Below are 61,584 nucleotides of genomic sequence, written 5' to 3'. Positions count from 1 at the left end.
TGCATAAAGCAGATGGACTTTTACAAGAACTGGGGTCCTGTCCTGAGGCTGAGTCTGCCCTAGAAATCCACAAGAAAAGACAAGTTTTTTCAAATATTGTGTCCTTCATAAAATATGAAATGGCAATTAATAATTGCTACAAAGGTGACACTACACTACTAAGCAGAGTCCTTGATGGAGGCAGAGCATTGAATGCTCATTAAGAAGATGAGCTTCTAAGCACATGACTAAAAAGGTTCTGTTAGGGCATCACTTTCAGACATTAAGAAAATAATAAAAATAAAATTAACAGATCATGAAATATAATAATATAAGCAAGTTTCAGTCCATCTCACATGAAATTTTCCAATTGAAAAGGACTGAAGCTGGGGCAAATTGAGAACCTAAAGGTCCACAAAAACCAACGCCAGATTCAGTTAAAATAAGAGATTGATATGGTTTTGGAGACATTGAATTTGGGAGTTGAAGTTGTCGTATGGATCATATGGGCACAGCGACACTTTTGGAAAAATATCAGAAATATCTATTTTCTTTTTCTTTCTTTATCAAACTTTTGGGATTTATTTTTATTTTGTTAAATATTAAACTATAGTTTTTAAATTTCTTTCAAAATTTACAGTTTTAAATGATTTTTTATAGTTTTGGATAAAATAATTGAAAATAACTGAAAATTAAGAATAAAAAATAGTCGAAAATTGATAAAATATCAACCACACTATAAATTATAAAAAAAAATTAAAAAAAAATATTTTTGAAAAGAATATATAGTAAAAATAATTTATTTATTGATTTTAGTATTTGTTTTAAAAATTTCCAATACTTCTTCATTATGACCTGATAAACGTTTTGGTTCAATTTTACAGGGAATGTATCTGCCTCTTTTATTAAGACAACAGCAAACCCAATTCAATGCATTTGCTATTTTTTTTATTTTATCTTTCATCGTTTCTCACACTGGATTTAGTTTAAATCTATAAAATTTATAAAATTAATTTATAAATCTAAAGTTTACGTGCTTTGAATCAAATAAAAATTAAATTAAAATTTTATATATTTAAATTTATATAGAATTGGTTATAGCTAAACTAACTAAAATAGGTAGAATTTACAAATGAGTTGTATATTAGTTTGTCAATATATTCTGGAACACTAAAATATCTCATTTAATTTTATTATTTTTATTTTATTTTATTTTATTTTTTATATATTTTTAATAAATAAAATAAATTCATTAATAAATTTCAACCAAACATAGCATTCTTAATTTTTTTTGTTTTTCAATATTTTTGTCTTACTTTTAAATAATGGTTTTCCTTTTTTTTTCCTTTTAATGACGTAATGATTTCTTGATGCTTGGGTGGTGAGAAATTTGTAACTGTCTTATATGTGGAAGCTTATATCGCATGGAGAGGCTTGTAGAATAAAAGGAAGCTTTTCGAGTACAGGCGCTTTTACAATTGAAAGAAAAAAAAAGTTATCTTTTTGAATATATCATAGAATTACTGTGTTCTTATTCTTTTAGTACTTTTTAAATAGATATTATCGTTTCTTTGTTTTTATATGAAGCTTATAAATATATTAAAGTTTTATATTTAAAAAGTCATTTTAAAGTTTAATTAAAGGTGAAAAATAGACAAGTTATTATGAGCACAATTCCAGACATACCCATTTGTTTCTATTATGTTTTGTTTTTTCTTTTCCTTTATCAAGCGAAAATATCCTACGTTCATGAATAAAAAGATTTTTTTTGAAGGAAAAAAAAATTGTTAATGATAGATCCATGAAAAATTATTTGTTTTTGCACAAAAGCAGGAGAAACTTTTGATGATCGGATCACAAGAACTGGTTTAAATTGTTCCATTCCATCCAAATCTATGAATTATGATTTTATAGTAGCTTTAATCATTAGTACCTAAATCAAAATAATTTCTGGAAAACGAACCATGTAACGGAATCTTATCCCATCTGCAGGGAAATAATAAGAAGAAAAATCCTCTCCGAAACAAGCAAGCGAACTCACATAACACAATGATGAAACTCGAAGCAGAAATTTTTTATATAAAGGCCATATTTCCAAAACTTAGTTCAATCTCCAAGGGCATCTCTGCTGATTTTTGTAAGGGCATTTTCTAAATCATACTAATGACTTATCTTTTCTGCTTGTATAAGGGCAAGTCCCTTCACCGAATCTGCAGCATTGCCACAACATTTAATCTATGCCTAGAATCAAGATACAGCAAACTAGTAACCTACATAATATGGACAAAATACAATACATATCATCCCTACACAGTACCCACCCTACAATACCTGCCAGAGTCAGCAGGCAGCAGAAGCCGAAAGAGCACCTCAATACCTTACATCTGAGCGATAATACTCCCCCACACCCGACACATTTTGTCGAGTATATCAAAACCAATTACAATTTATGCTTCACATGCAAAACCACTCCAGCTCATTGTTAATAATCCACTGGCTGCACCGCCAATATCGGTCATAGAGCCCAAAATGGTTTTCGATCTGCCACTACCCTGGAGTTCCCAAGATCAGGTTCTTCACTTTCCTCAGGATCATCATCTTCCTCCCCATATTCCATTAATTTGACCAAGGTATCTGAAACAACTAAATGGTTTAAGATAAGATCAATATAAATAAATAAATAAAAAGCAAGCATAAGTATGGTAGTGACAAAATAAGGAATATAATATCCTCAACTCCAGAGAGGCCATTATTAAGACAATCTATTCCTTCTTCTTCTCTCATGTAATTATAATTTCCTTTTTTTTTTTTGGTTTCCTGTGTGCAAAACTCATCATGCCAGGTAAACAATTTAGCAATTAAAATAAACATAGTTTGAGTTCCACCAATACCAGGAACAGTATCATATTTGCTTTTATTGGAGACCCCGTTCTTCTCATGCAGTTTGTCTACAGTATTTGATGAACTAAATTTTGGAGGAAGTGGCAGTGGGGACATGGTACTAGGAGGTGGCGGTGGCATTCCATTAGATAATGATGGTGGAGACAGAGTTCGTCGAGGAGGTGGTGGCATCCCATTAACTGATGCTGACAAGGGCATAGATCGTGGAGGTGGTGGTGGTGGCATTCCCTTTGATGATGTATTTCTCACACTGCTTGTTATTGCTTGTTCACCAGGCTTTAATGATCCTGGTACCTGCAATAAGTTAGGAAGGTAAAAGAAAATGCAAGCCAGGATTCTAAATGTGGATTAAATATTAGATAAAAGAAAATCTCAAACCATATGTAACATGGTGTGAAGATTATCATCCCTTTTGACACCAGAAAGGTAGAACAGTTAGAGATGTGATATTGAGAAGTCAATCCTTTTATGCTTAGACATGGCACCCTAAACAAATACTAAAACAGAGTCCTGGCACTATCAACATGAAAAAGTAAGCAGTCCCTTCTAGGCATAGGAATTTAGGGGAAAATAAAAAAGAGAAGAAGAACAGATGCTGGATGTTCTAGTCAAAGTAGCACTCGATATGTTTGGCTTGCAATGATGAACAGGTAAAACACTCTTTCATGATAGGGTATCTTCCTTGCACTAAATCCTTAGTGATAGGGCATCAAAATGCTGGCTTTCAGAATTACAGATCTGAAAGCAACCCAGTAGTGCATATAGGTGGTGAGTGCAAGCATCAGGCACTTATTGGTGTTAAAGGCAGTCATCCTATCGACCTCATAAGAAAAATAACCAATCAGAAAATCTAATAGGTCCTCTGCTCACAGCTCTGAAGTAGCAAAAGTCCATTGCCAAGTGCCCTCAAAACTGCATACCCTGTGAAACATACAAACCAAAGGCCCTAACAGAGAGGTCCAGCAGCCTGTTAGCTTCTTAGAAGGTCAGAGAAAATACCTGGAATATTAAGCAAAGAAAGTTAGCGTGAGATAAAATACATTGTATAAAGGTTTTTAAAAAAAAAAGATGCCCTTACAGAGAAAAGGGCACTAGAAGCATTAAATAACACAGATGTTTGTGCTTATATCATTCATTAGCACACAACACAAACAAGCTGTCGTCCACCAACAAAAATTTATTCAATTCTGCAACATGCATAAATCATGCATCTTGCAACAAATGAATATAACAGACTGCAAACTAAATGGAGGAAGACCAAAAGGAGAACATGATAATAAATTAAGGTGGATGCAGAAGAATTTCAGATGGCAGCCAAGCTCCAACATGCACAGCTAGAAATAGCATGACTCATGGTTTGGTTCAATGCCCTCTATGCTAAATAACACATAATTTTAGATGGTAGAGGAACCGAGCCACTAACGAACTTTCTATAAGGTCCTCTGACTGCAGAAGAACTAACTTATATTCAATGTGGAAAAACAACAACAAGACTCCCAAATCAATCATTTTGACATTAATGTAAACCCCATCAAATCAAATGTTTCCTCTACATGTCCATAACGAACATTTTCTCAACTACAGTTACAGGTTATCCTTCAAATCTGATAAGAGCAATGCCTGAGGCTTAAATGTACACAATCCATGGGGCAATGAATCTTTGCCATCCAGATCATGATAACATATTGTTGATTATCCTCCTCATGTGCATGACAAAATCCTCAGTTTTCACATAGATAATCAATCATATACACATCGATAATCAATCATATACGAAACCTTAAAATCAAGTTGGACACTAAAATATAGCCATGATAATCAAGTTAACAAGTTGGTCCTTTTTGCTGCAGGATAGAAGTGTTCAAAAACTAACAGCGATTGATCCATGGCACCACTGCAAACAACATAAAACTAGCCAACAGAACCACCATGGTACCACCCCTCTAGACACTAGAGAAAATATGAAAAGCAGAAAGTAACTCCACAAATAACCAAATAATAATTCATTCCCTCACTATAAGCTAATTTAATTTACCTCTCACAAGGTTATGTAGCCTAGACAGTGATTGTGCCCCTATTGATTGATATATTGAAAAGCATTTTGCAAACGAGAAGCTCAGTTTGTGAAATTCTAGAATTTCAATGCAAGTAACAACTTAGCCTATAAAATTTGCCTCTTCCTTTGTGCTCCAAGGAATACAAAACCTTTCAATACAAGGCTGTCTTTAGAAAAACATGCTCCAATAGAAAAGAGCACAGATACCTGATGAGACTTTGCAGGGTCCTTTGAACCTATCGGTAACTCCTGGAACTTCCGCCTCTGTGCAGGACGTTTCTCCTTCTCAGGAATGGAGCTGGAGCTTGTGCTAGGTGTAGGAGCCGTGTTTGCTACGGATGTTATAGGTGCAATTGTAGAAGTAACTGGAGCTGTTGACTGCCTAAGGGCAAGGGCAACTTGTTGCAAAGGTGTGGCCTGAGGATATATCCCACCATACCCACTATAGCTTGTCCCTCCATTAATTAAAGGCTGGGGATGACCAACCAAGGTCGATTGAGTAGAGCCACAGTTTACCAGTCCCCCAGGTTGATACACGGTCCCTTGAGAAAAGACAGGAGTTGTCCTATAGATTGCAACTGAAGAAGCTGGAATAAGGGGAGTGGAGCTCATCGCTGATAAAGCCAAACCAGCAGCAGGAATTGTATTCACTTTCTGCTCATTCCCAGAACTTTGAACACCAGCTAATAACTGCTGTGGCGGGGGAACAGCATTATAAATCTTACTCGATGAGACCCTGTAACAGTTGGAGAAACAGCAAAGACTTAACCTACATAAGAAATTGTAAAACCTGTTGCAAAGGACAAGACTGCTGCAATTATAGTTACGTGGTCACTAAAAAAATAATATTCTCGTGCAAAAGAATCTAAGCTCTCTACGAAGATACAAGAGATGAACCATGATTTGCAATTTGGAGATACAAAATGCAGCATACACATTAATACATGGTATAAAGTGAATACAGAATAGCATTATTATTCATAGACTAATTACCTTGAGGCACCAAACTCTAAACTAACTGTATCCAATAGGTTTTCAGCCAAACGCTTTGCATCTTCAAGACTTTTTGAATTATTAGCAGACAGGAATAGATGCAGTGGTTGCTGTGCTCCTGCACCAAAACGGAAAAGTGACAATAATATTAGCAACGGAGACCAGAAATGACAGACTTGCTGGAAATGTTTCATTTCTTAGAACCAAAAAAATACCTCCACTATTTGGGATTTCAAAATTTCCAGAGCCATGCCCTTTTAGTACAACAGTTGCTCCTGTTTCATTCATAATGTGATTTATATACTGATCCTGCATGTACAAAACCGAACCACCACCAAGACAAAAACAATTTCTCCCAATGGCATGGAGATGTGAGAGAAAGCTTCAAACATTAGAATCTCTCATCTTCATCAGAGATCAACAAAGAAAAAGAGTAGCTCTAACAAGTAATAGGAAGCTAGATATGTTTCATAAATGCCAAATACTATTCACACAATTCACCCATACACTATCTAAATTACATATATATAATGAAATGGTCCAATGCAGTAATTTTTGACACAAAGTCCAAAAGATGATAATAACAGATGAACAAAGCAGCCAAAAAATGATAAGTGATTGGAGGAAAAAAAACGAATCAACAGAAAATAAATAAATAAATAACTTACATCTGGTCCACGAATTCGAGCAGCAATGTTCAATGATTCGTCTGCGTCAAAGCCCAAATACACACATGTGCTCAGTGCCTGAGAAACCTTATTAAGTTAGAGATTTCTGCACTTTATAATCGTCTCAATATAATAGCTCATAAAGGGAACATTTGTCATTGCATTTGAAACTGCTTTTCAGAAGGAGGGATAAACTTGATGCTAAAGCATATAAAAACTGCTTTTTAACAGTTTTTTTATTCACATTGATAAAGCATACTAAAAATACTTCAGGAGCTGTCATAGCCACAGCACAACAAGATATCCTAAAATCAATATTCAGAGCATGATAGATAATTTTCTCAATAATGCGAAGAAGACCCAGATCAAGCAATATATGATGTGCATACCTTCACTCCACTACCACTGGCCACAGGAACAACAGACAAAGCAGGCTGTAAATTTGGACCCTGTTTCAGAATTTCTTCAACCATGGCAGCTGCACGATCAACTGCTAAAATCCTTTCCGCGGTATCTTTCAACTGCACAGATTAATTTTATGTTATTTAGAGACAAAGGGCAAGGGAAAGGAGCTCCCATCTAGAAGAAGGCCCACTACAATTGTTTCACATCTTCAGTTAAGTACTGAAATTTTAAAAGCTACCCATGTGTAAAACCTCAAAAACCAAATTTTTTCAAAGGGATACATATTGCAGGAACTCATAAGGCCAACAATATAAAAAGGGACAGAGTCAGGAGATTAAATAACACAATCTTAGACCAATTTACCAGTCACAATATATAGATTTTAACTTCTATTGAGCTGGTCAAAATCAATATTTAATCAATCATTGCATGAATCTCAGTGTCATTTTAAAGGTCAGCACACAAGTTGACAGACATAAAGCAAGCTGTCATCAGCGAGAAATTGTTTAGTCACATTGTAGCACAAAAAGCTCAAGACTGGTACCCAAATTGCTTACAAGAACACATGAATTATACTCACATGAGCCCCAGAAGATATGTGAAGATACAATGGTTTTTCACCATCAGGTGGGGCATTTGGCAGACGGTATTTTCCCCTGCAAAGACAATTCAGCATACTCATTTTTTAAGTTCTTTAAGATAGCCGACAACTTGGCATAATTAAATAATCATTAAGCACATTTAAAGAAAAAGTGAGAAACACAAAACGTGCATGAAAGATGACTTTTAAGGACCTACTAACCTAGTTATCACGACAGCACCAGTGCACTTCTGGATCTGCAAGATAAGAAAAGAATTTATCAACCTCTTAAAGAAAACAATCATTAACTTCAAATACCATAAAACAAACATCTTCTGTTTATGTGAACAGATGGAATAAAATATACCTCTTCATGCGTCTGACGCTTAGTGAGCTTGTAACGAATGGAGGACTCTGCGTCATTTATAACAATTTCTCGTGCAATTGTTAACTCATCCTGGATCTTAGGCTGAAGTTACGTTTATATAAAAGAAAAATCAGATTACACAACCAAAGAGATGATATGCAAATACCTAACAACAATCGGAAATATTCAAAAGAGAAATTAAAAAGTGAAGACATGGTCATACAGACAACATGTAAAGAAATAAACCCTAATTCAAAAGAGATTATAATCTAATGAACACCATTTTGGCAAATCAACAAACTCCGGCAATTAAGTGTAATTATATTTGAGGAGTTGATTGAAAAAGAAAAAAGACGTGTTGAAAGGAACCTCACTTGATTTGCTTTCGTTGTAGTAGTGATTTGTGGTATAGAAGGCACCTGAAACATGGTTGGAATGGATGCAGAATTAGCTACCAGTTGACTATTAGTTAAAAGAGCACCAGAGACAGAAGCAATTCCAGGCAGAGAGATTCCAGCAAGAGAACCCATGTTGGCCAATGGCACAACACCACCAGGTATCACCATAGGCGCAACTCCAGCTGAAACCAATGACTCTGCAGGCTGATCCCACTTTCTCTTTTTCCTGAACCATATGCACCGACTATTAGCACATTCATATGCCAATCTTAAGTTCTATTCGTATATACCTAATTACAATAACCAATTCTTTTACCACACTACAGTTTTAGACTTCACTATTATGATGATTAAAAATATTACAATTTTGATCGCATTCTAAATTATTATCACATTGTTAATTCAGTATACTTGCAACTACAGAAGGAAAAAAATAAAGAGCTACGTTCTCTTTAAATATAATGAGAAATTTATTTAAAAATAAAATAAAACAAAAACAAAAACTATCATTATAGAAACGAATACACATAGAGCGATGATAAGGATATAGCCATAAACCCTAATCAATATCAATTAGCCAAAAAAAATACACAAAATAAACGCACATGTGAAAGCAAAATCGTTATATTAGACAAAAATGTTAGTAAAGTTGCTGTCTGTTTTATGTGTCATTGAACTATTTAATTAAACTACCTTTGCCTCGATTGTGAAGCATCGACGTTCGCGGTGGAATCCTCCGAAGTAGAAACCCTAGAACTGCTCTCTTCTGTCATTTTCTTTTTAGTATCTTTCTTTGTTATTTCAGATTGCGCCGGAATTAACTTTTGTGTGACTGTGTATGTATCTTTTTTTCTTCTTTAATTGGTGGCGATAGTGGTGGCGGAAGAGGAGGAGGAGGAGGCGGCGGTGTCAATAGTCTTGAGTTGTTTATGGTGGTGAAGTTAGGTGGTGACTTGTAATCGGTGGAGGAGAGCGGATAACCAGTTGAGTATTGAAACGATGAATAAGTTACCACGTGGCATCTGCTCGCCAGATAATAAAATGCATATTTTTTCCTGCAGAACGCGCGTGTCGTGTAATGCTAAATAGGCCTGACCGCGGTCGAGTTTGGACCTAAAATCAATCAGATCGGATCGGAGAAGGGTCAAATTACCATATGAACTTCAGTCCAACATTCAATTTAAATCTTTTCAGTTGGTAATCTTTTGAACCTGTGCTGAAGGTTTAAATAAATTTAATTTAAACATATTTAGCAAATAGTTTTTTGAATTTATATTCGAATAATTAAATATATTTTATATAAATTTCTAAAAAAAATAATATTAAATTTTTAGATTTTAATTGAATTATAAAAATTAAAAATAATTTTTATTTTATCAATTTATTAATATCTAAAAATTTAATATTATTTTATTTTTATAAAAAAATTAGATTTAGTGTACTTGACCTTTGGACTTAAACTAGGACATAAGTTTAAGAGCTATTTACTGAAAAAAAAGTTCAATTAGATATTTGACCTCTAAATAAAAATTTATATGACTATTTGTTGAAAAAATTTAAATCGAGTGTATTTGACTTTTGAATATAAATTTATGGATAAATCTGAGTAATTCTAGTTTAAATTTAATTTATTTAATTTGATTTAATGATTTTAACCTCTAATTTAATTTGATTTGTTTATATAATATTTGGTTAATTTAATTTAGTTAAATTCAATTCGACTCTAAATTTAAATCCATTTAGTTTATATTTAAAATTTTTTTTGCTCTATTCAGTATTAATCGATCCGCTTCAATTATTAAATTCAATAAAAATCTATTAATCTTAATATTTATTATATATAGTGAAATTAATCATCAATGAATTTGGTATCAATGGCATTTCAAGAAGTTGTAGAAGAAAGATGTGTATACTATTTAATGTTACAACCTATATATATATATATATATATACAATTCTACGTACAAGGTAAGTAGCTATTCTAATCAAGGTAGGACTCTTAATTAAGGTGATATACCAATACTATTCTAGGAGTAAATAACTTAGAGATAATTACATAATTAAATAGGAATATCCTTTTCTTCAAGACTTTCCCTCAAGTTGGAGTGTATGTTTACTACACCTAATTTGGATAGAAGAAATAGAAACTGTTTTGCCGGCAATGGCTTTGTGAATAAATCGGCCGGTTGTTGATTAGTTCGAACATGATGTGTCGTCACTAGTCCTTGTGCCACCTTTTCCCGCACAACATGGCAATTGATCTCTATGTGTTTGGTCCACTCATGAAAGACCGGATTCAACGCTATATGGATTGCTGCCTTGTTGTCACAGAACATCCTTATTGAAGACCTCTAATGCACATGAAGGTCTCGCAGAAGGCTTGTCAACCACGTAACTTCGCAACATGCAGCCACCATGGACCTATACTTGGCCTCAGCGCTACTCCTTGAAACCGTGTGTTGTTTCTTCGTTCGCTAAGAGATTAGTACTTCTCCCATGAACACACAAAACCCTGTTGTTGACCGACGCGTGTCCGGACAAAGAGCCCAGTCCGCGTCACAGTAAAACGCAAGCTTCAATTCTCCAGTAGCCGGCAATGAGACTCCTTGACCAGGAGTTCCCTTTAGATTCTTCAGAACCCGATGTGCTGCTTCTAGATGTGGTGTGCGCAGCTTGTCCATATATTAACTTAGGACATGTACCGCATACGTTAAGTCGGGTCTTGTGATGGTTAGATATATCAAGCGTCCAATAAGTCTCCTATATTGTGCTGGATCCAACTGCTGCTCCCTCTCACCCTTAGTAAGTTGCACGTTTGATTCGAAGGGCACTCGTGCCGGCTTCGAACTGAGAAAACTAGCATCCTCCAACACCTCCAACGCATATTTTCTTTGTGAGAAAACAATCTCATTTTTCGAGTGAGCTACTTCTATGCCAAGAAAAAATTTGAGTAAACCCAAATCCTTGAGCTTGAAATGGCTTGCAAGAAACTCCTTAGTTGTGTTAATAGCATTCAAATCATTACCAGCTACGATTACATCATCAACATATACAAGTAGTACAGTGAGAGTACCTCTGTGACTTCTGACAAACAACAGTAATCCGACCACGATTGCTTGAAACCCCATTTCTTCAATGCTGTTGAGAGTTTTACTTTAGCTGAAGGGTGACTGAGTCTCTCATGCCATGGCAGAACTTGTGACACTTGGACCGCACTACAAGCTCTAGACGTCGGCATATTGAGATAGTAAAGCCCTTCATTCCTAGCTCCCGTCCCAATCATCTTCCCCGTTTGTAGGTCCTGTATAAGACAAACAGTCTTGATAAATATCATAACATATAGTGTATCCAAGGCAAGTTTCATAACTGAGATCAAGTTCAAGTAGAATCCAGGCACACATATCACATTTATCAACTCGAAATCCTTTGTAAAATGCACGGTACCAATGTGCGTCACTGGTAAAGTAACACCATTAGGCAATCGAACCGTTTTATGCTCCACTGGTCGTGACGTGGTGAAGAGACTAGGATCATGCACAATGTGATCAGATGCACCACTGTCGATGACCCAAGGCACATCTCCAGATTTTCTAAGCAAAGCATACACCATACCTGACATATAATCAACTCAAAGTTTGTGGCCAACAAAGTTTGCGGACAGGCTGCTCATCATGTCAAGCAAGTGGTTATCATCAGATGTGTCACGGCTTGCCTCCTTTACCTTTGATATGAAACCTAACATGTTGTCATAGTCCTTGGTTGAAAGTCTCAATCCAGAGAGATCAGATGGGCTGCTCTTGGCTACGGTATTAGCTCAAGTTGCCATGTTATTGTTCCCTTACCCCTGGTGTCTCCTTTTGGTGCGGCAATAGTCAATAGAATGTCCTTTGTCATTGCAGTAACTACAAATAATGTGTGCACGATAATATTTCATAGAATGAGTAGTTTGGTTACAGTTTTCACAATATCTCCCAGTCGATTCATTCGATCTGGTTTGCCGTAAGGGATTATCTCTACTCCCTTTCTTGCTCACCGTTTTAGCAGCAAAAGCCAAGGCTTCCACCACTGTTGGTGCTTGCTTCTCGGCAATGATCATGGTTTGTTTCTCTTGTCTGAGTACCATAGCATACACCTTATTCAGAGGCATCATAGGTTCCACTGTTGTTATGTTGTTCCGTGTTTGTGCAAGATTCTTATTCAAACCAACCAAAAACTTCATAGTCTTTTGTGTCTCAAGGAAACTGTAGAGAACCCTAGAATTCATGCAAGTACAAGCTACAGTAAGGTTGCACTTACAAGGAGGAACTACGATGAGGGATTCTCTCTCGTCCCAGAGACTTTTAAATCTAGTGTATTACGCCTTCACCGAAAGAGGTCCTTGCTCCACCTTATGCAATGCCTCCTCAACCTGGAACGCTGACAAGCAACTTGTCTGAGTAAATCACTCCTTCAACTCGTCCTAGATGGCCTTGGCGTCCTTCAGCCGAGAAACACTTTTGTGCATCCTTTTGCTCATAGATCTGAGCAACTAGTGTTTGACCATCGTGTTACAACGCCTCCACTGTTGTTGCTCTTCTCCGTCTTCTTCAGGTTTCTTTTGAGTTCCATCTAGAAAACCAGCCTTGTTCTTTCTGTCTAGGGCATCGATGATAGCCTCCTGCCATGTTTGGTAATTGTCTTCTTCAAGAGATATAGGGATCAAGGCACCACCTGTTTGATCCGAGCGATGAAGGTACAAAGGGTGGTATAGGTTGTTCTCCCATGGTTGAGGAATACGAGGATGTGGCGAAGCCACCACCTGCTGCTTGTTATCATTTTCTCCAGCCATAAGGTGTTAGTACTGAATTTTCATTTTGATTTAGGTTTCCAGAGCTAAATGCTCTGATACCATCAAGAAGTTGTAGAAGAAGATATGTACTGTCACGACCCCACCCGTGGGCCCGTGACCGGCACTAGAGAATGGGTAGGCTTAAGGCCACTGAAACCCATAGTAAGCCTGACACTCACTGACTTAAACAAATCTCATCTCAAATTAATATTATTAAAGCAACAATTTATCTTAACGACTACATTCTACATAAATACTTGATGCGCGGAAAAACTAGGCGAGACCCGGGAAACTCGAAAATTTACAAACGATACATCTACTATTACTCTGCGGAGAATCTAAGATTTACCAATTTACATACCAAATCAAATACATCACCCGATGATGAAGGAGTCGGGTTCTTTGAATAAGAATCGCGAGAGGACTATGATCACGAATCCGAAAAAAATAAATGGTATCGGTCTAGAGAGTGAGTTAAAATCAAATAATCTAGGGACTATTGCTTCTTCTCAGAAAACATAGATTATTCAAATCAGTATATCAAACCATACTATAATCATACCCTACTATTTCCTTCACATAAAATATTAATCATTCGAATCAATATATCGACCATGCACGTAAATACAATCCATATTATAATCATACCATAATAAATAAATAAATAAATAAATAAAAATATATTTTTACTTTTACGGGACTAGTGGCTCGGTAGAACCTTAACCCCAAATTCTAATAGCCTTTCGGCTCTCTTAATCCAACAGGTCTGGCGCCCAGAGAGCATCGCTCGATCAGGGACCTTAACTCCGGCAATCAACTGAACTCAGCCCAGAGAGCAAGCTCGATCAGGGCAAACAAATCCATAATAACCTTATGTCCATGATCATTACCGGTGCTCACGCGGTCCTGATGTAACCCATCAGGCGGCATGTTCTACAAGCCACATTTCCCAATTCGCAATCATCACATATAATAAATATCATTATCTGATGAACTCAACCAACACATATCGAAATAAAGATTAAAGATTTAAGGTAAAACAACGTGCAATTTGTGAGGGGAAAAATAATAACATTTATCTTATTATAACATACTAATAATAATATTTATATTATTTCAAATATTAATAATCAAGTGAAATCATTTATTTTGCGATACTAATAATCATATTATGCATAAACTTTCAAAATAGCATATTAAATCAGACTTAGCAATAGTGCAATAATTAAATGACTTTAACTCACGGGATTGGGGCGACCTCCTAGCTCTGCTCCGGTGCCTCGGTTGGGCGAGCCAAACAGATGATCTAATCACGGAAAACAATTTATCAAAATCTTTGAAACAATCGATCTTTAATCCTAGGTCTAGACTCCTGGGGTATTTAAGAATCTCGACTCGGGAGAATTCTACCGAAAATCCGTGAGAACCTCCCCTACAACACGAACATTACCCCCCGTAAAAATGGGTCCAGGGACTGCCGGAAAAACACTCTAAATATCCAACAATTTAAACAACGGGAGTCGGGTCCCCAAACTTCACTATTTCCGACTCATACACAAAGACAAAAATACAAGGCGGACAATTATTTTTACTCACAAAATCATCAAATACTCAATACCATCCAATAGACACAAATAAACCAAGAATTTCTAAAATTAATGGGCCAAAGATAATTCAAGGGCCTTTCGATCGCTCGGTCGACTACTTGGAGTCCGATCGACGATCGGGACACACCATCGGACTCACAATGACGCGGCGATGATTCCCACTTCCGATTTTCCAATCCCGACACCCGATCATCCGGGAGAGATTTGCGGACGATCTCGACCGTCGATTCGCGAAACGAAGCCCGATCGCCACGAAACCAGTGCCATCGCGAAGCTTGGTGAGGAGAGTCGGGATACGTCCTCCGATCGTCCATCCTCCGGCCGGAGCTCATGGAAAAACCAGAAAACACGGCTGCCACCACTTCGCCAAAACTCTCTCCGGCCACCAAAGCCGGCCGCCAAATGGAAGCTCTCTCCAAGAGATCGGTAGGAAGGCCACCGGAAGCGGCCGAGCCGCCGCCACCGTCGCGATTCCGCCGCTTCTCCGCCACCATCGGGCTCGCTTGACGCGCTCCTTGGCGTCAGCAGCCCTCGGCAGCCTCCGTCAGTCCACCATGGACGCCGACGCCTCTCTCTCTCCTCCCTTTCTTCTTCTTCCTTCTTTCTTTTCTCTCTCCCCGATTTCCATTCCTTTCAATATCGACATTTGACCCCTGAACTTTTCCTTATTGCAATTTGGTCCCTCAACTTCCTTAATTACTTACAATTTCATCCTGCAGAATTCCAATTTAACCCCCAAACTTTTTTTAGCCTTTCAATTAAGCCCTTAACTATTTAATTTGGGCCAAATCCGAATTATTGAAAATACACAATTACAAAAATACCCCTGACCGACATATTTATTTACGAAAATACCAAACTCACAAATTTCCATTAAAACCCCATAAAAATAAAATTATACTTTTAATCCTTATTCCAAAATAATCCTCCAATTAAATCCTACACACAATTAAATTAAATAATCAATTTCCAACTTAAAATTTAATACTACTAATCAATTATAATACCAATTTTCTCAAAATTCTTTTATAAACATCCTTTACAATTCTACCATAATTTTCCAATATATAATTTTACTTATATAAATATGCATTTGGAAAAAAAATTTGAATAACCAAAATATAATCATTTCTCAAATAGTTTACTTAATTACTCCTTAAAAATCAAACTAATTGGATATGGAAAATAACTCATTATTAAATATATAAAAATTTCGGGTGTTACATGTACACTGTTTAATGTTACAACCTATATATATATATATATATAATTCTACGTACAAGGTAAGTAGCTATTCTAATCAAGGTAGGACTCCTAATTAAGGTGATATACCAATACTATTCTAGGAGTAAATAACTTAGAGATAATTACATAATTAAGTAGGAATATCCTTTTATTTAATAGCATTTCTATTTCAAATTAATTAGCATAATCAAAGATCTTGAATGGCATGAGATTTCATTTATAACAAATTGAAAAAAATCAATTTCCTTATTTAGGTAAATTAATGCAATTATAACATTAAATACTTAATGAGAGATCCAATTATAAAAAAACAATATGGATGTAAGAAATATTAAGCCCAAAACTATTCAAACCATGTATGAAAATTTGGAACCACTAGTCTCGGCTAAAGAAAAGAAGAAGAGCACTTTGTCTTCACCTGGCTCGTGACTCGGCATTGAGTTAATTCTCACTTGACGCCGATTTAGGGAAGTACTGTAGGCTCGAATTCTCTGTCAAGACCTGGCTCTGCGACTAATTCAGGTCTATTTCTAACCCAATGCCAGTTTATAGCGAGGCAGCTTAAGCTAATGTTTTATTTTCTTAGGATTTAATTTGTTTTAGTTGTTTAGTATTTACAAGTATGTTATTGATATCTTAAACATTATAAACACATTATGTTTAGGGTTTGTAATCAACTTTTAACCAATCAAAGTGTGTTTTCTCAATTCTAGGTTCTTGCGTGGAGCTTTCTTGGACTTATTAAATTTTCATAGTTTATGGCATTTATTAAGAATTATCAATTAGGCTTTCCATCCCTAAATATGGCATCATTACCAATATTTTAGGTTTGATCATTTAATATGTGTGAAGGGTTTAAAGTTTCCACTATTGACTTAATCTAGATAGATCTTTAGGCAACAAAATCAATTATGCTACGGGTTTAATTGTTTGACATACTCTAAGTTTGTATAAAATAGTTAGTTTTATTAAAAAACAATAGAGTTGTAGTGTAATAAAAAAACTGTAAAGGGTATTTGTATATTACATTAAAAATTAGGGGATAAATTTTATAAATTAAACCTAATTAATGATTGTTTGTAGACATACTGACAAGATGACTTTTTAATATAAAATTATAAAATAAAAAAAATAAAAATATTTATTTTTAAATATTAAAAGGTAACTAGTATAATACGAAAAATGCATAAAAGAAATAATAATTATTCCTATTACTTATAAATTTCATATAATATGTTTAGAAAAACCTTTATGATTTTTAACTTATATTGTCATATTTAATTTCATAAAAAATTTATAATATTAAATTTATTTTGAGTTAAATTAGTGCTTTAATTTAGTAGAAAGATAAGAGTATTTTAAAAGTGAATATGTTAATGCGTCAGACGGAAGGGATAATTTTTTTTATAAAAGGAGGCATAAACCACCATATTTGAAGAGAACAAGTCTCAAATCGAACTACATGCCTCAGCACCAGACTATAGCTTGATTATTAAGAGATAAGATAAAAAAATGATCGTGATGTTTATCTCCATTGTCGAATTGGACTCCAGTGATTTTCTTTGGTCCAATCATGACCTTCACTCGTGAAAATGATACAGATTAACATAAAAGATATCATTTTTTTTGCCTAATGATAAAATAAATAATACCTTTTTTATACTTTTTAATAATTTTATCTAATGGTTTCAAAATGTTAATACAAATACTCATTTTTTTAATTTATTTCTAAAAATACTTTCAACTGACAATTTTTGAAATTTCACAGTAAAATAAATGATGTAAGAAGTCGATTATACTCACTAAAAGAAAAACAATATGAATCAGCAAAAATAATTTATCCTAGACCTAATAGTATGACTATTAAAAATCTCACATTTGTACATTCTTTCATATATTTTATATCTAAATGCAATAAATTTTTATTAACTCACTAATTTTTAAGTTAATAAGCAGAATTGACTTACTACTTCATTTTTCTCATTGTAAAATTTTAAAAATTGTTACCGAAAAGTGTTTTTAAAAATAAATTGAAAGTATAGATATTTAATTTAAAAGTTTTGAAATAATTGGGTTGTTAAAAAGTGTAAAGTTTAGGATCTAATTAGTAATTAGACTTTTTTATTTTTTTTATGATGTGGCCATGAGACTGCACACATATCAGGAATCTTATGACATATCCGCTTATAATGTCATCCAAATTTTTTTTAAAAAAATTAACTTCTTAATTTCTCTTTCTCTCTCAACTATTTTCTCTTTTTCTTAATACAAAATGCTATCAATATATATTTGACAATATTCTAGCCATAACCCACCCCTTTTTCTACCAACAATAAAAACTATAAGGTATTATTAAGTTACACCAGGACATTAATTTAGCTTGCAAAGAGTTGGCTACCGTAAGAGTGATAGTATTGTTAGCAACAAATATCTTTTGTTATTTTTTGTATTTTTTTATTATCGAATAAAGTTAAAATATTAGACCACTTTTGGTTTTTTTAATGTCTATATGGACTACTGTTTGTTGAATAAAGTATTGTTAATCAAAGAAAATGGTAATCAAAATGTGTGATTTAGAGTTTGTATTAGTAAATTAACTTATTAAAATATGTGTTTTAGGGATAAAATCGATATAGTGTTTGACAATCATATTTTTTGCTTATATTATATTATAGGAATGACGATCTTGATAATGTGAATTTTCATTATGATGCAGAATTAGTTTACAATCATAAATTACATTATATATTAATAAGGATATTTGCACTCTTATAGACTTTGACCCTATAACTACCTTTGTTATTGCAATATTATGAATAGTTAAAAATGAGCATTTTAGATTTACTAATATCCAATCCATTTTTATTTATGAACTTGTACAATCTTAAATGGTGGTTTATTTTATGGTGATGGTGATAACGATATTAAAAGAATATTAAATCACATTAGGAAGAATTTGTGAGTTTATGAGATTGATATATATGTTAATCATGAGGTTATTAAAGGACCACTTAATGAGGAAAATGGGTTAGATATCAATGATTGAGTACTTAGCATTGACAATTCCTGTGCACTTGAAGTTATTAATGAGAGAGGATGGATTGGTGAGGATGTTAATGAAATAGCAAAATTTCTTGTAGAAAGTAATATTCTTACACAAGTAATTTGAATGTAAGCATGAATCCTAGTAGTAATAATGAAAAATATAGCAAGGATTGAGAAGAGGGCGAAGAGGTTGACAATGAGAACTTGAGAGAAATTGGTGCAGTCGCAATAAATAATAGGGAGAAAGTGAGATGATGAGGCTGATGGATGACCTTTTCTCAGCAAAAGTTGTGTTATTTTGTCTCTGCTCAGCCCAATTGTGGTTGAGCTTCATCTAACTATAAGGAGTTATAGTTGAGAAGAAAGTGATAAAATTCATTTTCAAACTAAGTTAAATGTATATATCATGCCTAATAGCCATAAAAATCTAATCCCTTACGTGAATTTGCTACTTTGTCCAAATCTTTTAAAATTATTAATTTATTTATGAATTGGCCTAATAAGTGCAATTTTGGCCAATTTTATATTTAGGTCAAAATTGAATGACATAGAGGCTGATGTGTAAGACATAATATTTGAGTTATTTAAAGTGTAGGATTTCAAAACATATCAGCTAAACTAACTAACTCACCTAAGTTAACCTAACCCCATAATAAATCATCATTAAAACCCAGATCAAATTCGAGAATTCTAAATAATTGATTTCATAGAGCTAAAATCCATAGAAGGTTTGCATTGGTCATGGAATTCATGGTCACAAGAAAACAAAAGTGCATCGCTAACTATATTGTTGAGCATAATGTATACACGATTGATGTAGTCATTAGAGCTCCTAATTCTACAATACGAACCACTGACCTGCACTTGTTGTTTCATTATTTTAAACCCATAAGCCCGTGTAGATTACCAGTCTTGTATTTTTGTTAGTCCTTTTTATTATCATAAAATCGTTTTTTCCAATTTCTTATTCAGGTATTAGTGATGGTAATCTTCTTGTTGAGCTTTTTCCAACTTATAGTATTGTAGAATATAAATTTGATAGGATTGAAATAAAATTCGAGTTGAGTTTAGACTTAGGTTTGTGTTCAGGTTCAGTCAATAGGTTATACTCATCTAGTTCTTCTCTATCTTTTACAGTGGAGACTATGACTTCGAGAATTACAGGTGAGGAGATAGGACTAAAGTTTGTGTTTGTGGTGGATGATTGTATCGATAAAGAGGAGTTGAGAGCAGTTAAGAATGAGTTGTTATTGATTATTGAACAGTTGCCAGAAAATGCGCTTGTGGATTTGTTTGTTTTCTACTTTACGCTTAGAGTTTATGATTTGGGGTTTTCGAAATGTTCCAGACTTGCGATGTTTCATGGTGAACGTGAGGTTTCATATGAGCACATAAACTTTTCAACTTTGTGCATCTATTTACTTGTTTACTTAAAGAAGTAGAAATTATGTGGTTAGGTTAAATTAGGTGAGTTGATTGGTTTAGTTGATATGGCATTGAAACTATAGACTTTAAATTACTCAGATTTCACGTTAGCCTCCATGTTATTCAATTTTAACCCAAATATAAAATTGGCCAAAATTGCACTTATTATGCCAATTCATGGATAAATTGACAATTTTAAAAGATTTTGGCCAAAAAATAGCAAATTTAAGCAAAAAATTGAATTTTTATAACTATTAGGCTTATATATAATAACTCAGTTCACCTTTTATGGTTCATTATTTAATTTGATTTCAACTCTTAATTCTATTAGATGATTTTCTATAACACATTAAATATATAATTACCATTATATTATTTATAAACTAGATATTGGTTTGCACATTGTACGGAATTAAATAAAATAATTTTAATTTTATATTATAAAATTTCATTAATTAATTTATATTATCTTAATTATATACAATTATGATAGTTTTAAAGATTTAACTTTTCATAATAAAATCAATTAAAAATATTAAACAATAAAATTAACTCTTAAATAAATTATTCTAAAATATATTATAAAATTTCATTAATTAATTTATATAATCTTAATTATATACAATTATGATAGTTTTAAAAGATTTGATTTTTCATAATAAAATCAATTAAAAATATTTTACGATAAAATTAACTCTTAAATAAATTATTTTAAAATATAATATAGTACTTTTTTTAAATAAAATTCAATTACTTTATATTTTATATTGTTGCTCAATAATTTTTGAGAAAATTATAACTGACATATAAATTATTCTTTTTAAAGTTCTTTTACAAGAATAAAGTCAGTTTTTTAATCTCATTACCATGAAATGATATATTCACATTCATCTTATATGGCTATCATTTTTATTATAGTAAAGTTTGTAATATTTATGCAATTAATTTTTATATTTATTTAATAAATAATAATTTTATATACCAAAAACTATAAAATATTCAATTTTTTCAAAAAATTTCATTAAATTTAGTTTCAAAAGTTTAGATAAATAAAAATTCCGAATTAATAACTCTATTTAGCCAAATTGCAATATAACAACAAGAATATTCTAGCATAAAATTAGTGGTGCCTACTTTATAAATTATCAAGCATATAAAGATCAACCTTAATATAAAAATATATTTTGAAATTTAAATAAAAAAAGGAAAGTATTGAGATTTAAACTATAAAGTAAAGTTTTTATATTATGTTCTACTATAATATTAATAGCAACCTAAACAAACATCTTCTCTATTTCTCTAGAGGAATCATTTAGATTAAATACTTTTTGTCCCTCGAAATAAATATCAAGACCAAGAAGACATTGGAGATTTTAAATCAAACCTCGCCTTTCTCATCTTAAATGACTATTAAATTTGGTTAATAAGAAAAGATTGAATTAAAACATATGATAATAATAGTCACACAAAAATATAATAAATAGACTAAATATTAGAGCTTAAAAAACAAACAAATAAATAAAAGTAATACCATCAATCTCAAAAAACAGAAAAGAAAATAATTAAAATTTGTAGCTTTCTTATTTTCTTAATAGTTGGAAAAAAAAAAAAAACAAATGAGTGCTGAAAAGTATATTTTGAAAATCTTGAACAATAGAAATTTAAAAAGAATGAATTATAGGTATTAATGATGGATGTTAATTCATTTTTAATGTTAAATGAGAGGTTATAATTTGATTTATGTGATTAAAATTATTAACAATTCAAATTAATAATATTAAAATTCATTCAAATTGCTAAATATAAAAAAAAACACATATTTAGAAAATTAATTTTATATATATTTCATCTAATATTTTTAAAAAGCCTAATAGTTTTTAATTTATACTGTTATATTTAATTTCATAGGATAATTAAAATATTAAATCTTATTCCAAATTAAATTAGTGTCTTATAAAGCGAGCCTACTTTAAAAGTGACAATGGCAGTTCAATTTTTTCTATTAGAAAAGCAGAGAAAAAGAAAACTAATAAGTCGATGGTAATATCACAAATAAAGTTTGTCGATTGTTTCATTTAGATCCTTTTGGGTCTTGTTTTGGATTTCTTGGACAGTATGAAGAAAAGTCTTTTTCTTTTTCAAAAAAAAAGGAACTAAATAACAGCAAATATACTAAATATATAAATAAAAAGTGCATATAAAATTCATATAATTTACATTTAAATAAAATGAAATTGTTATTGTTATCATTTCATTGAATACTCCTTGTATTTTACAGCTAAATCAAATTTTATTCTCTTTTGTTTTAAAGTTCATCACCATGCCTACAAGTATTAATTTGTTGCATAAAATGTAATTTTTATGACTGAAATACTTTTACATTCTTTTTTTTTTTTGAAAAAGATAAAATATTTGATAAATTCTTTTATTTCAATTTGATAAGATATTTTATTTTAACTTTGTGTCCGATTTTGAATATTAACCTGTTATTTAATTTTTAATTTTCGCTTCATTTTAAATCTTTCGCTATATTTGTTTTGATGAGAATATTTAAAAAAGAATAGAAAAAAATGATAAATAAGATGAGAAAGATAATAAAATTTATTTATTTATTGTTGTGTTTAGTTAAAAGAGCAAAGGTAAAAGAATCAACTTTTAAATTTTGATTACTTAAAAGTATTTTTCTCCATTTTAGAAAAAAAGTCCTATTAGTTTTTTCTAATTTTCTTTCCTTTCCAAATATGACAAAAAGTAACTACTATCTTATTTACCTTTGCCCCTCTTAATTTTCTCTCACTTTTTCTTTTTGGACAAAGGATTAATTTGCAATGGAAATTCATGTCCAAGTCAAGTCCATTAATTTAAAACTTTCAATAAACAATCTTTCAAAGTTATATTTAAAGATTAAATACATTGAATTTGAGTTTTTCAGCAAACAGTTTTCTCAATTTTTAAAAGTCAAATTCATATAATTTAAACTTTTTAAAAGTAAAATAACATCAAAATTTTTAGTTTTAATTGAATTGTAAAGTTAAAAATAATATTCATTTTTTTAATTTACTGATACAATATCTTAACGCATTATATAAGACTATATTTGGTAAATTTAAAATCTATATTTAATTGATCCGAAAATTGATAAGTATTAATTAAATAAAATAAAATTTTAATTTTTTAATGATTACATAAGTTAAATTTTAACTTTTTAAGGATTAAATTGATGTATATCATGCACCTGAATTTATATATAGTAATGAGCCAAGATTCTACTAATTTACTAAATTCCTTACACTATACTATTATTAGTAAGGATGCATAGTAGCATTCAAAGAGAACTCTTTGGTGTTTAGACTCGCTTCAGCGACTTTGCTATTTAAGTGTCAATCTAATTCTAGGAGACTTCATGAAGTGATTTTAAAAAGGCATTATCAATTAAAAAATCAAACACGATGAAAGAGCAAGTAACTACATGAGGCTCACATTCTGCTAGAGAAGAAATATAAAGAAAATGATAAATTCGAGTTTTTTTGACTGTCTGAACAAGGACGATATTGACTCCAAATGAACAAATTCAAACTTAAAAAAAAAATCTTTTCAGATTATACTTATACTTTGTTGCCTTTCAATAAAAATAGAATCAATTTTATACCTGTATTGTTGATTTCTTTTTTTGTTTACAAAAAAAAATATCTTGATTTTTTCATACTTGAAGAGCATTTGTGCCTTTTTTTTATTAAGAAAAATTGATAGATTCCAAATTAAAATAAATTTCTTTTCTTACCTATGTATTAAAAATATAGAAAATTTCATCTTTGGATCAAAAATAAATTTATTATTTTATTTTTATTATTATCGGCGCTTTAGTCCATTCAGTTAACTCTTCCGATTGAAAAGGAGTAGTCTTACCTACAGAAACAGACTGTACTCGCCGCAAATCAAATTTTACTTTCTTAATAAATAGTTCTGCAACTTCATTTTTGGATTAATAAATCTGAATTTTAATTTTTTTCAAACACTCTTGTATATTGTATCATTAAATACTATATCAATAAATTAATAAAATTAATATTATTTTTATAATTAAATTAAAATTTAAAATTATAATGTTATTTTATTTTTAAAAAAATTTAAATTAGATATATTTAGCTTTTAAACATAAATTCAGAGAATTATTTATTTAAAAAATTAAATTGAATAGATTTAATCTTTGAATATATGTTTAAGGAGATTATTTTTAAAACAAATAGATGTATTTGAATATAAATTTAAAAGATTAATTATTAAAAAAATTAAATCGAAGGTATATGAGTCTTAAACATAAATTGGGGGCCGGCAGACGGAACCTTTGTCCTTTTTGTTTTCCAAACAAAGAGTTCCGTTTACATTGCCACTGAGATACTGTAATTGATTTTCTGTATCTAGCCATAGGAATAAGGACGCAAGACAGCAAAAGCCACATTGTCCAAATGATCTGTTTTCTACTATAATCATGAATCTCAGTAAATAACGCGAGCACCAGAAATTGCAAACCACACGTGACCATTGCGGTCGGCTTCTGGACCACCTGTCTGTCTGCTCCCACGCTTTACTTCTGGCTACTCATGCCTTCTTCTTCTTCTTCGTCTTCTTCTTGCTATAGCCTTTATAAGCTTTCGCTGTCTGTTTTATGTGAATGTTTAGTTCATATTCAGGAATCTAGCCACCAAAGCTTTTCTGGGTTTTAATTCCTTGTTCTTGTTTTACGATTCTAAAATTACCAATGGTTGCTCTTAACTTGGGGTCTCCGCCAACAATGGGAGTGTGGAATGTGTTAGTGAGTTCAAAGGGCAGTGGTCGTCGTCTTAAAGTTTTGGCCACCGCAGGTGGTGGTGGTGGTGATGGGGAGTTTCCTTCGTTTCTTCCAAAAGAGGTAGAGAAAATCAAAGACCCATTTGCTAGATCTTTGGCTAGAAGAATAAAAAGACTTCCTGTCCAGGTACATTATCAATCATTATTAGCTTCAAATTCTCTTCTTCTTTTAGTCTTACTTATTTAATTTATTTTTTGGTTTCCATTTCTAGAAGCTGTGTCTAAGTGTGATACCAGTGTTTTTTGTCAGTACCATGTAACAGGAAGCTCAAATCAATATGTAAGAGTTTAATTGGACTCTATATTTACTTTGGTACAAATATAAAATGTTACGAATGACTAATTTTATTGTAAGTTTTGCTTATTTAATTATTGAAATTGAATTCCTTATTGAATTATGATCTTATTGACCCTATTTAGAAAGCTATCATCATAACGAGTTCCTAAGCTACTGTACTTTTATCTTTTATTTTTCTGTCTTTAGAAGGGATTCGGTAGATGTTTCAGACAATTGTGGACAGAATTAATGATGCAATGATGTCTAATGAACAGTTTGATTTATATGTGCAATGTCTTTATAGTCTATTGAATGAACTAAAGACACTATTGTTAGAATCATACGATTCCAGTTGATTCCTATACAACACGAGTTGAGTCGACTCAAACGACTCTCTGGGTTCTTATGCTTTATAAGATTAAAGAGACTGATAAGTTTTAAACTTATGTCCTCGTATAAATTATTAAATAAAAAAAAAATAGTCTTTATTTTAAATCCAATGAATTCATAGTTGGTAAAAGAAAAATAATAGTCGTTATTGTTAGTTAATATGGCCCGCTGTCCGAACCAAAACCACTTCGTTTTTGTTTTACATATGCATGATGCACACTTGTCATCACTTTTTAAATGTTATTGTTGTTTTTCTCTTAGTCACTAGCGTCACTTTTAAAATTACAGTATATAATCATTTCTAAACCTGACACATATTTGAAATTCTAATTTATAATCACACATCAGAATGTAAAATAATTTATATTATCATAGCATTTTTTTCTTCTAAATAATATATCACTTTAGTTCTAGATTGATTCCAAAATTCTATAAGAATCTCTTGATTTTATTGTATTATTAATGTTCAGAATCATATATCATAAACTTATGAATAATATAGAATACAGTCTTAAAATAATGAATGTTATTTTTAAGAATGTGAATCGAATCTTCGATTCTCAGTTCTTGATTTTCAATTCACAGAATTAGGAATCTTCGAATGTTGATTTTAGCAACTTTGATTAAGGTGCTTCCTACAATACATGGACTTAGATATGTTTGATATTTGCAGATGGGTTCATCGGAAAACTATGTGATGAGTAGTTGTGTTAAACCATTGGTGCAAAGTAAAAACAATCCAGTGGTTCTTCTTCATTGCTTTGATAGGTTTGCTATTTAAGCTATAGTGATCAAATTTCCTTGTATTTGTGTGGATGGCTACTAGCCTATAACCCGAAAGCTAGTTGACCATGTTATGTTATTCTCAGTTCTTGTTTAGAATGGAGATGCGCGTACCCCTTGCTTGAAGAGGCTGGTTTAGAGGCCTGGGCGGTTGATGTTCTTGGGTGGGGCTTTTCTGATTTAGGTCAAGTTCATTCCCTTAATTATGCTAATTTGCTTCTATACTAATTTCTCTCTGACATTTGCTTCTACGTTATAATGATTAATGTTGTTTCTTACAGAAATTCGACCATCATGTGATGCAGCATCTAAGCGATATCACCTCTATCAGGTACTTCTTACATTCTTGAATTTTGATGCTGTTTCAATTCCTTGGGCTTTATTCCTTGGCTTGCTAAAATTGAACCCCCACTTTTCTATTTAGAAGCAGACACTAAAAATCAAATATCACCAGGATTGTAAAATTCGTTAGAAAATATTATTTAGGAAGAAAAAAATGTAAACTGCTTAATCGAATAATGCCTGAACTTACAATAGTTTTTGCTGGAAATGCTTTCAGTCTCTAGTTTCAGAAGTCCTTTAGCAACTACAAGTCTACAACCTTTTGATATAATCCCAACATGCAATATGCATGACTCTCCAGATACACACATACAACTTTTTCAGCCTGTTTATGCTGTACTTGGTAACTTAAATATTTTATTATATCCCCCTAATGCTAGTTCTGGAAGGAGTATATCAGAAGGCCAATGATTTTGGTTGGACCAAGCCTTGGAGCCTCTGTTGCCATAGATTTTAGTGTCAATTATCCAGATGCGGTAAGTTCAATCTTGAGCTCATTACATATATGAGATGTACTATGGATGTATTTTAGTATGCATATTATGTATTTCTAAATTTTATGCAGTATGTCATATGGTTTTAAAAATATGTCGTACATGCTGCAAGCTTTGCTCTTCTTCTGTTGCCCTTTTGCGTCAAACTTTCAAATCTCAATTAAAAACTGAAATAAACAGTACCCCAAGCAAACTTTGATGTGGAAGAGGACCCACATCAAAGTCTGTGATTGCTATAGCAATTAGCAATAAACAGAACCCTCAAGTCTGTGATTTCTAATTGCAAGCTGAGCTATCCAAGTCGATGTGGATCCAGAATTTTTAAGGTTGTTATGAAACAAGCCATGTCCGTCTTGGAATATTGTGCCTTGTCCATCTTTTCTTATTTAGCTGTACTTGATTAATTGGGTTGAATTGATAGGTGCATGTGTTTGTCTTCTGCTCTAGATCCTGTTTTAGCTTTTGCTTTTGTTCTGTTTCTGATTAGTTGTTACTTGAAATGAATTTTAGCCTACTATACACCTCAATTCCTCACTAATTTGCAGGTTGAAAAGCTGGTCCTCATCAATCCAAGTGTATATGCTGAAGGCACAAAACATCTGGCTAAGTTACCAAAGATGGTAGCCTATGCAGGGGTATGTCTCCAAGACTTGCATTATTTTATCCGGCAAGTGATGAAGCTGGGATAGATCCTGACCTTCTAATTCTTTCATGTAGAAGCTGGGATAGATCCTGACTTATTTCATGTACCAGGTTTCTTTTCTGAAGAGCCTTCCATTGCGCCTTTATGCAAATTCATTGGCATTCAACGGCATTTCATTCTTTACAATCTTAGATTGGACTAATGTCAGTGTTTCTGTTGTTCTTTTTTTCTGTTTAATATTTGAGTTTGAAAAGATTGTTTCCTTGGACAGATACAGATGCAAGTTAAGAATGCACGTATACATGAATCTTTACTCTGTACCTTCTAGGTCTCATTAAGGTCAGTTAAGGTGAAATTTTAACAGCCATGTCTTTCTGATGCTACAATTTAGGTAGGCCGCTTACATTGTCTGTTGCCATGGTGGAAAGATGCAACTATCAGTTTTATGTTTAGTGGGGGATATAATGTTATTTCCCAAATCAAACAGGTAAAAGTATGCCATTTTCATGGGAAATTTTGAGTTTTTTCTTTTTTTTTGTTGTCTGGTTGATGATGAATTGATCAAGTTTGCTGAGATACTGAGTAATTCTAGGTTGCTGCATCATTGTGAATATATACTCAAGCTTTAAGAAATAATTTTATACTTCCATTTCTCATAGATATTATAGTTCTTTGGATCACTGTTGCCTCTGGTAATTGCAGGTAAAGAAAAAAACTCTTATTATAACTGGGGAGCTTGATCAGATTGTGAGCTACAAGCTTGCAGTGGTATGTTTTAAGCATTAAAGTACTTTAAAACATTGTCTTTTTCATTTTTTAATTTTAATTTTATCCTACTTGGTTCCAATTAGATAGTATTTTGATTTTTATAAAGAGACTAGACTTTGAAAGTTGGAATACTTTCTTTTATTTTATAATATGAATTTATAGTTTAACAATTGTTATTATGAGTTGATCATTATTCTAGTCTTTTTCACCGTAATTATCTTTTCATGCCTTAAAAAAATTATAAAATAGTAAAACTATATATATTTATTGAAAGCTTTTTTCTTAAAGAAAAAGAAAAGCGAATATATAATTGCGAGCCGGGGGAGTTGAAAATATTAGATTATTGTAATAATTGAGAATAAATAATTTTGTTTGGTGATGGGTGTTGCAGCAGCTGCATTGTGAATTAGGGAACGCGAGTATGAGACAAGTGCCGGACTCTGGTCATCTTCCCCATGTGGACAAGCCCAATTATGTTGCAAATTTGATTGTAGATTTTGCACTCTCTCATCCACTGCACTGCTTACTCACCAAAATACATCATAACCAATGTTGATGTTGCCCATATGATTCTTTTTCCAAGACTTTCAACTTTAATTGAAACGCTGAATTTGGAAAACTTTTACTCTCCTTCAGTCATACTGCTCTACTCTAACTTGGAAAACTTTTACATCTCTCATTAAATAATAGTTTAATTTTCTAAATTATGCTTTTAATGTTATCTTAATTAATAATTTCATATTTTAATTAGATAATAATTTAGTTTTCAATAATATATCTTTAATTATATTTTTAATATTTTATTAACTAATAAGTTAATTTTTTTTAATATATTAATTAATTTCTAACATTTAATTTTTTTTAACATGTACATTAAATTTTTGACGCATAAATTTTTTATTTTGACATTGTGTAGATTTAAACTTATATATAATTTTATAGTTTTTTTATTAATTTATTAATTCATAAGTTACATTCTTAATTAGACATTAACTCTAATATTAAAAAAATATTATTTTAATATTATATTAACTAATAAATAGTTTTCTAATTAGATAATGATACTAATTTTATTCTAAGAAATAACATTTTAATCATATTAACTAATAAATTAGTTTCGTAATTAAATAATGATTCTAATTTTAAAAATAACATCTTAAATTATATTTTTAATTATAAATAAATTTTTAATTTTAAAAATAATAATGTCAATTATATTGATAGATTAATTTATATAATATCTAAATTAATTAATACATAATTTTTAAAATAATTTTTATATTATTGCATTAATAAAATTTTAAATTTTAAAAAATTAAGAGCATTTAAAAATTGTTCATTTGTGTTTTTTTTAAGATTTTATAAATCAAATATTAAATATTAAATATTTTATTAAAATTATATCTATTAATTTAACTTTATAATAAAATAATAATAATAGTTGTGCAGACACTGGTAAACGACTAGTTATACAACAAATTAGTCTTATAATTAGACAATAATACTAATTCTAAAATAATATTCTTATTATTTGATGAGTTAATTTTCTAGTTATACAATAATTTCCAATCATAAAAATAATAACATTAATTATATTTATTATCTTATTTATATAATACTAAAAGTCTATTTTTAAAATAATTTTTATATTATTGCACTAATAAAATTTCTTTTGAAACCAATAAAATCTTAAAATATTTAAGAAAGATATTCAAAATATCTAAATTATTATTATTTTTAAAGCATTAAAAATAATTAAAAAATTTATTAAATTTGTCTATAAAATTATTTTATATTATTATTTATAATCAATATAATTATAATGATCGTACAAGGCGCGAATAAATAATTAGCATATATTAAGGCTGAAATAAAAAAAATTATTTAACTCCAGCTTGCGGGCTGCAAAGAATTAACTTCTGTCATCTTTTTATAAAAGCTAATTAATAGGATTATAAAAAATCGATATTTATCCCTTTCTTATAAAGACTAATTCTTCAAAAGTAATTTTTTCTTTTTTAATCTATAATTATAATAATAATAATTTTTGAATTTTAATTTTTGTATATATATTTTGTTATTATTTTAATTTATTTTTTATTTTTTTATTTTATAATGTATTTCTTGTTGTTAGTATTATATTAACTAACAAACTAATTTTTAATTAGATAATGATACTAATTTTAAAAAATTATATTTAAATATTTTATTAACTAGTAAATTAGTTTTTTTAATTATATAATAACTTATAAACCTAAAAAATAATATTAATAATATTTATAGTATTTAAACATTCGTGTAATTAACTAGTATATATTAAGATTAAAATAAAAACTACAATTTGCCACGTAAGATCACTCGAATTTGGCATTTATCACTTTTAATAAAGACTAATTTATTAAAAGTAACTCTTTTCTCTTTTAATATATAATTTTAATTATAATAACTTCTTAAAATTTAATTTTTATATTTTTTATTATTTTAATTAATTAAATTTTATTTTAATATGATATTTCTTGCTATATTACAAAATCTTACTATACTACATATTTATTTTTTTGTTTATTTATTTGAGTTTATTAATGGATTTTGTATTCTCTTTTTAAATATAGTTTATTTACTTTTTGTTATTTTTGCTTTTATTCATTTTAATCTAAAATATACATTCATTTATAGTTTTTATTTTTTCCTGATTTTTTCTTTTTTATTTATTTATTATAAAAAATTCAAATATTATAGAATTTTATAATATTTTATTATTTCTACTTATAAATGGCCTTAAAGAATAAAAGAAGAAATTTTATTTTTATAAGAGGATATTGAAGTCATTTAAGTCTTTCTTAAACTCCATCAACTTTCTTTTTTCTTTATATACTTCTATTCTTTAATGTTATTTTTTAATTTTAATTTATTTTATACTACTGAAATTTAATTAAAAATGAATAATTAATTTTATTTATTCATGCATATTTTACATTGTCAATAAAATTAGAGTTTAAGTATGATTTTTTTATTTATATTAATTTCAACATTCAGATTAATAATTTATAAGTTGAATAAATGGAACTAGATTGATTAAAACGGATCGGAACTAGCTCAGAACCAGGAGACCAATTTAAAATCGATTTCTCCTTATATAGAACCATAACTATATTGGTTTCAATTCCAACTCGTTAAAAAAGTAATATATGTTAATTAATTTTTTATTTTTAAAAATTAGTTGGAACCGGTTAGAACGAGAATTGTGAATGGAACCGGCCTGCTCTATTATCATACTGTCAACTTTTTATATATAATATGATAGTTAATTTATTTATATTTGATATACAAACTAAAATTAATAGGATATATTGAACATATACTCTATTAGCTATTTAGGTATGTTACAAACGAGAGCTTTTAATGCATACCAATGTCCTTTTGTTTAAAAATACGCTAGTTTCGGCATCTCCAACATGAAGAGGATATTCGATAATATTCAAACGACTTGGACATTAGGGAGTAGGAGCAAAACCCCATCGTAAATCAACTTTGATAAAAAAGGACACTGATCAAAGAAGGAAAGTTTTTGTTCACCTTAAATCAATTTTAGGGTTCTTATTCTTCAAACCTTATAACTCTCCGATTTCTTTTACTCACAGCTCATTGTTTTTTTATTTATTTATTTCAATAGCCACTTCAATAATGAACAAGATCACTCCTAAATGACATCAAACCGACAGTATAGTAAAATAGAAACTTCAAATATGATTTGCTTTCAATTACAAAATTTAAAAAAGATAAAATAAAACTTTGAATTGGAAGTTCGAAGAATTTTAAAAAAGAAGAAAAGCAAATAAAAAGAGAAAAAGAGAAAATAAAATAATTGCAAAATCAATTTATTTTTATAATTTGAAGACAGAGGGTAGTAAGTAATTATTGAGAATGAAAGATGAAATAACGATAAATTTTTGGAAGATGTTATTTCTTTTCATAATTTTTTTCCATTTTAAAAAGATTTTAAAAACATTATTACTAGAACTATGTTTTTAAAGTCTAATTACTAAAAAGATTCATAATTTATTTTTAACGATTTTAACTAGTTAATTTATAACTCAACATAAAAGTAAGACATTTTCTCTTATTATTTATCACGTAGAAGTCGAACTATTACGTGAGCAAAGCTCTGGCAGAAAATTAGCTAAAACTAGTCACAACTGTTATTATTATTTTGATTATAAAATTAAGTCGATAGATACAATTTAATAAAATTTTCAATATTTAATATTAATTTATAAAATTTTTAAAAAATATAGCAAACTAACTATTTTTAAATGCCCTTAGTTTTTTTTTTAAATAAAATTAATATATTAATATATTAATATAATTGATATTATTGTTTTTAAGATTACAAATTCATTAATTAAGCAATTAATCTATTATTAAGTATAATATTAAAAATATTATTTCTTAGAATTAAATTATTTTCAATTACAAAATTAATTTATTGGGTTATATAATATTAATATATAATTAATATAATATTTTTTAGAATTATAATTAGTATTTAATTAGGAATGTAACTTATAAACTATTAGAAAAAACTATAAATTACACATAAGCTTCAATTTCATTTGTCAAAAGTAAGTATACATGCTAAAACAAAAATCTTATGTGTCAAACATTAAATATATATGTAAAAAAATTTAAGTCTCAAAAATTAATATATACTAGTCATTTATCCACCTGTTGCACGGTCATTATTATTATTTCGATTATAAAATCAAATTGATAGATACAATTAAATAGAATTCTTACTATTTAATATTATTTATAATATTTTAAAAATAATAGCAAACTAACTATTTTTAAATGTTCTTTTTAATTTTTTTAAATTTTTAAATTTTATTGGTGCAATAATATAAATTTATTTTAAAAATATTTATTAATTAATTTAGTATCATATGTATTAAACTATCAATATAAATGATATTACTATTTTTTAGGATTAAAAATTTATTATATAATTTAAATAATTAATTAATTATTAAATATAATATTAAAATTTAATTTAAAGTATTATTTTCTAAAATTACAATTATTATCTAATTAAACAATTAATTTATTAGTTAAAATAATATTAAAATATAATTAATATGTTATTTTAGGATAAAATTATTATTGTTATTTGATTAGGAAACTATTTATGAGTTAATATAATATTAAAATATAACTAGTATGCTATTTCTTAAAATTAGACTCAGTATTTAATTAGGAATATAATTTATTAATCATTAAATTAATAGAAAAAATTATAAAATTACACATTAGCTTGAATTTCATATGTCATAAATAAATATAAATATCAAAATAAATAAGTACACATATCAAAATAGAAATCTTATACGAAAAAGTAAATATACATATTAAAATAAAAATTTTAGTATTAAAAATTAAACATACACTAGTTGTTTATCCATTCGTTACACGACTGTTATTATCATTTCGGTTATAAAATTAAGTTGATACATACAATTTAATAAATATTTTAATATTTAGTATTAATTTATAATATTTTAAAAATAATAACAAACTAACTATCTTTAAATATTTTTAATATCTAAAATTTTATTAATATAATAATATAAAAATCATTTTAGAAATATCTATTAATTAATTTTAGTATTATATAATCTATAATTGATATTAGTATTTTTAGGATTAAGATTTTATTATATTATTAAAAAATTAATTATTATTAAATATAATATTAAAAATATAATTTAAGATGTTATTTTTTAAAATTAAAATTACTATTTCATTAAAAAATTAATTTATTAGTTAATTTAATATTAAAATATAACTAATACGCTATTTTTAGGATAAAATTAATATTATTATCTGATTAGAAAACTATTTATTAGTTAATATAACATTAAAATACAATTAATATGCTATTTTTTAAGATGAAATTAGTATTATTATTCGATTACGAGATTATTTATTTTTTTATAAATTTAAGAAACTATTTATTAGTCAATACAATATTAAAACATAATAAATATATTTTTTTAAGATTAGAGTTGGTGTTTAATTAAGAATGTAATTTATTAATCAATAAATTAATAAAAAAATTTATAAAATTATATATAAATTTAAATACTATGTGACGAAAATGGTTCAGATATCAAAATAAAAATTATATGTGTCAACAAGATTTTAAATTTTAAAAGTTAATATATATATATATATATGTATATATCGTCAGAAATGAAAAGTTTTGGATTTTTTCTTAATAATCTTTTGTAACAAAAATTAACTTCAACGACATCGTACTCATGGGCAAAAATCGAAAGCCCACGTCCCTAAAACCCTAATTTTGAGTCTTCTTCATTCAGTGTAGCGTCACTGAAACCCTAGCTCCATTTTCCTCTATTTTGCTCTGCGGATAGTGTAAAAATGGAAGTAGAGACAGAAGAGAGGCAGATTCAAGCACGATTCGTAACAAAATTGAAGGCTCCATACAGAGCCCCAAGCGCTACCATCACTATTCCTTCTAATCTCACTCGTCTTGGCCTCTCCACCATCGTCAATTCTCTCCTCAAAGCCGGTATGACGAAGTTTTATTTTGTTTCTTTGGTTTTGAATATTTCGAGAAAGTTTTTTTGTTTTTATACTTCAATTTTAGCTGTAATTTTTAATTTTTTTTTTTATAAAAATGGATTCTGGACAGGAAATCCTGAATGGGAGAATTGTCCATTCGATTTTCTGATAGATGGAGAGCTTATTCGTTTGTCGCTTGAACAGTTTCTTCTTGCAAAGGGCATTTCCGCGGTAATTCCTTTGGAACTTTTTCCAACTTTTGCTTTGCAGTTAAATTTTCATAAAGAACACATGACTTCTTAACCCTTATCTTTTGGCAAGAACAGAAGCAAAAAGCTAGTGCAAGTTGCTATTGCAGCTTTATTTCGCAAATTTCAATGGTTTAGGGAACCTTTAATTATGAGGAGTTGTAATTATTTGTGGGCAAGGTTGAGTGGAGTCTTCAAATATTAATGGTTCTAATTGTGATTCTTTTTTTAGAAAATATATTATTTTGGCAATCTGATACATTAAGCGGGATTGTGATATTACAGGAGAAGATACTGGAAATTGAGTATATTAAGGCAGTTGCACCTAGGAAACAAGAGGAGCCTTCTTTGCATGATGACTGGGTCAGCGCAGTTGACGGTTCTTGTCCTCGGTAAGTTCGGTGTCCTTACTGTTTGATTGTATCAGGAGTTTATTATTTTCTGATCGAGTGATTCAACATTTGTTTGCATTGTAGTCTTACATAAAGGTGTTGTAAATGAGACCTGTCTAGTTAGCTGGAAATTAACCCAGAGGGTTCACTAACTCAAATACCAAGTGCTTCAAATTGCTAACCTTTATTGTTCCTTGTGTCTGAAGACTCTCCTGGAGTAACTGTACTTTTATTGCGTAATTTTGCTCAGGTAGATCGCAGAGTAGGGTCTGATCATGAGAAATATGTCATTTATATTTGAAATTTTCCTCATTTCTGGTATACATAACTGAATAAGAATATTATATTGAATACTGCTATCAGCAACAATCTGAAGATGCAACACGTGTAACAATTCAAAGTTGGAAATCTTAGTAGAAAGTGGCTCTCATATTTGCTCATGGCATATCTTACTAGGTCATGTTGCGTTGGAGATAAAGACAATGCATCATCATCTTAACTTTGAATTTCATGATTGATTTTTCTTGTGATGAGTAATTTTTTTTGTTTAATAAACTGCTCTAAGTCATGATCTTTTGGCAGGTTTATTTTGACAGGGTGCTATGATGGTCTTGGAAGGTGAGACCTAAATAGAACTTCTGTACATCCTTTCTATGCATTGGATCTTCTTATATTCTTTTTTCATTAATATTTTACTTGATTATGGTCATTTTTAATTTATAAGGGAACAAATTTTGCAAAATTTTGTCTTCATATTTTTTAGGGTATGGAAAGCTGCTGGCGTTTGTACACATATACTAGAGGGACATAGTGATGCAGTTACTTCTGTTAATATCATGAACCCAGGAGGTATAGATAAGGAACTATCAGCTGAAAGTGGTTTTTCTGTTACGTCTTATGGTGACTTTTCTGAACATGTTGTAGTGGATCTCTATGTAATTTCAAACATATAAATGAATACAAACGTGATTTATGATGGACTATATTGTGTCAACCAATCCATAATGGGTCAATGCATAATGTGCACAAAATTTTCTTTTCAAGCTTTAATGTATCTGCTTGCAACTTCATTCTTATGATCAAGTTCTTTCTAGTATTAGAGATGATGGCACTGCTTAAAGCATCCCCATCCCTAGGAGCTATTATGTAATAAATTCAGGATAATGATACTTTCAGTATCTGACATCCAATTGATAGTCTGTGAAAATGAGTCCAAAAGACAGCGTGTTAAAGTGGGTGAAAAAATTTGGCCTTCAATACATATAATAAGCACTTTGTAAATTTTTTCCTTAGATATGTGGACAGCTCTATATTTTTTGTTATTGCTCTTTTCCCTTAGGTCTTTCTTAATTAAATTCCATCCATATTATTCATTTTTTGCATTGCTAGGTCTGTTATAATTATGGAAGTTTTAATGTCTTAGGCCAGAAAGAGAAAATTGCATTTGGTCATATGTTTTAATGTATCTCTTACATCTAAAGGATTGTGTAAGTTGGTTAAACATCATAGACATTTGGTTGCATTACTTCTTTATCATGTGTATTGGTTTAAACTTTATTTGTTCTTCTCTTTTGTGATAGACTGAAAGCCGTGCTTTATTCTTGACATTTTAGCAGTTAATTGTTTATCCTTCCATTTATTAGTTGTGTTGTAAACTGCAGGCTTGGATACTGTAACAGTGGTGACTGCCTCAAAAGATCAAACTCTGAGACTGTGGAAGGTAACTGGGTCAGATATATACTGTTTTTGTTTTTTTTTTTTTTTTTTTTTGTAGAACTCAAATTGTCCCATGACAAAGTGAATTCTCTTTCTCCTGAAAGTTTGATACAGAAGAGCCTGGAAATCATCTTACAAAGCTTACAGCCTTCAAAGTTTTGCGTGGGCATAATGCATCTGTTCAAAGTGTTGCAGCTGAGGCTTCTGGAAGCATGGTATGCTCTAATTTTTATATCCTTAAGGAACTAATATTAATGTGGTCTACTTTCAAACCTGAGCTCAATTTTTTCTTGTTCATGGCTATTTATTAGATTTGTTCGGGTTCCTGGGATTGTACAATTAATTTATGGCGGACAAATGAGTTGAATACGGAAGGAGAATTAGTGTCTATCAAAAAGAGAAAAGTGAAAAATGAGACCGAGGAATCTCAGCTGGAGGTATTGTGTGTCTTTTACACTCCATGTTCCATTTGTTTGCCATATAATTGAGGTTGAACTTGTTTCAAAAGCTTTTGAGAGCAAACAATTCTCGGAGGTGAATAACAATTTAAATTGAGTAGTTGGAATAGGATAAGCAATTACTAATAAATGTGGAACTCTTGATACTTCAAATATTTTACTTTAAGATACTTTACTTTGTTGTTTTCTATTTGAGACAAAATACTTCTTACACTGTGAAGAAGGAAATGGACTGATTTTGGATAGTAATGATTTTATTTTGGAGTACATCCTAGTCCTCCGTACTCCTTATCAGAGTGTTGTTTCATTGCGACAGATACAGAAAAAGTTCTTCCTATGATTCTAGCATTGTTTGGATGAATGCACCTGTAGGTTGCTTGTATTTTTCCTTGCATTTGCGAGCTTGATATGTGGCTTATATTTCTCGCAATTAAATTTATTATGTATGCCAATCTGTTGCAATCAGGGTGAGGCTCTTTCTACACTTGTGGGGCATACACAATGTGTATCCTCTGTTGTTTGGCCTGAACGTGAAACAATTTACTCTGCATCATGGGATCATTCTGTTAGACATTGGGATGCTGAGACAGGCAAAGACTTATCAAAAATAGTACGTACCAAAATCCTTGATTCTGTGTCACTGTGTTTTTCTCTCCTTAATGCATGTCCCGCACCTGCATGTGCGCACTCACACATGTGCCCATGTTGGTTGCGAATCATTATGTGCTTGTTAAACTCAGATTAAGGTTTAAAAGCTTAATGTTGTCCTACATATGCAGTTCTGTGGGAAAGCCCTCAACTGTGTACATGTTGGAGGTGAAGGTGCGGCTCTTATTGCTGCTGGGGGCTCTGACCCTGTCCTTAGAATATGGGATCCTCGAAAACCAGGTCTGTCAAATGAGATTGGTATTACTGATCATCTCATCTCTCTCTCTCTCTCTCTCTCTCTCAGACACACGTTTGCGTTTCATTATCCTTGTAGGGACTTCTGCTCCTGTCTATCAGTTCTCTTCTCACAAATCTTGGATTTCGGCTTGCAAGTGGCATGATAAATCTTGGTTTCATATACTCTCTGCATCATATGATGGGAAAGTCATGTTGTGGGATCTAAGAACTGCGGTACTGTGTTCTCTTCTGCCATTTCTAGACCAACAGTAAATTAATAAGTAAATAAATAAGTGATTATAGGTGCATTCACCTGCTTCATATTATAAATTATTCTGAATTGTACAGACATAGCAGAAAAAAGGGTAGGAAAATGGTGTTCTAAGTAGTTTATTCTTGTTGCAGTGGCCTTTGGCTGTTATTGAATCACACGAAGACAAGGTATAATATTCTCCGCTCTGTCTTTCTATCCCTTCAACTTGGAAAACTTTTTTTAACAAAAAAAAAAAAATCTGTGGGGTATGTGCTGTAATTCAGGTGCTATGTGCTGACTGGTGGAAAAGTGACAGTGTGATCAGTGGTGGGGTTGACAATAAGCTTTGTATTTCTTCTGAAACTTCTGTGATCTAAGGTAAGGATTGTGATACTTTCTTTATGGTTATATTTTAAGATTAGTTGATCACTTTCTCCCACCCATTGGATCTGTTGGTTTCCTCTTCCTCTTCCTTTTCTGTCTGCATTTTCCTGACCTGGCCTGTGACAAGCTATTGCAAGCTTGGGAATTTCTCTTTTTTTTCCCAAGAAAGAAGAATTGAAGCATTTTAATTTTTTTTTTCAAATGTTTCAAAAATATTCTTGATCAGAAGCAATCACCTTTTACGCATATCCTGTGCGGATTAGATCCAAACTGATTTAGGTATCTGTCTATTGCTGGCATAGTTCAGATATTAAATTCATTATATGAATAATGGGTGCATGCCTGCTATGTAAATAACTAAGGCCTTTATTTATTAAATCTCTACTTGTATCTGTTTTCACTCAAAGGGAAGAATTGCGCCTAAGATGGAAGTAATTTCTGGAAAAGATGGATGACAATGCGAGGAAGATTTTTCAGTCTCAGCATTCTTTACCCTTGTCTATAAGATGGTAGTAAGATGGCGCAATCTGAATCTCTATCAGCTAAGGAGCTGGTCAACAGTTCAGGCTTAAAGTCAAAATTTTTTTCTGAGGCATTTGGAAGTTTGTGAATAGCGACAACTCTAATTTGTTATCTTGTTGTTTTGGTTGAGATACTGCTGTAATTCTTTCAGAATTTTGCATCTTAGATAATGCAGAGAAATTTTTACCAAAGAGATAAATTGAAGTTTTAATTTAAGTTATTGGAGTTCATATGCCCATACCATTTGTGAAACACAATGCTTCCAGGCTCTCTAGAATGATGGAGTTCCACTCCTTGATTATTGTGGCAGGTTGTGATCCACTTGTTTCAGGAATGTGAAATTACGAGTTGATTTTTTGTATTGAGATTGATAGTTTACAAGTTTGACTCTTATTAAAGAGAATGGTTTTCATCAGACGCCATTTATGGGATTATCAACGGTAGGAATGGAAGATCCGTGGGAGAGAGAGAGAGAGAGAGCGTGTATGTATGTATGTATGTATGTAATACAAATGTTTCCCAAGTTTCCAGGGAAACCTTTTTAACGCTTTTGAGAGATAATATCATTTTAGAAAATGGCCATCTGCTAGAAAGTTTCTTTGCTTTAACCGGCAGGATTACGTGCCTGCCTGTGACTCATAACTTAAACTTTAATTTTTTTCATTGACAGATTTGCCCTTGATTATGTATGCAGTTCCAAAACAAACCCATCATCACCCTATCGAAGAGAAAAATAAAAAGAAAAGTGAATCACTTTTGGTCGGATCCTAACGAAATAAAAAGGAAAAATAATATATTTTTTATTTTTTTTATCAAAAGTATGGCTTTTCGTTTTTACTGTATAAAAATATTAAAAATATAGTTTTTTAACTCTTTTGTTTTGAAAATATATCATTGGTTATTTTTTAATAAAACAACAAAAAAATATCAGAAGAAAATGAAAAAACAACTGCATCAAATTTTTTTAAAAAAATTAAAAAAAGTATTTTTTTTAAAAAAAAAATTTACATGATGTTTTTTTTATTAATTTTATTTCTTAAAAGTTCCCAAATAAAAATGGGATTTCAATCCCCTTTCACCACTTGTGTTGTACTGTAACGTATTTATTTAGAGCCGGTTGACATTGATATTGAGCATTTGCTTTTAAAATTTCAAGCATGATTTGTTATTATGATTATAGTATTGTCTTTTCAAAAACCAGATTTCAAGACATATTTATAAAAAAATAAAATTTTAAATAGGCAAAAAACCAGCCTAAAACTGGCTTTCAAATTTTAGATATGTCTCACTAGTTAAAAGAATTTTAAATTATTTAAATTTTAATAATTTTATCATGTTTTTTCAATTTTTTTACTCAAATATTTATATTTGTATATTTTATTGAGAAAATGCAGACTGCAATATAAATTTAGACGAACTTCTTTTACTTGAAAGAAAAATGAGATATTTAAAAGAAATTATCAATTCATCTAGCACATTAAATAGTATATTTTACTTTCTTTTTTATTCATTAAAAAATTAATAAGTTATAGTCTATACAATAACGACAATTATTCTCTTACTATAAAATAAAAATTCATCTAATACGAAGATGTCTCACTTTAAAAAATAAATAAATATTTAAATTAGACTTCAAGTATATAAATGTTTTGCTTAAAATCCTCGGTTGATTAAAACTACAAGTTTATGTGAAAAAATTAAAAAAGAAAAACATCATTAATTTATTAATAACTGAATAGTTGTTTTTTTTTTCCTCAATAGCTTTGCATGATAACAGGGTAATTATGTCATTGGACTTAAAATAATAAAAAAAGTCAAATTGTATAAAAGAAATTGATTCTGCAATCACAGCTGTGATTGAGAACTATAAATTGCGCCAATTAATATCAATTCGAGTTAAACGTGAACATGCAAAATCCAACATTTCCTGCATTTTCACTTTCTCACCCTTTTCAAAATATATGCTATTTAATAATGCCTTTTCCATAAATTTCTTGATCCCCCTTTTGGATTCATTCAGGTCGGCCTTTGCTTCGTCACTTGCATTTCATTTTTTTTTTTTTAATTTGATATGATTGCTTTTGGTCTTGATTTTATAATTAACGTTGATTTCTTTGCAGGAAGATCTAAAATGGGAGGCATTTTGTTGCCTGGTGCAGTTTCTGGTATACCGCCCAGCTATCATTATTTTTGTTCAGCTTCACTTGATAAGAATGTTCCACATTCTAGTATCCTCCATCATCCTCTTATCTTTCCCAGCTCCTATACATGGAAAAGGTTTATTATTGATTACCCATTTATTATTTTTCTACAGATCATGGTTTAGTATTCGATGATTTTTTAAGTTTTGAAACTTCGTCGTGTGCTTTTAAATTTGGAACTATTGCAGGAGACTATTTTATAATGGCAGTTGGCACTGTAAATCAAGAACCGTTGTTTTATCAAGTATGGTAAGCGTTTTTATTACAAAAGTAAATTCTATACGCATTGTTAAACTTAATTTAGGATGTTTTGTTCTTCTTGGATCTAATGGTTCGAGGGTTGATTAAAAATTGATATTTTCTCCACCAAAATTGTTAATGATAGTAATAGAGTTGCTTCATCATCAGTACTTCTCCTGTAAGCAGACTCAATTGGGCTCATTTGTGAAATCTAATGTGTTAAACTTGGCATGCCTATGCTTTCTAATTGTTAAATAAAGAATGGTGGGTGTGCTTTGTATGAATTTGTGGTTATTAGATTTTGCACAAAAGCTGAGAAGGAGAAAGTATGTGCCTAGTGATGTAACAGAGACTCATTTCTAGAGTTCATAGCAGGAGGAATCCAATGACACCTTTACAGGTGTGGTCAACAGTGGCGATGATCTTTCATCACAGAGAGCTCAAGTATTGGAGGATGAAGAAAATGAGTTAGTAGCAGCTAAGAAAGCTCTTTCTGATGTCCGATCCAAACAAGAAACACTTGAGAAAGAAAGAGATCTGTTACTTGAAGAATTGGCTCGGTCTGAGGCTAAGCAGAAAGAGTATGTGGCTACCATATTGCAGGATAAGGAATTGGCAATTTCAGAACTTGAGGCTGCTAAGTCTCTGTTCCATCAGAAGCTGCAGAAGACAGTAGAAGAGAAGTTTGCTTTAGAATCTAGGCTGGTCCTTGCAAAACAAGATGCTGTGGAACTTGCAGTGCAAGTTGAAAAGTTGACAGAGATTGCTTTTCAGCAAGCAACATCTCACATTCTGGAAGATGCCCAAATGAGGGTCGCTGCTGCTGAAACTACTGCTGCTGAAGCAGCTTTCCAGATTGAAGAACAAATTAGGAATGCAACTGAAGGTACCATATTCACAATTGTTCAACAGTCAAAAGATGCCATAGACAAGGCCTTGGATGTGGCAGAAAAAGCTGGTGACCATGCAGCAAAAGCTGTGGCTATCTTTTCTGATGGTGCTAATCCATTTGATGAGATTGCTTCCATCAAATCAGAGAACATTAGATTAGAAGGTGTTGTAAATGATTTAGAATCTCACTTGTTGATTACAAGAAGCGAGATTGATAAGTTGAAGGCTGAGTTAGACCAAGTTCGTTCACAAGCAAAAGCCTCTGAAGTCCGAGCTAACAATGCTGAGAAAACATTACTTGAATTTCAAAAATCAAACAGGGAAAAGGCTATGCAGCAGGAGGAGGAAATTAGCTCTTTGCTGGAGAAAATGAGGAAGGATGCTTCAGAAAGAAAGAAGGCAGCATCTAAGGCCTTTAAGTCTGAGGTGGAAAGCATCAAGGCTGCCATTGAAGCTGCTAAAGAAACAGCACGCTCAAGAGAAAATGCATACATGAGGAGATGTGAATCATTGCAGAGATCATTAAGGGCCTCTGAATCTGCTTTAAAGATGTGGAGGCAGAGAGCAGAAATGGCAGAGTCACTAATTTTAGATGCAGAAAAGGATGAAGATTCCATCTCTATAGTTAATGGTGGGCGTATAGATCTTTTAACAGATGATGATTCACAGAAATGGAAACTGTTGAGTGATGGCCCTCGTAGAGAGATGCCTCAATGGATGGCCAGGAGGATCAGGACTATCCGTCCCAAGTTCCCACCAAGAAAGACTAATATATCTGAAGCATTAACAAAAAACTTTAGACATTTGGATTTGCCCAAACCTGATGAAGTATGGTCAATTGCTCAAGAAAAGCCAAAGGTTGGGGATACACTGATTGAGCATGTAATGGAGAAAGAAACCATAGAGAAAAAGAGAAAGGCTTTAGAGCGGGTTCTTCAACGGAAGACCATACAATGGCAGAGGACCCCAGAACATACCAAATTAGGTCAGTTTTCCTTTTCTATTAATATATTCTTTTTCCATGTAATGCAATTATGGAACATGGTTGTATCTGACTTGGCAATCATGGATGTCAATGCAGAACCAGGAACCGGTACGGGACGTGAGATTGTGGTTAGTATATTGATCATATTTGCAAAATGACTATTAATTTTGGAGTTTTTTTCTTTGTAAAGAAAAGCAGTAATGTCTTGAGCATCTTACTTTTGTCTTGTCCTAGGGTAACTGTGGATAATCTATTGGAAGGTTTTGTTATATGTCATTTAACACTTAGTCTGGAAATTCTGCAAAGTCTTCTTGCCAAATCCAAATCATGGGTCTATTGACCGTGTCTTAACAGATAGAATGGCAAATGGAATGAAAACGAATTCACATTGGGGAATCTGCTCATTCTCATAACACTTGAACAATGTTTGGTAATTTAAACCTGTTTTATATATTAATATTCAAGACTGGCTTTTGTGTTGATCGTCATCACATGACTTCAAATGTTATTCTCTGATGTCACTAAATGCTTGAGTTTCATGTTGCCTTAAGAACTCAGTGTCTTGAGTTTTCTAAGTATAGATTTAGCTTGTACTAAGACTTTAAAATTTTTATAGAAGCGCCTGTAAAAAATTTTAGATAATGTGTACAACTTTTAACATTTGCCCCCTCCTAAATCTTTTGTATAATTTTGCTCTAGGCCCTTCACTTCTAAAATCTCATTTAATATATTTGAACTTTGGACCCCATACATTGAAATTTCTAGATCCACCCCTGGGCTTTGGCTTTTGTCTGAAGTCAGGATAGAATTTAGAAGATATTATTGTCAAATAATAGGTAAGATCGCCATTCTTTGGAGTAAAATGATACAGCTTTGCAGGTTCCTTACTCATATTAGCATTTTATGCAGAATAAATACTCATTTTTCATGCAATACAGTACATGGACGTCCTATTATCAATTATTTATAATTATGTACTGCAAAAGTATAAGGAAGCATACACCTTAAGCAGTTAAGCATATATAACTTCTTTTCCACTTCTGAGGACACCCTATTGTACATTTATGCATATGAGTGATAAAAATATTGGAAGCTGGACAAATTTTATTAATAGAAGTGTTGTGCTGTCTAGCGGATGATACCATTTTGTTTGTCTTGGAGTTCATGTTAGGAATACGGAATAGCTGTTCTTTATTTACCATTTTCTCAACAAGACTAGTTGTTTCAGGAACTTTTTGCGTTTTTTTGGTGTTCCCAACAAATCTGCTCTAGCTCTTTGTTTAGGGATTATCTGAATTTTGGTTCTCAGGTGTCGGTTTGTGTTATTTACTGTGCTTCCAGATATGTCTAATGCAGTTATTATATATTCATATTCTCCCTATCGTAATTTATCATTCTTGAAGTTTCAAGGTTTCAATTGGGAAAGCTGGAGAAGACAGTGGTATGTGGAGTTAGCTACTAAAATGGCTGATTTATCTCAATGTGGAGTAACAGCAGTGTGGCTCCCACCTCCTACAGAGTCTGTTGCTCCTCAAGGTTAGCCTCAATTGTTTCTGTTTCATTTATACATGTTTCATTGTGTTAAATATATCAGCCCCAAGGACACTTCTTCTATGAATATGAGATGTTCATGGTATGAATCTTGTTCATTCTTTTAATGTAGAGCACTGTAATAACAGCATATCTATCGCGTTGGTGTTTTAGCACTGTTGTATGCATTTTGCAAATGGCTATTCTTGTGTCTAAGACAGTGATGCAAGGTGTTACTGATAGTGTTGCACTATTAAGCAATTGCCTGCTGCTCTGTTAAGGTTACTGTACCACTATTTTCAGGTGGTTTAAACTAGACTTTAGTAAAATCTAATAGTATATTCGACTGTTACTTCAGCAAATTGAATACTCTAAAAGTCATAAATGTTATTGATTGATGTGCAGGTTATATGCCTTCAGACCTCTACAACTTGAACTCAGCCTATGGTACTGAGGAAGAACTGAAATATTGCATAGAGGAAATGCATTCTCATGATATTCTGGTAGGTCTTATTTCTGAATTTAAGGTGCAATTGTTTTGGCTCGCACAATCAGATATTTATGATTTAAAATTTTATTGATGTGAACATGGTTTGTTTCGGGATTACATAGCATCCTTTTGTTGGTTGCTTGATTAAAAAACTTAAACTTGTTGTGAAAAGAGAACTTCTAACTTACAAATTGAAGTTATTAAGCGCAACTGCCAAGTGTATTGGACCACTGAGTTGAGTTCCATTGGCAAATCTATAATGAAAATTTCCATCAATTATTTTGAAAAACCTAAGGAAGCAAGGAAAAGAGAACCTTACTTGTCATGATAGTCAATTTGTGCTTATTAAGCATGTCATTATATTCTTTTTTATTACCTGTTACTTTAATCGGGATCCTGAAAAGGTTACATTTATCTTTTAAATCCATCATTGCCATCTTTTCGGCAACAGAAGCTGTATGCTTTTAATACAAGTTGCATTTATGCATTTGTGGTGGAACACCTTTCATTTTCACCTTTGCTATTCTTTGATGCTGCTAATATTTAGCTTTTCTGCAAACAATTGTTAAACAAATACTCTGTGTTGCTTTTGTCATTAGTTCAGTTTTGTGCATGACTGAGTCCTCACATAGAGGACATATTTGTTTCAAGCCTCTGGCGTGAAGAGATTCTTATCAGATTGTCATTTATGCCAAGAAGAATGATAAACGTTTTGCCTGTGTATACAGGCCTTGGGAGATGTTGTACTAAATCATCGATGTGCACAGAAACAGGTAATTCATGTTTCTTGTTTATCCGAGTTTTCATCAAGTGTTGTTTCTTACTTCAGTATCTGTTGTTTGACCTTTATATACGGTATCATGAGAGTTCAATCACATTAACAGATACTTTGCTTTCCCTTCTTGACATAAAGAGTATTTAGCATTTGTTGGATGCTTTAATAGCAGATATTTCTTCCACAATGTGGGTAGCTTTTATTCCATTATTTTCACTTGGAATGCAAAGCCACAGAAAAATGTTAGTATAATTATAACTATGGTTTCACCTGTTTTTATGCTGAAGATTCTTCCTTTCCATGTACTAGAATAAAGCCTTTGCATTTCATTTCATTGTGAACTCGAATTCTTTTACTGTGAGTAAATTGTGAAATCAAGTTGCTGCACAGATCCCACTTTGCTGTTTGCATGGACAAACTAAGGCACATCTCAAAATGCATTACTTCACTACCTCTTGATAAATTTATTTATTTATTTTGTGATTTCAGAGTCCAAATGGTGTATGGAATATTTTTGGAGGCAAACTTGCGTGGGGGCCCGAAGCAATAGTTTGCGATGATCCGAACTTTCAGGGTTGTGGAAATCCTTCAAGCGGTAAATGTCCTGAAATTGGTTTGGATCACAGAAAGAAGAGATATGTTAAAGAATGATAATGATTTAAAATAACCATACAATTCTTTTTTCCAACCCTTTCCATATTAAGGTGATCTTTGTAATTATATGCCACTCTTCTGCTGGAGGCATGTAGTTTATCTATTTAAAAGAAGGATATAAAGTTGTTGCTGGTGCGGAAATCACATCCTTCAGTTGATTCCAACTAATCAGTTTCTTGCTCATTGTTTTCCTGTTAAAACACTGGATTTGTTAACTTATTGTCAATCTCTTTTCTTATTATAAATTCCTATTGAATTTTCTATGCAGGCGATATCTTTCATGCAGCTCCGAATATTGATCATTCCCAAGACTTTGTGCGGAGAGACATAAAGGAATGGCTTAATTGGCTTCGAAATCATATTGGTTTTGATGGGTGGCGCCTTGACTTTGTAAGGTAAAGGTCCATTATCCTTTTCATTCTCCAAAACATTCAGATCTCGCTTTCGATGCTCTAATGCATTCTAAATCGCTTAGCCTAGAAATATATTGGGATTGAGAGGTGTTTTTCTGTTGTTTGCAGAGGTTTTTCTGGCACATATGTCAAAGAATATATTGAGACTTCAAATCCTGCATTTGCTATAGGAGAATACTGGGATAGTTTAGCGTATGAACACGGTAGCTTGTGTTACAATCAAGGTGACTTCATGCCTGTAAACATAGCTAATCATTTGGTAGCAAATTTATGGACAATAAGTTACATTTTTCTTGATGGAAGACCAAATAAGTTCTGTATTTCTTTAATAAAGATGGTAATGTCTATGTTGCAGAATGTATGTTATCTTCTTGCTACCTATTTTGTTTGTCCTTGAAAATTACAATAATATCGATAAAGATGATGAAGCTCTATTGGAATTTTCACGAAGAATGGGTTAGCATAATACCTATGACCGCACAGCAGATGAAGCTTAATTTGGGAAACAAGATATTCATCTAATTGTTTCCTTTAATGTGACTGGCAAAGAATACATTCATCTTAGTGTAGGTTATTAAACATTTTGCCTGTAAGTTAGCAAACTCGCAGCTTAGACTCACTGGAACAGCAGAGAGCAGAGATAAAGATATTTAATAGACTAACTGAAATATAATAGGAGCTTGGGCAGAATCCCAAAATTCTCTAACTGCGAGAATGTGCATTTTGGTTTGATTCGAGAATGGCTCCTGTGCTTGCACTCACAATCTATTGCTGATGTAAATTCTTTATCACTTGATTGCTGAACATGATTTAAATTATATGTTCTGATGGCTTAGAGTACATCTGTTTTTTGTACTGATCCAAGCTTGCTCATTCACTAGATGCTCATCGGCAAAGGATAATCAATTGGATCAATGCCACTGGGGGTACTTCCTCAGCCTTTGATGTCACAACAAAGGTATTTTCTGGAGCTGGCATAACTTTTTCTAGGTGGCCTGTAAGCCTGAGAAAGTTTAGCACAAGTGCCATCATTCTTTCAAAATATTTTCTTTCATATTAAGTGTATTTTCAAACTGTTAATATCTTTGTTTTTCTAATCTAAAGTGAAGTCCAATGCATGGAAGTTGAGAGAAAAGTTCCTGTGAGTTTCTTTGGTTGAATTTTATACCGTTTGCTTCATGTCAAACTTAGTTAATACTTCTCTTTTTTTTTGAAAAAAAAAAGTTCCTTTTCATTTTTTTTGTATGTCTCTTAGTTAATACTTTTTTTGGCAAAAAAAAATTTCATGTCTTTTACATGTCAAGCTTCTTTGGTTCAAACTTGTCTTTCTTTTTTTTTGGTAATGGCAGAAGAAAACACTGTGAAAGCTGCAAAATGATGTTTTCATGCTGTTTTATCATGGGTTTATTTTGAAACATAGAATATTCCATCAATCATTGGTATAATAGCTGCTTCAGAGACTAGGAATTCCTATAATGCATGCATGTATGCCCGTTGTTTCTGAATTCCAACTACAGAATCACACAATTTGTCATTTATATTCTTTCAGGGCATTCTCCACTCTGCTCTGCATAACCAATATTGGAGGTTAATTGATCCTCAAGGAAAGCCAACAGGAGTGATGGGATGGTGGCCTTCACGTGCTGTCACATTTTTAGAGAACCATGATACAGGATCAACTCAGGTTTCTCTCTTTCTCTTTCTCGCTTATGCTGCCCATGCATTCTCCCAAATTGACTTACTGTAAAGTGTATGAAGTTCCCAAATTCACTTGGTTTAGATAATGTAGTTTGCAGTTTTTGTATATTATGTTCATAAGTAATTCTGGATATATGATATTCTTACCTGTCTGGTATAGTGCCCATAATTTTACCACAGTCCACTCAAAGTTTGAGCATAATCAACACAAGTCATGATCTCCCCTAAAAGGATAAAATAAAAAGTGTTCTATTAGTATCATAGGTTGTAAATATTCATATTCTCCAAGCATAGGATATTATAGAAGTTTGATATTCTGTGACTCACTAGAGATGATTTTAAGGGAGACGCGTACCTGATTTTCACGTTCTTGAAGTTGGGATCTCTGAAATTCTGTGCTAGTAGTCTTATGAAGTCTGCTTTCTGGTTCATGCTTGTGAAGTGAAATTCTGTGTCAGTTAAAATAAGGTGCATTACAGCATTTATTAAAAGCAAACAGTTAAAATCAAGGTGCGTTGCAGCATTTATAAAAGCAAACAGTTAAAATCAAGTAAAAGCAAAACTTACATTTAGTGAGATTAGGCATCCCACAAATAAATCTCAGCATTTGTACTTCAGTTCCAGGACGTCACTGTAAAATCAACTGATATAGCTAGCAGAAGCTTGTTATGCTTTAAGTGATATGAAAGAGCTCATGCTTGGAAATTTGAGGTGGCACTGGTCAAAGACTAAACCTTTACCACCTCATCTAATGACTATTATGTAGTGCATTTTTGCTGGTATATGACTGAATTCTGTTGATGAATATTTATATTGGTCTGGCTGGCACTTCATATTTTTAATCTTGGTCTGCTTCAAGTCTAATTAGACTAGGAGATGAAACGAAATCAACTAACCTTTTTCCATTTTGTTCAGGGACACTGGCCATTTCCAAGAGATAAACTAGCACAAGGATATGCATATATTTTGACCCATCCTGGAACGGTTAGTTCTTTATGAGATTGCCTAGTTTCATTTCACAGAAGATGTATCCTTAAATTTTGGCTGTGGTATTCTATATGACAGACACATACATGCATTTATGCTGAGTTTGAACTGCTATGTGTTCTACCAACCTCTCTGGCGGTTATGTTGGTAGCCAGAAATTATGATTCTGTTACTGTTTCAGCTATTGGTCATGGGGTGATTTACATTCATATAGATTCTATGTCCAATAAAAAGAGAGAAAAGACTAAGAGAGCAAATGTATTTCATTACCTAACATGAGGTTTTACCTTAATTTTCAGCCTGTGATATTTTATGACCATTTCTACGATTTTGGGGTCCGAGATATCATAACCGAGCTGGTTGAGGCTAGAAAACGAGCTGGTATCCATTGTCGGAGCTCTGTCAAGATATACCATGCCAATAATGAAGGTTATGTTGCACAGATTGGTGATACACTAGTCATGAAGCTTGGAGATTTTGATTGGAATCCCTCCAAGGAAAATAATCTGGATGGAAGCTGGCAAAAGTTTGTTGACAAAGGAGCAGATTATCAGCTGTGGTTAAGACAGTAGTCTGGTTTAATGTCAAAAAATAGATTTTCTCTTATTTAAAAGCTTGTATCATTGCTAAAGGTAATAATAAATGGTTGTAACTCTTAAATCAACTTTTGACTTGCTTATAATAATACCCTTTTGAAATGCTATACATGTATGCAACAATAAGAGCTTCATTTGTATCTCTACTTAATTGAATTAACGTGTGTTAATTCATTGCAAGATGATTGTGTTGTGTTTTTTCAGTCTTTCTCTTTGGAGTTAAGCCTCTATTGTATAAAAAATTATGCATGATATTGTTTTAAAACATTAAAATTCTTAAGAGATTTATTTTAAATACAAAAATACTATGCTATGTTATTCTTTTCTATCAAATACTTGACTCAATGAGAGTTGGCAATTTGTATTTCATCAAAATACTAAGAGTCAAAATGCTAAATTTAAGCATGGATATGTTTATTAACTAGATTATATGTAACATGTTTAATAAATTAAATTTGAAAATATATTTTAAAGATTAATTTTTTAAAATTTTTAAAAAATATTTATTTAATTATAAAATAATTCGATTTGAATTATTATTTTAAAATATAATTGGTCTTTATAAATAATAAAATTATTTGTATAAATATATGAAAAAAATAAATATAATTCAACGTATTATGTATTGCTTTTTAATCTATTAATCTATTTAAATAAATATATTTGATTTGTACTATTTGTAATTTAAATAAATAAATATGTTTAAATTTAATTTTTTAAATATCAAATTAGATGTACTTATTTATTATCTGAATCTATTTATTTAAAGTTTAAATTTATTTAAATACGTGCCACGTGGGTGCTATAAAAAATTATCATCCCTGACGACAACCCTGCATTAGTTGATTCCTTTATCTGAATGTATATTAAAGTTTATAAATGAATCCTGCATTCTAGTTTAACCTGTGGCTTCTACTTATTGGTGATTGTCTTTATGAGATTATTATTATTATATAATAGTACAGACGCATGGAAATAAATCCTTTTTGTGTTGAGAGAGTGATAGGTGAACTCATGATCTTCACATTAATAAGTAAAAAGAAAATCCATTGACATCGAAAATGTCCACAGAAATTAAGGAGCAGACGTGGGATCAAGATGAATGTTTATTAAATAAATTTTCTCTTTAATGTTTCTGCATTTAGAAGGACAAGTGCTAATTAATTAATTGTAAAAAGTCTCTTTTCGATTTTTCAGTCAAAGATTTTCTCTTCGTTTTCTTTTCTCTTTCTTTGTTTTTATATTATTTTTCTTTTCCACCAAACAAGCTAGAATTTCGGATTATATTGTTTCGTGCTTCTGAGATGACTAGAACGCCCCGCGGGCATCTACAGTTAGCACTAGCAATACGGGGCTAATTCCGTAAACAAATTTCGTCAGCCCCCAACGGAAAAGTATAAAGAAAAGAAAGAACTGGAAATGCCACACCATCTTCGATTCCCCTTCTTTGTATTAGCTTGAAAACCTCACTCAAACCCAACAATGCTTGAAAAATTACCACCAGAATTGTTAACTGAAATTCTAACCCGACTTCCTGTCGATTGTCTCCTGCGCTTCAGGTCTATATCAAAGTCATGGTGTGCAAAAATCGACGACCCAAATTTCATCAAAACACATTTGAAAAAATCAAGAGAAACCAACTCCAATCTCACTCTCATTTTTGCAGGCTCACATCCTGATTATTTCTACAATGTGAACTTGGATTCGCTCAATTCCATTATAAAACTTGAAAACCCTATAAAGGGTCCTACTGATGCGTCTCATAACATCAAGATTGTAGGTTCTTGTAATGGGTTGTTATGCTTTGGTAATGCTAGTGGAAGAATTACTTTAATGAACCCATCAACTAGAAAGCATAAAGTTTTGCCCTTTTTGCGTATGGATGCTTCTGTCAAGGGGAAATCTGTTTGGGGTGCTTGGGCTTTTGGATTCGGTTGCGATTCTGTTCATGATGATTATAAAGTAATTAGGTTAGGACAGTATCTTGATTTTTCTTTGCAACAGTTTGAAACTGACACTATGGTTTATAGTCTTAAATCAAACTCGTGGAGGAAGATTGATGGTATGTCTTGCATTATTGGTTTTGATCAGAAGATGGGTGTGCTTGTTGGTGAAGCTTTGCATTGGCTAGCGAGTAGAGATCGGATTTTGCTAAATCCTGACGTGATTGTTGCTTTGAATCTTGGGGTTGAGGACTTCAGGGAAGTACCAGGGCCTGATGTTGTTGTAGTGGGTGCGAATCCAAATCAGAACCCTTCTCTTAATTTGGGAGTTGTGGAAGAATGGCTATCTGTATTTGCTATCTATAACAATACACGTCTTGATATTTGGGTGATGAAAGAATATGGAGCGAAGGATTCTTGGACTAGACTGTTTTCGTTCACACCAAATGTAGTGCCATTTGTGAAATGTTTGAGAACATTAGTTTTCTCAAAGAATCGTGATGAAGTTTTATTGGGACTACAGGATAAAAACCTTCTCTGGTACAAGATAAGAGAAAAACGTGTCAAAAGGGTGGAGATTCATATTGTGGTGACTCTCTTTACGATGCAAGTTTTTCATGGAAGCCTTGTTCCCCTCAGTGTTAACAAAGAAACTGATTCGAAGAAAGCCCGGCCACGGAAGGGAAAGAAGAATAGGTACTCATGATGTACATTAGCTTTTCTGAATCTTGTGCTGACTTGATGTCTAATCTAATTCTAACATTATATTTATGATTCATTTGTATGAAAGAATACAATTTGTCGTCAGCTGTTTTAGCTCCTAAATTTGTTTACAGCAACAATGCATATTGTATTAGAATTAAATTGCACATGGAGTCGACCACAACATTTAGAAAAGCTCGAAAAAAAAAAAAGAAGCTCCTGTACATTTAAGTATCTTTAGCTTCTCTAGTTTGTTTACTGTTACAATGCATGTTTTTGGTGTTGAATTGAAAATGTAATATTCAAGTTTATTTTTACATTACTCATCATCAAGTGAGGCTCATGTAAGAACCAGTTTTTACATGTAATTATTGTCATTATCCATTGTGTATCTCAGTTGCTTCTCCTTTGTTCTATTTTTCATGGAAGAATTCTTGTCAAAGGGGTTCCATTTTGTTTCTCAGTAGCTCATAATTTGTCCTTTTTTTCCAGGGATGAATTCCTATCAAAGGGGTTTAAGCTGGTTTTATAAGTAAACTGATCAGAGAAGTATCAAAAATAGAAAAGGTAATATGATCATAGACTTTTCCATGATGCTTGCCTTTTATTTGATTTTTACAATTGATTGTACTGATTGACTTTGGCATAATGTTAAATTATATGGAAAGTTACCAGAATCCAGATGTTATTGTTGGACAAATATTCATCTTAAAAACACTACCAATGTTGACATATCCATTCATCTCTTGGCTTTGTTTCTCGCAGGCCTGGAATTGGGGGGATGAAGCTGTATTTGAGCACATGAAGGTGGACGCAAAGTAGGATTAGGCTCAGGACAACTTCTTGCATTCTGAAAGAAAATTATATGTGAATCTCTGTCTTTGTATAGCAAAACTATCTGGTTACTTGTTGCTTGTTTTAAAGCAATGGTTAGCATACTCTTTTGAAGGTCCTAAAAATTGGTACAAATTGATAGTTGGAGCTTCTGCTTATTTCTAATCCACTGTATTAACTCATGCCCTTTTTGCATGGGATAATATTGTTAAAAGGATTATGCATTATATCCTGGAATGGTATTTTTCACAGTCTAGAGAGAATGTCTACATATTCTACTGCAAAAAACTTGACATATCTTTTTGCTGTTATGATTTAACCACCTCATCTATGCTTTAACATTTGTGTTGGATTTTGAATTTGGACTAAACATCAGCAACTTGGTTTAATGCCATAAGGTTTCTGCTTATTCATTTTTAATGCCATGTGGTTGAATCCTGCTATTAACTGTTTTTGTGTTTGTAAAGGAAAGGAAATTATGTCCTTCCTTCACTCTTTTGTTTTAAAACATTGAAACACTTTTTTCAAACATAATGGAAGTCTTGAAATTTCAATTTTATTTAAATAAATAATTTATGAAATTTAGATACAAAAATACTAGGTTAAGTTATTATTTTGGATCAAAAATTTGCACCATCATCTTTTGTTTATTTTTAAATTATTAGCATGAAAATTTAAATTATTTTAGTTATAATGACTTTATGGAATTATTTTAATTTCTTGCAATTTATTTTCTTATTCATTGATTGGGAATGAGAGTTTTATTAAGCAATAAGTAGAATTAAAATATCGAAGTATATATGTTTTATCTGTAAGAATTGTATTTGATATATGTTTGTATACAACAATTTCATAAAGTTTTAATAAATAATTTCTTCCTTCCTGAAAATAATTCTTTTATCCTTTTCCTCCATCTCTAATTATAATCTTCTTTTTTTTTTTTTTTATAATTAGTTTAATAACTAATGGCCAAATATATCTTTCATTTATTAAGTTAAATATTTTACCTGGAATTAAATTTTAACTTTCTTACTTTGAATTATAAATTAATTTTTATTGAATATATCTTTGAATTTCAAAAGTAATACTAGAATTTTTTATTTGAACTTCAATAGTTAAATTTTATCCATTAAATTAATGTAAATATATATTAGTTTGATTCTGTTATCAACTTCTTAATTTAACATAAGTATAATTAATATAAGAATTTTATAATTGAATTATTTTAAATGAACTAATTTTGTATGTATATATTAGCTATTATTGATATTTTATATTATAATATTTGTATTTAAGTTTTTAAAAATAATTTCATCTTTTCTTGATATTTACACAATAAACATAGGACAAGTTTATTGTTGAATCCAAGTTTTCATACATAATTTTGATAATGCAAAATATTATTATTAATAACAATTGTGTTTCGTGTTGTTGTTATTAATAGGTACTTTTTTATTATCATTAATGCGAGTGAAACAAATAAATATTAAGGCATAAGCATGAAGATAAATTTAAGAGTTAAGGACTGAAAGACTTGAGTCAATATAAAAATTAAAATAAAATCATGAAGTAATAAAAATAAAAAAAAATGATAGAGCATATAAGGGCAATGCAAAAAGCATTTAAAGGCAAGAAACTCATATGAGTATAGATGATCTTTGTGAAAATAACATAATTGCTTAAGTTTGAAGAATAAACTGTATGGATGGAAAATTACATTAGTATAGTTTCAAGAATAAAGATTGGAGCTATAAAAATGAAGTGTCGAAATTTTTTATGAATTATGCTCGAGTTGTCAAACTAGTTCCTACAGATAACATCAATTAGAATTAGCTGCTTTATTTCTACAAGAGGAATTCAAACATACTCTTCTATCGATTTGTGGCTCTGGAATATGTGTTTCTACCAATTATAAGCATCTGCGTGATTTCATTAATCGAATCATTTTCTTTGAAGAAATTGATACTACTATCGTGTTTATCTGATCATAAAATTGTATAAAATCGATTTGCGAATATAAAGTTATGAAATGAAAGTTTATTTAAAATTAAATTTATAAAATTTATTATAATTAAAATAATTTTTAATAAAATAAATAAATTTTTTAAATAAATATTAAATTAATAAGTTAATATATTTCATAAGATAAAAATACCCGGTTCAGCATTGTCATTTCGTTTATCATTTAGTGCTCTTAAACTAGACACATAATTTATATGTAATAATAATAAAAATCATACCTCTCCTTATTGCTAGATGCTTAAGGGTGTTAAAATTCATTAAATATGGCTATAAGTGGCAAATAAAATGGTCCGACGGTACACTTACATGCCCAAAAGCTAATAAACTTTCTCTTTCTCTAACCTTTCATTCTTCTCTTTTGTTCATTTTATTCATAAACAAAACCATAAAGATGAATAGATGATCTATTGACTGGTATATCGGTTAGATTGTTTAGATCTTTTCTAAATCTTGATAAAATATGTTTAGATCTTATTTATTTATTTATTTATATAATTTATGAGATAAATTAACAACTCTAATGCTGATTCAATTTATAATTATAATGCTGACTCAATTTATCTTTTTGACTTCGGCAGAATCGTTGCTATGTCAATAAACTTTGATTTTTAATCTTTTGAAGACTAAAATTGATATTAATATCTGAATGTATCGTTAAAATCAAATAAAAAAATTATAAATTTAATTTTAAAATAAAATGTAAAATGTATACCATCAGGATGAATTCGCTTCGTTCTTTTGAAAATTATTATGAATAATTATATACATATAGATTTTTAATTAGTCAGACGATGAAACCATGCTTTAGGGAAAAAAAAACTACATTTAATAACTCAAAAAAGTAAAAAAAAGAAAAGAAAAGGGGGAATAAAATACAAAAATTGGCTAAAATTGAACACATCCAAGTGGCGGCTTGATGATTAGCAGCCACAAAAAAGACAAAGTTGTGCTCTATCTTTCTCTGCCAATACCAATTCTTTGCATGTTGTCCTCCGAATACTGTTTTCTGTCATTTTCCAGTAAGCCACTGCAGAATCAAAGTCAATATCTCATTCTAAAAAGTCAAAGCAGTATATCTTTATTATTATTATTATTATTATTATTATTATTATTATTGAGAATGGAAATAACCTTTTTCTTTTCATCTGTGGAACATCTTCTGACTTCTGTTGGTATATTCACAAGCATAAGTTTTTTCAGAAAAATTATGTGAATCTATTATTATATTCACATTCTCATCTGTCATTTTGCTTTCTCTTTACCCTAAGCTTTATTGCCTAAATATGTATTTTGTCTTCTTTTTTCTTTTATCTACTTTTAATAATTTATTACTACTTTTTATTTTTATTTTTCATTTTTAATTATTTTGTTTTTTTTATTACAATATTAAATTTACACTAGTCTTTTTTTTAATTAAAATTTTATATATTAAATTTAAATTTTTATGTAAATATATACATAAAACTTTATTAACCATTCAATTTTTCTATGAAACTATAAAATCTATTTACACTTCAGTGTATATTCATGTTTTAAATTGTATTACATTTTATTTTTTAAATTCTAAATATTTATTATTTTTATCATTACATAAAAATACATTAATTTCTTAAAGTATAATGATAATAAAGAGATATTAAAATTAATAATTTTATATTTATAATTATAAACTATAAAATACAATCATATGTTATGAACACAAATTCATTATAAAAAGCTATAAACATCAATCATAAAACTACATATTTGTAGGTTAAAAACAATAAGTTTATAAATTATTATAAACTATAAATTATAGATTTATTACACGTATACTTGAGATTCACATGTTATGATCTAGAAATACATAAAAAGCCGTAGGTTTATATAGGTTAAAGACACGAGATTTATAAATCGTAATTTATGGATTTAGTACACGTACGCTTGAGATTTATAAATCGTAATTTATGGGTTTAGTACGCGTACGCTTGAGATTTATAAATTATTGTTTAAAAATTTATAAATTAAAAAATACATTTATATGTTAATTGATGAACTTATAATTTATAAATGATAAAATTTGTGCTACAAAAAAATAGTATTTAGCAACAAATGTCTCCATCGATAAAGTGGTTTAGTGTCGCTATAAAATGCTTCATTACATGAATAACAACACCTATAGTATTCATTGTTATTTCGTCACCAGTTAATGACAGATACTATCCGTCGCTAAACGCAGGAATCCTTATACTATTATATTTTATATTTTATAAATCTATAAATAATAGTTAATAATTTTATTGCCTATATCTACATTTAATAATAAAATTGTAATGACCTTATAATATATTACCAATGAACCTACAATTTATGTGTAGTGAATATCTAATTTATCATATGTGAATATGTATAACAATGAAAATTTAATGTCATATAAAATATAAAAATATAATTTTTAAGAAAATATTTTAAAAAAATCAGTTATAAATAAAAATTGAATTAAAATTTTTTATGCAAAATAAAAATTTAATTCTTTACTTTTTCTACTAATATTCATGATACTAGAATTATTGATTATAAAAATTAAATAAATATAAAAACTAAACCATTAGTGTAGTTTTTCTAGAGAAGTTAATATATTTTATATTAGAAGAAGTGAATAAATAAATAAATAAATAAATCAACCATGTATAATTTCTTAGAGAAATTGATATGATTTTAATTATCTATTGAATACTAAGGAATAAAGTAAAATAAATATAATTATAATTGCAAGTATTATAAAAAAATGAAAAAGTAAAAATTAACTTAGAAAATATAGTTTCCTTTCTTCTTTTAGCTAACCTTCGTGATGCCACATGCCCATGAATCCTGAATATAATTTATCTAATATTAGAATCTCAATATTTTTTAGTCAACAGAAAAAAAATTACTAGCATTAAAATGGCAGAAAGGCCCAATGAAGTACAAGAGAGCCCATATGGCTTCCAATCTAAAGAAACAGACTTCAGCCTAATACAATAACGGCCCATAGGCCTACAATCAAAACGGTAATTACTGCTCTGCCCTTAAAAAGAGTAATTGGTCTTCTTTCTCAAGCTGGTCATCGGTGCTGACACAGCCAACGTAGTTCCGATAGGGGCAAAAAAAACCAGGCTTTTTAAATGCATACATGTATTGCTAAAACCAAATATCCACTAGCTTTTGAGAAATTCCAGGTTGATAGCGTTTTGGACGGATCAAGATCGCTGCAAATTGGCCCGCCAGTACCGGGATGCAAAATAGTCGAGCCGAACCGAGCTGAACTTTTTAATGTTCAAGCTCAACTCGTAAAAATTTAACTAAGTTTGAGCTCGATTATTTTTTATATTTTAAAGTTTGAATCAGCTTGTTGTAAATTTATTATGTTTGAGCTCAGTTCGAACTCAACTCGTAATTAGCTCGATAATATATATAAATGAATTGAATTCGAACTCGGTTTGGTACTTATATAGATAAGCTAAATTCGAGCTCGACTCAATTTCAAGCTCGTTAAGCAAGCTTAATTTTACTAAATATATAACAGTAAATTTTACAATTATAAATAAATTATAAACAAAAGTAAAATATGTATATAAATTCAAAAACTAAAATAATTAAATCAAGTTTTTGATTAAAAAAAGGAGTTGAACAAACTCCATGGAATTCTATCTAAAACTTGTTCCAAATTCATTTATAATTCTGTTAGTACTAGGAGTATAAACGAGTCGAGCTTAGCTTCATAAACTTCACATTAAGCATATTACAAAAATATTTACCCATGTTAATTTATAACAGTTCCTACTCTAGTATCTTTTCTTTATTAGTTAGACTATAATACATTTTATGTTAATTTATAAAGTTTTTATTCTATTTACAAACTTCACATTGAGCATATTACAAAGTTATTTACTCATACTTTATTAATTTACAAATATATAGACTATAATTTCTAAAAATCTTTAAGCATTTACATAATATATATTTATTTATTCAACTCTAAAACTATATGGTTTTATAGTAATATCTTTAAGTATTTAAATAATATATAATTATTTATTCAACATTAACACTATATAGTCTTATAGTAGAGCTATATTGATTTAAGTTAATTATATTATACACAAAACTATTTTTATATATA

At 30.6% G+C, this 61,584-nt stretch overlaps 5 protein-coding genes across 14 annotated transcripts; 4 read left to right on the top strand and 1 right to left on the bottom strand.

Annotated features, from left to right (window-relative positions):
- Positions 1 to 2,032: 2,032 nt before the first annotated feature.
- On the bottom strand, positions 2,033 to 9,478 carry LOC8289591 (protein RIK). Of its 4 annotated transcripts, none has more exons than XM_048375148.1 (12): positions 9,041 to 9,476; positions 8,324 to 8,573; positions 7,950 to 8,051; positions 7,805 to 7,839; positions 7,583 to 7,658; positions 6,987 to 7,118; positions 6,598 to 6,675; positions 6,145 to 6,238; positions 5,930 to 6,047; positions 5,144 to 5,672; positions 2,871 to 3,174; positions 2,033 to 2,622 (listed from the first exon to the last, which is right to left on the bottom strand). In XM_048375148.1, the coding sequence occupies exons 1-12, from the start codon at positions 9,118 to 9,120 to the stop codon at positions 2,495 to 2,497; spliced, it is 1,926 nt and encodes a 641-aa protein (XP_048231105.1). In that variant the 5' UTR covers positions 9,121 to 9,476; the 3' UTR covers positions 2,033 to 2,494. The 4 variants fall into 4 exon arrangements, 3 of the variants coding, with proteins under 3 accessions (XP_048231105.1, XP_048231106.1, XP_048231107.1); XM_048375149.1 differs by having other exon boundaries at positions 2,033 to 2,613; positions 9,041 to 9,471; XR_007216159.1 differs by lacking the exon at positions 2,033 to 2,622 and adding an exon at positions 3,751 to 3,879 and having other exon boundaries at positions 3,037 to 3,174; positions 9,041 to 9,478.
- Positions 9,479 to 24,834: 15,356 nt separating this feature from the next.
- LOC8289054 lies at positions 24,835 to 29,681 on the top strand. Of its 3 annotated transcripts, XM_048375217.1 has the most exons (11): positions 25,331 to 25,472; positions 25,558 to 25,625; positions 26,686 to 26,780; positions 26,882 to 26,979; positions 27,077 to 27,126; positions 27,518 to 27,613; positions 28,177 to 28,266; positions 28,385 to 28,477; positions 28,666 to 28,761; positions 28,977 to 29,042; positions 29,434 to 29,681. In XM_048375217.1, the coding sequence occupies exons 3-11, from the start codon at positions 26,686 to 26,688 to the stop codon at positions 29,596 to 29,598; spliced, it is 849 nt and encodes a 282-aa protein (XP_048231174.1). In that variant the 5' UTR covers positions 25,331 to 25,472; positions 25,558 to 25,625; the 3' UTR covers positions 29,599 to 29,681. The 3 variants fall into 3 exon arrangements, with proteins under 3 accessions (XP_048231173.1, XP_048231172.1, XP_048231174.1); XM_048375216.1 differs by lacking the exon at positions 25,558 to 25,625 and having other exon boundaries at positions 24,835 to 25,472; positions 29,437 to 29,681; XM_048375215.1 differs by lacking the exon at positions 25,558 to 25,625 and having other exon boundaries at positions 24,835 to 25,472.
- Positions 29,682 to 35,339: 5,658 nt separating this feature from the next.
- LOC8285075 (ribosome biogenesis protein WDR12 homolog) lies at positions 35,340 to 40,702 on the top strand. 3 transcript variants are annotated; one of them, XM_048374708.1, is made up of 14 exons: positions 35,341 to 35,631; positions 35,755 to 35,855; positions 36,158 to 36,264; positions 36,847 to 36,882; positions 37,028 to 37,113; positions 37,926 to 37,984; positions 38,085 to 38,195; positions 38,292 to 38,417; positions 38,905 to 39,048; positions 39,218 to 39,326; positions 39,421 to 39,557; positions 39,729 to 39,764; positions 39,861 to 39,954; positions 40,373 to 40,702. In XM_048374708.1, exons 1-13 carry the CDS (start codon positions 35,481 to 35,483, stop codon positions 39,951 to 39,953), a joined length of 1,296 nt encoding a protein of 431 aa, XP_048230665.1. In that variant the 5' UTR covers positions 35,341 to 35,480; the 3' UTR covers position 39,954; positions 40,373 to 40,702. The 3 variants fall into 3 exon arrangements, 2 of the variants coding, with proteins under 2 accessions (XP_048230665.1, XP_048230664.1); XM_048374707.1 differs by having other exon boundaries at positions 35,342 to 35,631; positions 40,368 to 40,702; XR_007216035.1 differs by lacking the exon at positions 40,373 to 40,702 and having other exon boundaries at positions 35,340 to 35,631; positions 39,672 to 39,764; positions 39,861 to 39,886.
- Positions 40,703 to 42,341: 1,639 nt separating this feature from the next.
- Positions 42,342 to 52,049, top strand: LOC8285074. Of its 3 annotated transcripts, none has more exons than XM_048374599.1 (15): positions 42,342 to 42,502; positions 42,603 to 42,759; positions 42,872 to 42,927; positions 43,299 to 44,799; positions 44,896 to 44,927; positions 46,203 to 46,335; positions 46,735 to 46,832; positions 47,548 to 47,592; positions 48,084 to 48,189; positions 48,517 to 48,643; positions 48,770 to 48,885; positions 49,543 to 49,619; positions 50,211 to 50,345; positions 51,275 to 51,343; positions 51,646 to 52,049. In XM_048374599.1, the coding sequence occupies exons 2-15, from the start codon at positions 42,696 to 42,698 to the stop codon at positions 51,916 to 51,918; spliced, it is 2,832 nt and encodes a 943-aa protein (XP_048230556.1). In that variant the 5' UTR covers positions 42,342 to 42,502; positions 42,603 to 42,695; the 3' UTR covers positions 51,919 to 52,049. The 3 variants fall into 3 exon arrangements, with proteins under 3 accessions (XP_048230556.1, XP_002526120.2, XP_015579026.2); XM_002526074.4 differs by having other exon boundaries at positions 42,872 to 42,932; XM_015723540.3 differs by having other exon boundaries at positions 42,872 to 42,932; positions 43,296 to 44,799.
- Positions 52,050 to 52,872: 823 nt separating this feature from the next.
- Positions 52,873 to 55,526, top strand: LOC112535857 (F-box protein CPR1). Its single transcript, XM_048374723.1, has 3 exons — positions 52,873 to 54,581; positions 55,080 to 55,154; positions 55,353 to 55,526. Exons 1-2 carry the CDS (start codon positions 53,425 to 53,427, stop codon positions 55,117 to 55,119), a joined length of 1,197 nt encoding a protein of 398 aa, XP_048230680.1. The 5' UTR covers positions 52,873 to 53,424; the 3' UTR covers positions 55,120 to 55,154; positions 55,353 to 55,526.
- Positions 55,527 to 61,584: the final 6,058 nt, after the last annotated feature.

Source organism: Ricinus communis, chromosome 5 (genome assembly GCF_019578655.1).
Source record: "Ricinus communis isolate WT05 ecotype wild-type chromosome 5, ASM1957865v1, whole genome shotgun sequence".
NCBI classification, from domain to species: domain Eukaryota; kingdom Viridiplantae; phylum Streptophyta; class Magnoliopsida; order Malpighiales; family Euphorbiaceae; genus Ricinus; species Ricinus communis.
Note: the sequence above shows the minus strand (reverse complement) of the source record. Positions and strands in the feature narration are given on the sequence as shown.

Bases quoted from the DNA above. Each gene is read 5' to 3' on its own strand.
- LOC8285075 (XM_048374708.1), top strand. From the start codon at position 35,481: ATGGAAGTAGAGACAGAAGAGAGGCAGATTCAAGCACGATTCGTAACA. The intron at 36,883-37,027 runs GTGAGACCTAAA...CATATTTTTTAG, and splicing joins TGCTATGATGGTCTTGGAAG to GGTATGGAAAGCTGCTGGCG. The intron at 37,114-37,925 runs GTATAGATAAGG...TGTAAACTGCAG, and splicing joins TAATATCATGAACCCAGGAG to GCTTGGATACTGTAACAGTG.
- LOC8289054 (XM_048375215.1), top strand. From the start codon at position 25,257: ATGGTTGCTCTTAACTTGGGGTCTCCGCCAACAATGGGAGTGTGGAAT. The intron at 27,614-28,176 runs GTAAGTTCAATC...ACTAATTTGCAG, and splicing joins GTGTCAATTATCCAGATGCG to GTTGAAAAGCTGGTCCTCAT. The intron at 28,267-28,384 runs GTATGTCTCCAA...TTCATGTACCAG, and splicing joins AGATGGTAGCCTATGCAGGG to GTTTCTTTTCTGAAGAGCCT.
- LOC8285074 (XM_015723540.3), top strand. From the start codon at position 42,614: ATGGGAGGCATTTTGTTGCCTGGTGCAGTTTCTGGTATACCGCCCAGC. The intron at 46,833-47,547 runs GTAGGTCTTATT...CTGTGTATACAG, and splicing joins TGCATTCTCATGATATTCTG to GCCTTGGGAGATGTTGTACT. The intron at 51,344-51,645 runs GTTAGTTCTTTA...CTTAATTTTCAG, and splicing joins TTTTGACCCATCCTGGAACG to CCTGTGATATTTTATGACCA.
- LOC112535857 (XM_048374723.1), top strand. From the start codon at position 53,425: ATGCTTGAAAAATTACCACCAGAATTGTTAACTGAAATTCTAACCCGA. The intron at 54,582-55,079 runs GTACTCATGATG...CTTTTTTTCCAG, and splicing joins CGGAAGGGAAAGAAGAATAG to GGATGAATTCCTATCAAAGG.
- LOC8289591 (XM_048375148.1), bottom strand. From the start codon at position 9,120: ATGACAGAAGAGAGCAGTTCTAGGGTTTCTACTTCGGAGGATTCCACC. The intron at 8,574-9,040 runs GTAGTTTAATTA...CATATGGTTCAG, and splicing joins GCTTCACAATCGAGGCAAAG to GAAAAAGAGAAAGTGGGATC. The intron at 2,623-2,870 runs GTATTGGTGGAA...TAAACCATTTAG, and splicing joins CAAATATGATACTGTTCCTG to TTGTTTCAGATACCTTGGTC.